At 35.4% G+C, this 72,089-nt stretch overlaps 5 protein-coding genes across 6 annotated transcripts in view; 3 read left to right on the top strand and 2 right to left on the bottom strand.

The window, feature by feature from the left end:
* The window catches only part of LOC113320723 (casein kinase 1-like protein HD16), a 7,900-nt gene extending 2,976 nt beyond the window's left edge, over positions 1-4,924 (top strand). For both annotated transcript variants that reach the window (XM_026568617.1, XM_026568616.1), the window contains exons 6-17: positions 13-68; positions 183-254; positions 366-460; positions 554-620; positions 729-858; positions 952-1,170; positions 1,288-1,418; positions 2,896-3,070; positions 3,184-3,274; positions 3,880-4,037; positions 4,147-4,335; positions 4,469-4,924. In XM_026568617.1, the coding sequence (XP_026424402.1) occupies positions 13-68; positions 183-254; positions 366-460; positions 554-620; positions 729-858; positions 952-1,170; positions 1,288-1,418; positions 2,896-3,070; positions 3,184-3,274; positions 3,880-4,037; positions 4,147-4,335; positions 4,469-4,528 (1,443 nt within the window). In that variant the 3' untranslated portion in view covers positions 4,529-4,924. The remainder of the gene's footprint in view (positions 1-12; positions 69-182; positions 255-365; positions 461-553; positions 621-728; positions 859-951; positions 1,171-1,287; positions 1,419-2,895; positions 3,071-3,183; positions 3,275-3,879; positions 4,038-4,146; positions 4,336-4,468) is intronic.
* A 14,575-nt stretch (positions 4,925-19,499) lies between these two features.
* LOC113323026 (40S ribosomal protein S23) lies at positions 19,500-21,065 on the top strand. The gene is made up of 4 exons (XM_026571258.1): positions 19,500-19,617; positions 20,263-20,418; positions 20,507-20,633; positions 20,730-21,065. The coding sequence occupies exons 1-4, from the start codon at positions 19,613-19,615 to the stop codon at positions 20,868-20,870; spliced, it is 429 nt and encodes a 142-aa protein (XP_026427043.1). The 5' UTR covers positions 19,500-19,612; the 3' UTR covers positions 20,871-21,065.
* Positions 21,066-22,840: 1,775 nt separating this feature from the next.
* Positions 22,841-29,742, bottom strand: LOC113324295 (F-box protein At1g52495-like). Its single transcript, XM_026572615.1, has 3 exons — positions 29,525-29,742; positions 28,963-29,420; positions 22,841-23,226 (listed from the first exon to the last, which is right to left on the bottom strand). The coding sequence occupies exons 1-3, from the start codon at positions 29,740-29,742 to the stop codon at positions 22,841-22,843; spliced, it is 1,062 nt and encodes a 353-aa protein (XP_026428400.1).
* A 9,189-nt stretch (positions 29,743-38,931) lies between these two features.
* Positions 38,932-40,934, top strand: LOC113324294. Its single transcript, XM_026572614.1, has 7 exons — positions 38,932-39,015; positions 39,067-39,129; positions 39,234-39,619; positions 39,677-39,734; positions 39,889-40,382; positions 40,514-40,598; positions 40,749-40,934. Exons 1-7 carry the CDS (start codon positions 38,932-38,934, stop codon positions 40,932-40,934), a joined length of 1,356 nt encoding a protein of 451 aa, XP_026428399.1.
* Positions 40,935-55,829: 14,895 nt separating this feature from the next.
* LOC113322154 (myosin-12-like) lies at positions 55,830-66,392 on the bottom strand. Its single transcript, XM_026570192.1, has 40 exons — positions 66,003-66,392; positions 65,712-65,840; positions 65,215-65,358; positions 64,937-65,082; positions 64,681-64,837; positions 64,532-64,590; positions 64,291-64,450; positions 64,056-64,205; positions 63,838-63,974; positions 63,603-63,749; positions 63,285-63,386; positions 63,139-63,196; positions 62,911-63,012; positions 62,776-62,813; positions 62,459-62,585; positions 62,202-62,372; positions 61,979-62,110; positions 61,786-61,892; positions 61,548-61,608; positions 61,247-61,424; positions 60,921-61,126; positions 60,699-60,818; positions 60,474-60,572; positions 60,102-60,317; positions 59,882-60,021; positions 59,697-59,798; positions 58,696-58,903; positions 58,576-58,623; positions 58,368-58,427; positions 58,104-58,274; positions 57,825-57,980; positions 57,538-57,729; positions 57,310-57,459; positions 57,149-57,219; positions 56,953-57,052; positions 56,804-56,860; positions 56,657-56,713; positions 56,486-56,566; positions 56,320-56,408; positions 55,830-56,226 (listed from the first exon to the last, which is right to left on the bottom strand). Exons 1-40 carry the CDS (start codon positions 66,003-66,005, stop codon positions 56,097-56,099), a joined length of 4,761 nt encoding a protein of 1,586 aa, XP_026425977.1. The 5' UTR covers positions 66,006-66,392; the 3' UTR covers positions 55,830-56,096.
* Positions 66,393-72,089: the final 5,697 nt, after the last annotated feature.

Below are 72,089 nucleotides of genomic sequence, written 5' to 3'. Positions count from 1 at the left end.
TGATTTCTACAGGTGATGGACATTCTGGGGCCCAGTCTGTGGGATCTGTGGAATTCACTTGGACAGACGTAAGAATCCAATTACCCCTAGTACTTTCTTCCAGTCCTTCTCCCCATCCCTACTCCTTCGTTTTCCACTACTGCTAATCTTGTTGAGTTTAAAACTGTTAACATATTCAACAGGATGTCGCCAAATATGGTGGCCTGCATCGCTGTTGAGGCAATATCAATCCTTGAAAAGCTCCACTTGAAGGGGTACTTGTGTTTAATAACTCTACCCACTCTTTATCTCTTTCTTTTACTTTACACATTCTCAGGCATCCACCTATTTTACTCTTCGAAATTTTGTTTCCATTTTCTTGTTAGATTTGTCCATGGAGATGTGAAGCCAGAGAATTTTCTTCTTGGTCAGCCTGGAACTGCTGATGAAAAAAAGCTATTTTTAATCGACCTTGGTTTAGGTATGCCTTTAAGGATTCTATGAATTTGTAGATTTGTAAATTCTAGTTCTTGTCAGTGTCGTTGCTAATTCTGGTAAACAATGTGTTCCTTAGCGTCTAAGTGGAAGGATACATCATCTGGCGAACATGTTGACTATGACCAGAGGCCAGACATCTTCAGGTCAGTACCCGGTAGATCTTTATACAAAATGCTCTCTCTCTCTCTCTCTCTCTCTCTCTCTCTCTCTCTCTCACTTGCTCACTCACTCACATAATGTGTCTATTTCAGGGGCACAATCAGATATGCCAGTGTTCATGCGCATTTGGGAAGAACAGGAAGCAGGAGAGATGATCTTGAATCTCTTGCATACACATTGGTGTTTCTCATCAAAGGAAGGTTACCATGGCAGGGTTATCAGGTAGTTTATTAGCGTTATGTTACTGTTCAGTTAGTTGCTTGCACATTTTTATTGTATTGATTTAGTGTTTTGTTCTTGATGTTTAATATGCAGGGAGACAATAAGAGTTTTCTCGTTTCTAAAAAAAAGATGGCTACTTCCTCGGAGTTGTTGTGTTGTTTTTGCCCTCCTCCATTCAAACTGTTCCTTGAGATTGTAACGAACATGAAATTTGATGAGGAGCCAAACTACATGAAGCTTATTGCTCTATTTGACAGCCTTATAGAACCTTGCACACCTTTGAGGCCGATTTGTATTGATGGAGCCCTGAAGGTCATCAATACTTGAGAAACATAATATAAATGGCTGATCTTCACTTGCACCATCACTTGGTGCAGACTCTTACGTTTTGGTTGTAATAACACTTCTTTTAAATCTTTTGTTAAACAGGTTGGGCAGAAGCGAGGCAGGCTTCTTGTGAATCTGGAAGAGGATGAGCAACCTAGAAAGAAAGTTCGCTTAGGAAGTCCAGCTACACAATGGATATCAGTTTATAATGCACGGCGGCCCATGAAGCAAAGGTGAACTCTTCATCTTCTCTACAGTTACTACCATTACCTTGTTTTATCTTCCCTTGTTTACACGAGCGTTGCTTTATATACGTGTATGTTTTGTTTGTGCTTTTTGACCCTTGAAATGTTTCATTCCACATGTTTCCATTATATGCTAAGGCTTAAAAAACATCAGCTTTGTATTGGTTAGAGAGTAAAAGAGAGAAAGACTGCTAGAGATAAGATATGAGGAGTATGATATTAATGCCAACCGTGCTTGAAAGATATAAGTGACTTTCTTTTTGGGTAAGTGATAAGAAATGAGTGAAAGAGTTGAGAAGAAATTTTGTGGAGGTTTCCCTGACCCCCTTTATTTAGTGGAAAGATAGTTGTCATATCCAGTCTCTTATTGGTTGAGATCTATCCTAGAGACAATTATGAAATAGGAAGTTGTTTTTCCTATTTTACGTGTAATCAAAAGTATATACAAACTTTAAAGAGGCTAACCAACATTGCGATTTGTGGAATTTATTATAAGTAGAAGAAAAGTCACATTGGTTTCTTCAACTGTTCTGCTTGCTTATCCCAGATTTCTTTAGCTTCAAATGATGGACGAAATTAAGGTGGACAAGTATTAGTGGGTATAACATGGGCACGGCTGAGTTTGAAGGAGTTATGTCCTGCGCTATCCTAGTACCCGTATCATTTAAGGGAATCTCAAGTAATTAATTAGGATAGTGTGAGAGCACGAGGGTGAGCCTGACGAAGGTCTCTTCAAGTGAAGGAATGTCAGTTGAGGGAATTTAAGTATTTGATGAGACATAATGTGAGAGCACAACGGAGAGCCTGACAAAGGTCTCTTCAAGTGAAGGAAGTTGGTATGAGTCCATTTGTTTAGTTTCAAACCATATGGAAAAAATAGGTGTAAACGTATTAATGAGTAAAATATTATGTAGGAGTTATGTCCTGCGACTCAAGATTTATAACTATTAATTGCTTCTCAACGTGGCAGAGTATTGTGTTTAGAGTGGATAGGTACACAAAGTGTAGTAATGTGGCTCAGTACTGTGCTTAGAATGGATAGGCACAGATAAAGCTTAGGAATGTACTAATCATTGCTGACTTATTTTGAACCTGTTGGTGGAAGTATCAAAGAGTCTTATTGTCGTTCGCCTTATCAGTTAACATGGTTAATTTATGGAAGCAGTTTCAAGCTATATAACTATCTAGGGGTAGTACATATGATCCATATCTTGGATTTGGGTATATATTGAATCTAATTAAAAAATTAGATCCTCGAGCAACTAAATAACAGAGGCCTGGTAAATTGAACTTAAACGAGACATGTGATATTCACCCTAAAGAAGCTCTTCTTCCGTTGAAGGCAAAGGTCTTTGCATCTTGCCTTTTCTTTGAGAATTGTTGTTGCTGACAGTGGCATTCATTCGAACTTGTTCACTTTTTTTGTTCCAACATTGTTTAATGTAGTTTCCTTGGCTGCCTGTAGGTATCACTATAACGTTGCGGATACAAGGCTCCGGCAACACGTAGATAAGGGTAATGAGGATGGTTTGTATATCAGTTGCGTGGCGTCTCAGGCAAATCTTTGGGCCCTTATAATGGATGCAGGAACAGGATTCAGTTCCCAAGTTTATGAGTTGTCCGCTATGTTCCTTCATAAGGTTATTGAATACAACCTTTATGTTTCCTTTTATTAATTGTTTTGGCAGTTTGTTTGGGTGTGACCGTGGTACTAATAATTGTATGTTGTGCTCATTGTTTGATTACCTCTCAGGATTGGATAATGGAACAGTGGGAAAAAAATTACTACATTAGCTCAATAGCTGGTGCACTCAACGGGAGCTCCTTGGTTATCATGTCCAAAGGTTGATTATGACTCTCATAGCTGCTTCTAGTTCTTTTGTGGTTCATTATGAATTCATATCTTCTTAGACATGAACTACTTCATGCTCTGGTATTTGAGTTTGTAATGAAAATTTTCGTTAGTCAGTAAAATAAAGCATAGGTGTAATTTCTGGAGTTCCTTTCTGCCCTTCAAGTATTAACTTGGGTTTCAGAGAAGTACGTCAGAAAATAGTGTGCCATTTTTCCTTGTATTCAGGAAATTAGCATAGTCATAGTTCCATATTAGAACGTGACCTTCGGTTTCTCATGGAAATTTTGAGCAAGAGCCTGGGAATAGTATACACACAAACACACACTGTATATGTTCTAAAGCTTATCATGAGCTGCTCTGATGGCAAGACTGCCACGGCACAGGACATGATCAAATAGTGAAGAAGGAATCTCATATCTTACTTGAATTACATTCACTTCTGGAGTTCAAATATATTTGTTTTCATTCAGAATTGATTTTGACTTTAAACTCATGCTGTTGCCATGCTCCCTTTACCTACATAATGAGTATTTTTTTCTCCACCTATATGCCAAGGTTGTATTCTTAATGTATCTGTACATGTTGAATTTGTAGGAACCCCTTGTACCCAACAGTCGTACAAAGTGAGTGAATCATTTCCTTTCAAATGGATAAATAAGAAATGGAAAGAAGGCTTCCATGTCACATCAATGACTACTGCTGGAAATCGTTGGGGTGTGGTAATGTCCAGAAATTCTGGTTATTCTGACCAGGTATGTTGGTTTTTAGCTCTTCAAGAAAACCAGAGCTTGGTTATTATTTCTATAATTTCTTACTGATGACCAGCCAACTCATTTTTTCCTGTTTGATTACTTGTACAAGGTTGTGGAGCTTGATTTTCTTTATCCAAGTGAAGGAATCCATCGGCGCTGGGAGAGTGGTTACAGGATAACCTCAGTAGCTGCGACCCCCGACCAAGCTGCCTTTATATTGAGTACACCAAAACGTAAAATAATGGACGAAACTCAAGAAACATTGCGGACGTCTGCTTTTCCAAGTACACATGTAAAGGTAAACTTAATTTTCTCTTTACTGACAAATTTGCGTGCTATGGTTCCGTGGTAACTTGTTTCTCTTCAGAATTTACTCTAATTTTAACATTATATATTATCTGATTGCACCAATTTATTATCTGATATTGCAGGAGAAGTGGTCGAAAAATCTCTACATTGCCTCAATTTGTTACGGTCGAACCGTTTGTTGACGAGCAATGGTTGTATATTTGTTGATTTCTGATAAAAGAAAAGGTATTCAATTCCCGATCTTGAGAGGCTATGTTTTTGGACTTGGGTTTGCAATGAATGGCCTTTCTTTATTTTACTGAAAGGCCATGCTTCTCATACCATATGCTTCTGAGCCTCTGTAAGAAATGCCGTCCATAACAATTGAAACAGAGAGCGCTATTGACCGTGTACCTAGAACCAACAAATTAGCCAGTGGAGAGACTGATAGAGTTATCAATTGTTTGATGAAAACTGATATGTTATAATATAGTCAATTGACAATGAACAGGTGAAGTTGTGCCTCAAAATTGTCGAATAGTTACAATATTTTTTGGAATGAATACAAGGCTGGGAATCAAATTGGCTAATGTTGGTAATCAGTGGTACGATATAAGGACTACCTGTAACCGTGAAAAGAAAGCCCTACTATGCTTAGTTGATATAAGACTTTCTTTAGGTGGTGATTGCATATTGAAATTCGCATCACTGGGCACGGTGAAACTGAAGCTTGGCTGACAAGGGGGTTGTTTGGTGCTGGTGGCTAAGGGTGTTGGATTTGGGAGGAAGTCTCTTAAAACGATAGTTGAAGCTTTAGAGATACATTCTATCCTGGTCCTGGTAAGTTTGTCCCAGTATGCCTGTATAAAGTCATGCTAGTTTTACTTGGCCAGATCCGGAGCCGTCTTATAAACCAGGCATGGTAGGCTATTGCCTAGAGCTTCACATTGTTAGGGCCCAAAATTTTAGTTTCTCTTAGGGCTTGATTTTTTTTTATTTTGAAGCATTAGAATGCCGTTTGTTATGTAGATACAACCTTCAATTGGGTTAAATGCCACTCTAACTAAATACAACTCCCTTTTTTGTGTAATTAGCTAAATGTAGTCTAATTATTTTCTACAATTTGTTTTATATACAACCAAAGATCGTGTTAACTGTTTCTTTCTTCACCGGTTGAATTGAAATATTTTTATTTCTTTCTTCCTGGTATAAACTCATACTAACCGACCGGTTGAATTGAAATATTATTAATAGACCTTCTAATAAGTTTGATCAGATCACGGTAGATAGCTACGATCGTAGTATAATCATTTGGTTTGGTTGAATTGAAATATTATTAATAGACCTTCTAATAAGTTTGATCAGATCACGGTAGATAGCTACGATCGTAGTATAATCATTTGGTTTTTATGAGTCCATGATGTTGTCACCTGCCAAACTTGCCGCCGAGATGGTACACCCATATATCCATGTATTGCACTAATTTGCCTTCGCCTAAAAGAAACGATGCCTATACTCCATACTTCGGTGATGCCTATACCCCATACTTCGGTGCTCCACTTGAACCTCTTAGTTTTTAACCAAAAGGTATCATTGTGGTGCGTTAACCTTGTCCAACAATTTCAGTACTTGCCTATACCTGAGCTAGACTTTTGTTTTGATTCATCTAAAGGTTCGTTTCGTTCTTCCTGGATCATTCACGAAATAATTATTATGATTTTGGTTTGAATAATAGGTGATTTAGTAAAAAAGAAAAAGAAATCCTAATTAAAATCTTATGGTTATGGTAACCATAAAAAATGATTTATGGCAGGTTTGGTTGCAGAATACACAATTCCGAGTGGGATTAAAAATCTCAGGATTCATGCGAATCACTCTTGCGTTTGGTAACTCAGTTAAAATACCTAGGATTCATATAATTTCTTTGTTTTAAATTTGTGTATTGTTTGGCATTACCCTCAATAATATTAAAATTATATATATATATATATATATATTGCAGTGGAGATGAGAAAGTAAAGAGGCAGAAAGTAGTTTCCATTGAACATCATCAGGTTACATGGAACAATATCTTATATATACATTTAGGAAGAAAACCCTAGATACTATATTGGGTTGCACACCCATGGGCTACAAGCCCTACACCACTCCCCCTTGTGTGGTCCAGTAGAACTTCATATGTAGTGATTCACATTTAGTGCTTCGAATATAGTTCTTCAAATGTCGTCCTCTCCTTGATGACTTGTGCTGAAATAAATTGCCTCATTAAAAATTTGACAAGGAAAAACTCAGTGGGACAAAACCTTGGTACAACTCTTCACATGCAGTACTTCACACGTTGTCCCGTATTTTACATATAGTTCATCACATGTAATAAGATCTTTAAAGATCGCTCAGTCTAAGTTAATTGTCTCCTTAAAACTTCGTCAGGCTAACCCATAGGGGCAAAAACTGAACTAAATAAAAAGAGTACAATATTAGGTAAACTTAGAACATAGTTGGATGCGTATACGTTGCCTTATTAAAACCTTGACAAAGAAAACCTAGTTGGATAAAACCTTGACGAAGGGAAAAGAGTACAACGTGACATATGCAAGTAAAGGTGATCCGTTGGATATGATCACTTTGCTCCATTAAAGTTGACTAGTTGCTTCACAACTCCTAAGGCAGAAAATCCTCGTGGGAAAGACAATAGCCTTAGCTGGGAAATTACATTCTCGGTGTTTGTTTTTTTCTCATTAAAAACCTTGCCGAGTAACAAAACCCTGTGGGAAAAAGCAACCTCGGTGAAGGATAATAATTCAACACACTATTAGATGCTCCCCCTGATGTCAGAAAATTTTCATTAGTCTAATACAGTCATAAGAAGTTTATCACACTTTACTTTGGTGAATTGAATGTTTATATGACCTTGTTGTTGATTCTGGAAGTTACGTTTCTTAACAGACTATCACGTTTCATTTCTTTGATTCAAATATTTTCAGTAATATCAACGCGATCTTTATGTCTTCAACGTTCAACATACTTGATGCTTTTAGTATTGTCTCGCTAAAAACCATGTTGAGTAACAAAACCCTTTGGGAAAAATTATTCTCGATCGAAAGGAAAAAGAGTACAACACAACTTCAAGTTCGAAGCGAAATATGTCGACATCATATCCTTGAATCCTCCCCCTGATGTCGGCATCTCCCCCTGATTACTCTCAGAGTTCTTCCAGACAGTTCCTTTAGTCATGTACTTTTCGAAACTGAATATCGGTAATGACTTAGAAAATAGTCTACCATATCTCCCCCTGATTTCTTTCATTGGAGAAGAGATTATTGTTCCTTCATAATCAACAACATTTGGATTGCACTTTCATTAGCATTCCTTTTTATGTCTTTGCAGGGATAAAACAAATTTATGCTAATGGTTACTTTTAAGTACATGATTACATTCATTGTACCATTCCAATGGCGCTGAGCTATATCTAGCTAACAAGTTCCCTAAGGATGCAAAATTTTATCGAGTACATTATTATACTAAGTACAACAATGCGTCTATTGTACTTAGATATAGGAATTTCATCTCCCAACACATCTTCGTCATCTTCCTTTAGACGAAATGGTCACTTACTTACATTTGAACCTCGAGTAATCATGGGAGTGATATTAGGATGCATGTCTTTATTAAATTTCCTGACAACTTTAGACATATGCAAACTGGTGGAATAATATATCATAAGCTCAGTATTCGGTCGAGCTTTTCCCAGATTTTCATCTCAAATTAGGATTTCAAATGGCTTTTAAGGTCTCTTATTACATCAAGAGTACCCATCATGTATGTACCATTGACATAGATAACTACAATTCCAGATCAGGAACTTTCTTGTGAATATGCAATGAAATACCTTACTTATCTATCCCCTCCAAATCAAATAGTCACTTAGACGGATATACCACATCCGCCTGATTGCTTCAATCTATAAGTGAGTGTTATATCTAACTGTAAACGCACTCTTTGGTTTAGAGACACTTGATTTGGGAAACAAAAGTCTATCAAGTACTTTTGTAAATATCTTCTATCTCTTGATTCTTTCAGAGATACGTAACAACCACATACATATGTTGCATTTCAATTCCTTTTGAAACTACCAATCTAACTAAGTAGCAAAACGCTATAACATTCATTACAAGAGAACAATTCCAGAGCTTTGTGATAAACCTCACGCCACAAAGCGAGTTTTTATCCTTTAAGACTGCTTTCTTCTCATTATGCTTTGTGACAAATTAATCATGTATGTCTAATAGTCTTTACACTTGGTTGATTAGCACTACCACACCAAATACCTGTATATTTGTCAAAGAACCAAGTTCTACCCGGATTGTGTAGGCTAAATATGCTCTTCGTTGAAATTAAGCAACAGGGAGCTTGGTTCGATCTCATCTTGATTTATTTCCTTAAGCAAGTGTATAAGAAATTAATCATCAATATGCTCGCATGATCTTTCCATTGACTCGTGCGCATTCTCACAATCCACTTGGATGTCATTGTTCTTTGGAATCATTAAACTTCAGAGCGTCCTCCAGTATTGATTCATGGACATAGTCAGAGACAATCAAATGAGATGATTTCATTAATGATACAAATTAGGTTGTTCCTTACTCATCTACTTCCGTTCTAGGTGAGTATTGATCGAACCTGGTGGTCTCTCCATATTGCTTTGTGGAGCCACGACCTTAACTACACTTCCACCAAGTGTAGTTGGAACACCTTATTCTATGGTGTACCCCATACTGAGGATTTTTAACCTTGCAGGAACATTTGCAGCTGGTAAGTGTTATCTTGTCACGTTGTCGATATCAGTGCACTTTCTAAAATCGATTATTCTTTGTCTCATGATATATATGTCCCTTTTCACATGCTTTATATGAGTCGGTGCATCTAACTCTCATTACTTTAGGGTTCTTTCCATTTTCAATTTTGCTACATTTAGCTGAACTTGATAAATTTATTCATCTCAACAGGCCAACAATATCTCATTACACATGTCAAATAATTATTTTAGGTTGAATAGATTACTAAAGATAGTTCTCTTGTTGTCATACTTCAACATATACTGGTTCTTCAGTGTCATGGATGAAGTAGAGAAATGGAAATATTCCGACTCACATCACTTTTTGTGAGTTCTTCCACAAAAATTGGAATACATGTGATTTTATTTGCAACGTATCTTTTGAAACTACCGGCCAAGTACGCAATAATGGTCCAAGTACTTCTAAACCACAAATAAATACATTGAAATCGAGTTGGTATAACCAATTGAACAAAATAACCATTCAACTATATCCAATATCATATTCAAGATAACAAAGTAGCATCAAGACCAAGATTCTTAATGATCGAGATCAGCAACCATAAATTAAATTGACCATATATATAATGTGGACTTATCTTAAGACAAAATAAACAAAATTAGGCATGTTCTAAAAACAAATAAGTAGGCCTAGCAAGTACTCAACGTAAAAACCCACAATACATTTACATACCTCGAACTTTGATTCCCGCTGTATATAGACAGAACCAGAATGGCCTTGATCGTGCACATCCAGAAACCAAGTTGGAACAGGACAGCCATAAACCAAGTTGGAACAGGTTAGCCAGAAACAGGGTCCGGAACAGGTTGGACTGGGTCGGGTTGGACCGGAACATGTTGGACCGGGTCGGGTTGACTGGACCAGAGATTTTTCATTCTCCACGGAAAGATGGGAATGAAACAAGAGATTCTTCTTCCTCCTTTACAGAAAGGCTTCATTACCCCGAACGTGCTACAATTAAATAGTCATTCCTTGATCCTAATAAAATTTCACGCCCATAAAACATGATCAATATTATAAAACATGATCAAAATGAAATCGCAAAACAGAGAAGATTCCAAAAATGATATCAAAAATAGGGAAGAGAAGAAAAAATATGGCAAAAACAGATCCAACTTATCTGATTTGATTCTAGCGGTTTCAGCATTAGCTTGATGATAATTATATAACTGCGTTGATGCAAATCATCCATGTAGAAAAAATAATCTACCAAATCCAATCTAGCTCTACAGTATAGCATCGTGCATGATAATGTATTGCAGTGGAGATGGAAAGTTAAGAGGCATAAAGTAGTTTCCATTGAACAACATCATCAAGTTACATGGAACAATATCTTATATATACATGTAGGAAGAAAACCCTAGATACTATATTGAGCCGCACACTCATGGGCTACAAATTAGGATTAAAAAAGTGGATATACACATCCCTTGATAAGTTTCGGGGGGCAAAAAATTATTTCTTTGGTAAGAGTTAGACTTGCAATGAGGTTCATAGTTTGAAGTTGTACATTATTGTTATATCAAGTACATTCTGTTAAAACAATTACTACCAGAGATAACTTCAAAGTACCAAGAATATACAATGTGTACAAAGAGGCAGTTGTCCGGAAGAAGACCTAAAATCTTGAAACTGGGGCTAGATAAATTCTTAAACTTAAAACTTTCGATACAAAGTTTAAGAAAAAACAATTTTTAAATGTGTGAAAAGTTTTCCTTCAAAATTAAATAAGATTGAATGAGTCCAAAGCTTATTAGGTTGATCTTTTATCTTTTAAATCCATGAGTTCAGGTGATGACTCCGTGAACTCATAAGAGAGAAAATAGAATTCAGAATCTGTATAGCTTCGAGAACGTAAAACCAAATGAAGTTATAGGAAACATGCAAGCCTTTAGATTCGCGAACTCAAATTCTCAAAAAGTCGCAAGAGAATTTTTCTTGTATTAGGTTTGCGAACTCACCCTTTTAGGTTCACAAACACAAGTCGCGGGAGAAATTTTCTTCATTAGGTTCGCAAACTCAAATGTCAAAAAGGTTTCAGAAGAAATTTCCACAATAAGTTCGTGAACTTACCTATTTAGGTTTGTGAGTATAATTGACTTATTGACTTTAGTTTTTGAGTTATACAAGCAATATATCCAAAACTCAAACTTTTGAGTTCATGAACTCGAGTGAGTGAAAATTATTAGTAGTAAACTACAAAAGCAAAACTTTACAAACCAAATAATGAGTTTGAAAGTTTTGAGATTTACATTAAAACATTTATGTTTTTTCTCAAGCTTAGTTTCGAGTTCTCGACAAAAAAGAGCTTGGGAAGTTGAAACATCACAAGACTTAACAAAAGCTAATCCGTGATATGATCTTCTTTGAATATGATCATTTACTAAAGTCCTCGACTTTTACTACTATATATATATATATATATATTGATTCTGTTAGACATTGCATAAGTTATTTTTGTCATGATTGGATTCACACATACCCTTTTTTTGCTGAGCATCTCTTACACAACAGATTTTTTTAAATACAATTGATAAAAAAGAAAAGTTTGCTTCTCCTATAATTGGACTGATGAAGATGCTCTTTGGTGTATAAACATACTGGTTTTTAGGTACTTATTCCATTTTTATGAAACTGTATAATGTAAGACGAGGTGCTAACCGAAGTTATAACTTTAAATAGGAATGCTATGATGGAATTTGAGATAAATATGTCAGAAGTGCCTCTTGGAAAACCGAGCAAAAGTAGCGTTAAAAAAGGTATATTCTTTAAAACTATTCCAAACTGAAACTGTATTTAGAAGGCTAAATTAAAAAAAAAAAAAGTTTGGTATCCAAACTTGACAATATACTCGACATACCAAGGTATGTGGGTTCAAACGAGCATTCACTCTAATGCACCTTCTTGAACGAGATTGTAAATATATGTTGATATTACGCTTGAGTAGACGAATTCAGATATTGTTATATTATTTATTATCAGGTATATTTTTTTTATTCACTACAAAAAGAATTCGAGGTAATAGGTGTTCACCCATATTACCAATTGTAATTTCTTCTTTAACCATTTTTTTTAATTAACATTTCCATAAAATCTAAAGCGATTTTCAATCTAGGATTTGCAAAATGCAATATATATATACGAATTGCCAGATTTTTAAATCGTTAAAGAAAAATGTTAAATTTAAAAAACAAAAATAGTTTACACATGTAAAATTTATTGTATGATTTACTCCCTAGCATTTGATTATTTAATGAATAGTTTTTTGTTTTTTTGCATACAAAAAGATACTTTTTATTCCGATTCACTCCAAGACGTAATGATTCTGGGAACTCGACAGCATTGTGCTTGCCTCTAATTAACAATGTCTTGAAGTATTGCAACAATGGTGGAGTTTGGCCAGCTTGCACAACTTTACTATGCAGTGCATAAAAACACGATAAGAGGATCGTTAGACAGTCTACTTTCTCACTTCCTGAACAGCTGGAAAAAAAGGAAACTAATACAAAAAAAGAAAAGAAAAAATAACCAACTCTAACTAAAGCAATTCAATAACACCTTGCATACCGGAAAACATGACACAACTAACTGAAACACTAATCTGATTACCGATACAAATTTGTCATAAAAATCAGGGAAAAGAATTCAGCTGGACAATAGCCCTTACCAATTCAGATAACCAAAGTATGCAACACAGCACATGTATATGAATACATTTATTATTGCAGTACTACTAATATGATTGCCAAAATTTGTCCACGTGTGAAAAGTATAACGTGTCATTATACGAACTTTTGTTTTTGTTTTTTATTGATGAATATCTTTTTACACTAGTGCAATATGATTTATTCTTTTCGTATAAATACTTTTTTCGCATATAATGTCATTATGAATTTGGACATTTTGTAACCATTTTTAAGAAATAAATTCCTTAATTTCAAACAGTTCATATAAAAACAAATATCAGTTTGCAATGCTAATTATTTTCTTTAAAACCAAGAAACGAAGATCTTAAAAAATATATATTCTTGTATTAGATATAGGTAAATATTCATAGAAGCGTAAAAGTAGAATGTTGTTTAGTGGAAAGTCATACTCTAAAGGTTTTGTGTGCAAACACTATAGCATTCATGATCTTTTGTAAATGTTGCTTTTGTGGGTTGCATATTTTGTGAAGTTTAACCCCTTTATCATCTAGCTGTTGGTGATGGTTTGTTGTGTTCAATATATCAAATTGGGAGTGGTTTCCCGAGCAAGATCATTGTGTTGTGTGTCATTGTAACTTTTTTACCAATAGAATAAGCTCATTAAAGAAAGTATCCATTTTCAAAGTGATGTCCATCAGTCCGTTATTGTCTATCGCCTATATTCATTTGCAGGATGCTGCATTGGAACCAAGATGTTAACTACCATCCATATTCATTTCCATACAAATATTAGATATAAGTGTGCTTCTGGTCGAACACATCTAAGAATATAAAGCGAAATGTTGGGTCTTCCCTCGCCAGATTCTTTTTTTCCTTTCCTCTTGTGCCATCCTACCAGCCAAATTTCTTATCACAGTCAACTATTTTCCCTCCAGAATCTGTTTTTCCATCTCCTCCTTTTCCCTTTTCCTCTCCTTTATCGCCAATTTCAGCAACACCACCACCTTCTCCAACAATATCTCATCCAATTCCATAATTGTGGGTGGTACTAATAAACCAATTGATATTGGTGATTCTGGTACTGTTTTAAACGACCATGGAAAAACCAAGGCTAGGGGTAGTTTCCATGTTGACACTGGGCCAATTATTTTGGGTTTTTGGCTGACTCTTGGTATATTTTGAGGAGGTGGGGGTACGATTGTGGTTGGAGGTATTTGTTGCTTCAGTAAGAGGTGGTATAGAAACACTCCTCCTTCTCTCTGCAGTGTCATCACCATCATCAACAGGTTCAATAGGGTTGAGGTTGAAGAAGATCGTGGAAATAACTTATCTTTCTCATCTTCGTTTATCAAAGCTCTGTTTTTCTTTGGTCCCTTTTTATGTAGGCAATTATATTAGCATTGTTAAAAAGAACTATGATGAAGAGTGAGACCCTCAAGCTTGTTGCGCTTCGAATTAAATAATTTGAAGATTGGGACCTCCGTACGACCAAAAGTTATGGGTCATGTTGGACTTAACCAATTATTTTCTACGGTAAATACAAAATTGTCCAAGTTTGTTTTAGATAATTCTTTTTGTAGAATAATTGGATTAACCAAAATCTAACTGAAATGAATTATAAAAATTGATGGTAAAACCCAAAATTTGCGGATGAATTATAAAAATTGAAGCCAAAATTCCAAAATTGCATATTTGCTCATCTTATTTTTTTTTTCTTGTTTATTTTATACCTGTTTTTTCCATTAAATGCTTCACAATCACCTCAACCTTTGTGTGATGTTTAATTAGTTTATCTATGCGTTTTAAGAAAAAAATTGCAATCAGATTCCCACAAAAGACAAATCGACAATTATCCAGCGGACATGCCCTCATAGGAACTACTAAAGCGGCAAGTTAACAAACAGGAACAATGCAGATTTATCAATCCAATGACGAATATTATTTTAAACAAAACAGACCTGATAGCTTTAAGTCAATAATTATAATTATGAATTAAAGTTTCACTCTTGACAGCTCCCGTCTGGCTGATGTACTTTTTTTTCTTATTTCTGTAACGATGTATTTTATGTGCGAAGAATGTTGCCTATTTATAAATTTCAAGCAGTAAGTACTTAATATTCCGAGTGGATGTTATCTTTTCCATGATATTGTGTAGTTATGAAAAAAATTAATTATTTGAATTTTACTCTTGATGGCTCGTTTTTTGGTTGTTTTTTCTCTACGTTGCGACAATCGCGTCTTCTCTAGTCAATTCAATTAACAGCGTTATTGAATGTTTGTAAGTAATCGTGTTATTAAACATTTGATTTGTATTAACTCAACATGAAATGCATTTAATAAAGATAGTACTTTGGTTTTCCGAAGCACAAATTGATTACATTTCTCGTTACTACATAATTCTTCGCTAAACTAACAAATACAAATATATTTTTAATCAGTTATAGATGACACAAAACATCATAGTTGTGCTTTATTGTAATTATTTAATTGTTCCTCATCATTGCATAATTGTTCAAAAGAATATCATGTTCCACGAGAATATTACTGTCTTCTTCTAATATTTGAATTTGTATATCTTTCAATTCTAGTTTTTCTCTTGCACGACGTGCTTTTCGCGCCAAGGATTGTGCCTGTTGTAAACTTCAAACAAAAGTTACTTGATAGTCCAAGTCAATATTTTTTTTTTTTTGAAAAATATTATTGTAGTTGGGGGTTAGAATTTTATTTTTGATGGCTCTTTTTTTTTGTTAATGCACTTTTTCTTGTTTCTCTCTCACGATGTGCTTTTTGTGCGAAGGATGCCTCCTATTGTAAATTTTACACAGAAAGGTTACTTGATATTCTAAGTGAATATTATTTTTTCCATAATGTTATTGTACTTTTGAAAAAAATGATTATTAGAAACTTACTCTTGATGGCTCCTTTTTTGATGTTTCTTCGATCCTCTGTTGGAGTTTGAATAATTGCATAACTCAACTTGAATTGCACTTAGTAATATAATACTTTAGTTCTTTGAAGTACAAATTGATTATGCTCCTCATTGTCGCATAATTTTTCAGTAAGCTACCAAATACAAATATATTTTTAATCAGTTATAAATATAAATTAAAAATATTCAACTAATATGTAAACATTATACAAAGCTTTTGGTTGGTAACTTAGCAACAAAAAAAATATCATAATAGTGTTGTAGTTATAGTCTTACTTGTTCCTCATCACTTCATAACTGTTCAGGTTGATAAAGAGTAGTTGGAAGGACACCCAGCTCAATGAAAATATTATTGTCCTCTTTCATTACTGAAATCTGTCTATCTTCTGATTCTAGTTTGTCTCTTACACGACATGCTTTTTATGCTAAGGATCTTGCTTGTTGTAAGAAAATTTAAAAAAAATCACTTAATAGTCTAAGTAAATGTCTTTTTTTTTAACATAATATTAATCGGAAATGTTATTCCCCTATTGTTTAGCGCACTATTCTGCACTGGCTCTGACATGGCGAGGTGACTTGGACTTTGTTGTGGGACTCTCTTCTGACGTGTGATGGTTTTTTATTTATTTTTGGTCTTCATTTTTTTTATACGCAAAAGTCGGACCCAGGTCCCTACCCGAACCCAGCCAGTTGGAATGGTCCCACTGCCAGACCAACACCGCCAAACCCACTATACAACTAATCTATTACAAATATTAACGGTGGGGTTGAACCCCTGACTTCCTCCTTACTGGAGTTGATGGGATACCACTGAGCTATGCTCTTGGACCCTCATTTTTCTTTTTTTCTCTTTCTAATTCTATGCAGTATATGTTATTTCGCCCTTTCTTCTTCTTCTTCCTTCTCTTTTTCTGTTACCGGCTCCATTACACACCTCCATCACAATATCTTCAAAGTTTAAACCATATCACAAAATTCCTAATTAAATCAAACCCTTGATATATTTTACATATTGGTATTACTTGCAAGTCTCTAATTGTGGAAACAACAATTTAGTTTCAATAAACAAGAAGCTCTAGAATTAAAATAGTGTCCTTTTCCTATTTGATTAACAGAAGAGCAATTATAATTAGTTGAGAAATAAGACTCAAATCCGATCATTCAATAAAAATAACCATCATAAGAACACAACAAATGCACACTTTTTTAAATTTAAAAATCAATTATTAGATATAACACTACTAGTCTCAAATCTTGGAATCTAAGAAGATGGGTTTTATAGAATCATCTCGAGAATAAAAATGGTGATGAGTTCTGATTTGATCTTGCTACGATAATAGTGGTAGTGTGAATGGTTTTTAATATCGATGATTACTACCAGTACTGAGAAGGTTGGTAAGAGAATCAATTGATGATGATTAATGATTATTGTGGTGATGGTGAAGGTGAAGGTGAGAAAGAGAATCAAAATGGGTTTGTTAGAAAAAAATTTCCAGAAGAAAAATGAAATATGCCTAATCACCTCCGGTACCTGATAGCTGCATATTTCAAGAACAAAGAATTTTGATCGGAAATTATTTCTCTCATTAATTTCAACAGATTTTGATCCCCTTTTAAAAAAAAAAATCATTTGTGATAAAGAAGATGAGGAGAATAAGTTAAAGAGGAAGGTGACGCTTTTCTCCGATTAAGAAAAATTTAGAGAGAGAAAATCATGACGTGGTGTGTTAGTTTTGCCTTCATGTACAAATCACCTCGCCACATCAGAGCGAGCGCATAATAGACTGCTAAACGGTGTGGAAAATAGCATTTCCGATTAATGTGTGATTATGAATTAAAATTTTACTCTTGATGGTTTCCTTTTTGGTGGATATATTTTTTCTTGTTTCTCTCTCTTACGACGTGTTTTTTGTGCCAACTGCCAAGGATGCAGCCTGAAAAAAGTTATTCAATATTCTGAATGTTATTTGCTCCATAATATTATTGTACTTGAGAAAAATCGATTATTATAATTTTATTCTTGGTGTCTCCCTTTTGGATGTTGTTTCCATCCTCTGATATGACATTGTAGTTTGGACAGTCACATTCTTTCCTATCAATTCAAGTAATTGCGTTATCAATTGCATCATAATAGCACTTTATTGTGATCTTTTACTTGTTCCTCAACAGTGCATATCTCTACTTACTTATTCCTCATCGCATAGTTCTTCTTGTTGGAGGAGAGTTATAGTAAAGCTAAAATAAGTAAACATATGAGGTCAAAAACTAAAATAAGTAAACAAACCATGCATGACAAATAAAATATTTCAGACAATATTATTGAATACAGATTGGTACACACCCAAACAATTTGGTGCCTCTATTAGCAGCAATACACCCGTTTCGGTGCTATTCGGTTCATGAGTCATGACATCGCCTCTCTTATTTATCTATCTTTGCCCGCACCAGGGGTGCTATTTAGGGATGAACATGGTTTCGGTTTTCCGCTGGAACCGGACCAAACCAGACCAACTAGGAAGAAACCAAATCGAACCATTTACTAATGGATTGGTTATGGTGTAGAAAGTGGAAAACCGATAGTGTTGGTTTTGGTTTGGTTTAACTGCTAAAACCGAACCAAAAACCATTGGAAAACCGATTAATTTTTAAACTTAGTTTCTACCGTTGATGTACAAGTATTAGATTCTACCCATTGATGTAAAGGATAAATAGAAACCCTAAATCCAATATTTCATTATAATACTCTCCCTCTTTATCTTTCTCCTTCTCTCAGCCATTACTGCTACTAGACTTTCTTCATCCCGTCTTCCTTCTTTTTTGTTTGTCAATAACTAAATTAAGATATATTATACTCCCTCCGTTTCCAAAAGACAGTCCGGTTTGACTTTGTCAGGAGATTAAGGAGACTATGGTAGTTTACATTCCCACCGTTAATTACTTGCCTAATTTATTTCAATAAATATGTTAGTAATAAAAACTACCAAAAATTATATTGGGATTGTAAATAGAAAAAAAAAAAAGGAAACTAAAACATATCGATTTATAGAAACAATATCAATAAAGATTGTATACTTATGCAGTATAACCTTAATAAACAATTTAATTTGGAACCATACATATATTGTCTTCAAAAGGATATATTTTTTTCCTTAATTATACAGATTTCATTAATATTCTAGATTGGGTCTCATTAAAATAGAAATTATGAATATAAAAAACTTAAGGGTATGTTAGAGATTTCATTTGAAAAATATGACTATAAACAGAAGCTGGACACATTTTTGAAACATACCAAAATGGAAGTTGGACGGTCTTTCAGAAACAGAGGGAGTATATATCTTCTTTTGATCTCTAGATATAGAGTAAGCTTTAACTATTCTTGATAAAAAAAATTTATCTGTTTGTGTAAACCAATACTATCGGCACGATTTTTTTGTCTGTTAATTTGTGCAATTTTTCTTTTGGTTTGATATATAAAATAATTGGTTAACCAAAAACCACTGGGACAAACCAAAACCAGTTGGAACCATTTGGAAATCGAACCAATAATTAATGGATTGGTTTGATTTAGATTTTTATAAACCGATAGTATTGGTTTCGGTTTTGATTTGGCTAGAAACCGAACCAAAACCGACCATGAACAGCCCTAGTGCTATTCGGCCTTTGGTGGGATCTCAACCAGGGGTGATGTTTCAAATATAGCAACAAAACAAGGGCAATCCGTAAAAGATTTAGTATAAGGGTTTGGGTTTCTTTAGCGGCTCAAGGAACTTTTCTTCATCTCCTTGGTTTTCTTATCTCGCCTTATACACCTTCTTTCTTTTCGCAGTCGAGCAACTTGTTTTCTCAGCAATCATGGGGTAAGATTTTTTCTGTTTCTCTCATTCTTTTTGATGTTTTTATCAGAAGCTCCAATTCATTTTTCTTATGGATTTCTACAGTTATGAAACTGTTTTTAGGGTTTTGCATTTTGCTTTTCTGTCGCCTTTTAGATTCATCACTAGGTTTGTTTGATGATAAAATAAGCCTAAGTCTCTTATTGTGGATACTAGGGTTACCCAAGATTTCCATCTATGAGTTTGCCGGTATTGTTAGGGTTTTGAAATGACACATGTATGGTTGAATCTAGTTATCACTTTACGAATGTTTGGAATTATATCGTTGTTATGAATTGGACTTAACATAATGGTACTTGACTTATTCGCTTGCAAAGATATTTGAAAGGAATCATATAAGCTTAATGAATCGAATCATGTGATGTTAATCGATCAATAATAAGTTTTCTGGCATGGGTAGACATCACAAGTTATGGTGCTACCTAGCACTCATTTTGAAATATCTTGAACTTGACACCTACCTCGAAATATCTGAATTCCACTTGTACAAAATCTTATTAGGGATCTGAACTTCTATAACAATGGATATTTGATAAGCTTGTTGGATCTGGGTCTATTATACTGTATAGTTTTAGACAGTTATTGATTGAAAGTTTGAATGTGATGCAGGAAAACTCGTGGTATGGGAGCTGGTCGCAAGCTCAAGTCTCACCGTAGAAGGCAAAGGTGGGCTGACAAGTCATACAAGAAGTCTCATCTTGGAAATGAATGGAAAAAGCCATTTGCCGGTTCTTCTCACGCTAAGGGGATCGTTCTTGAGAAGATGTACGAGTAGTATTGGTTCATTTGTTCTCTTTTTTAGTCTGTCTTTTTTAGTCTAATAAGCTGAAACATGTTTGTTTGACATGCACAGAGGTATTGAGGCTAAGCAGCCTAACTCTGCTATCAGAAAGTGTGCACGAGTTCAGTTGATTAAGAATGGAAAGAAGATTGCTGCTTTTGTGCCCAACGATGGTTGCTTGAATTACATTGAAGAAAATGTAAGCTATTGGTGAATATTGTATTTGTATCAAATCTACAATTTTGGCAAGCAATGGTTATTCACATCTCTAGCTTTCTTTCTTTTTGCTATGCAGGATGAGGTGTTGATTGCTGGGTTTGGACGTAAAGGACATGCAGTAGGAGATATTCCCGGAGTTAGGTTTAAGGTTGTGAAGGTATCAGGAGTCTCACTTTTGGCCTTGTTCAAGGAGAAGAAAGAGAAGCCAAGGTCTTAGTTTACTTGAGAATGGTTGCATAATTCAATTCTAGGTTAGTTTTTGTTACTTTTAATGCAAGAATGATGGCTTCAGCTGCAGAAGTGAATTTTATGACCAGTTATATACTTGTGCTGTTCAATTTTTGAACTTATTATTATATTTGTCTTGTTTTCATCAGAAAGTTCAATCAACTACTTATGCTGCTTCGCTTTCTATTGGTTCTGAAACACTGGCTTAGAGTATTCATCAACTCTTTAGATTCCTGATAGATGAATAGGTATAATGGTGTCACTCCAGTTGAATGTTTTTTGCAATTTATTTTTGGTTTAGTCTCTTAGAGCAACTGCAGTGGTGCGAGTATAACCAAAGACCAAAGAGGGAAAAAAAGATCAAATTTTGGGTTTAGTATGGTGTGTGACGCTACGGTTGAAAGACTAAATTTGGTCAGACGTACATTATACGTTCGCCTGGTGTGGGGCGTAGACTATACCAACGCCTGATTGGGACGTGCACTAAAAAAAAAAAAAATGAAAGAAGTGGGGCGGAGGTATAAAGCCCGCCCCACTAAATTGATTTTCAAAACAAAGAATGGGGCGGGGGTATAATACCCGCCCCACTTAATTGATTTTCAAAACAAAGAATGGGGCGGGGGTATAATGCCCGCCCCATACAAAATAATTTAAAAAAAAAATGGGGCGTAGACTTTACGTACGCCCCATGTGGAGCGTAAACTATACCAACGCCTGGTGGGGGACGTAGACTATACCAACGCCTGATGTGGGACGTGCACTATATGTCCGCCTGGTGGTGGGGCGTGAAGTATATCAACGCTCGATTATATCTGGGTTTAGTCTTGGTCCCAGACCAAATATACTCTGGGTTTTAGTCGTTGATCAAAATTTGATCGATAGTACGTTCCACTACGTCTGTTCAAAAGACCAAATATTTGGGTTTACTCTCCCACTGTGGACGCTCTTTAGTAAGGTTAAATCTTTCAATTAAGTTGCTGAGTTGCATGCTGTTTTCGATCGCCTTCACATTCAGTTAGTCAATCTTTAAAAGGATGCAAGTAATTCCGAATTTTATCAGTGTTCTCCCCATTTTCTTCTGTAGAATTTGGTATGTGTGAATAATCTCTGAATTTTGCCTGCCTTGTAAAATTGATGATTCAGTTACTGAGGAATCGAGAATGTCAGATGAAAGTGAACAGATTTGTAGAGGTGGATATGTTGGATTTCGTCCAAAAACCCATAGATAGGAAAGATTACTTCACGAATATTCACATCCCTGGACCCATAAAGTATGTTCCTGAAGGTTTTAGTAGCAAGAACTCTAAGTTCAGTGAAAGTATATCTAGTCATGCTATGGTTGTCCGTTGTCGTGTACTCTGGTTCCCTTGCAGCGTTTGCAGACTCATTGACCTTCTGAATTTTGAAGTAGATCACAGAACTTTTAACACTAGCAATAAATGAATTCGAGTCTTACATTACCATGTTAGTTTGGTTTTTACTCTACTTGCAGACCTCCTCTCGAACCCATTCTCCAAATCTACGCACATATTATCTCCCGTTTTGCATGCCAGGCAGATGAAACGTAATAGATCACATCCACCACCAATCCGTCTTAAACCCAAACCTCCACAATCATTTGCATAAGAATTTTTCTTCTTTCATATGCTCATGTGTCGTTTTCTTTATACTTATGGCAAACAAAAAAGCTGAAAATTATCTTGTTCTTTGCAAACGAATAAGCTGAAAATAGATGAAACTTTATTTTTGTGTCCAAATTTTTAATAAACATAATCTAAAAAATACTTGGGCGCTGTCTATGATATTAAACAACTTGTTGAGATTGCCTGCACAAACAACTAATGGCTAAACCAATCATTATCAAGTCTTAAAATTCAACTAACGAGAAAAAACATTGCAACAGAATCATGAATAAGAAAGTAAAATAGAATCTCTTGTACCATCCTTGGCAATGCTGCTCTATGGTTTTGTGTCACTTGGTGTGCTTATCATCTTTCTGGTCTTGGTACCTTTTTCTCCCGTACCTTTTAGTGAAACAAAGCTGTTCCTGTGAAGAAATGCTTGAACTCTGCAACATTTAGCACCAACATTGTCACGGAGGGCAAGACATTTCGCTGCTTCAGTTTTAGGATTATAAGTTGAGAAAACCTTTCCAAAGTGGGAGAATAGAACTAAACCGCTCCTTGTCATGGCAAAAGGATGATATCCAGTGTCTCGTGATGCAAATTTAAATTCCTGTCTCCATGTAGAAGAGCTGTGTTCGATATCTTGTGCCTCATTCTCTTTCTGCCTTAACGACCATACTACGATGTCTTCCATACTTTTAGGAACACACACTACTTGAACTAAACAAAGACACTCACCCAACACCGTGAGTCTCATGTTGGGTGCAATAATCAAAAACAAGGAAAAATCAAATAATCAAAAGTTATTGATACTTAGCTCCTTTATAATGGAAGTGATCGATTTGATGAAACGGACGAGCTCCCCATATCTCCGCAACAACAACAAGGCAAAACTTTGGAAAAACAGAGTGAGTCACGTGTTCAAATGGCACGAGCTTGGCAGCAACCTTGGAGATATCACCCGTGGTTGTTATCGCGAATTACATCAAATGCTAGAAGTTCAAGACATAGTTCACTGTCTCTAGCAAGTAATTCTGGTAATATCTCACTAAGCAAAGGTTCAAGACCTCATGGACACCTCTGCCTAAAATGGTATTTCCTGCGCTTTTTATGTGATTTTCGTTTTGATTGTTTTGGTATTACTGGAACTTAGAACCTAAAGGTCACTAAGGGTTCACTAGTTCATGATTTTTCACTTTGGTGAAAGATACCTATAGTTTCACCATGAGAACTAAAGATGAAAGCTCTCAATACTATTATGATTTGTGCAATCCATAGTATGACCCTAGGGTCAACACACTTTTGTGTGAGGGAGAGGACGTATAAATGACTAGTATGATTTCAACACCTGCACGATCAGTCTGTTTGGATCGTGAGATTGGGATGTTGATTTACCAAGATCTATCTGTGTTTTCATGTTTTATTGAGTTTTCATTCATGTGGGGGATTGTTGGAAAACGATTAATAAAAAATAATTTTTTAAAGTTTTAATAAAACTTATAATTTATTGTTTTCTTTTGTGAATGAAACTTATTAGTCCCACATTGTGGAGTTTCCAATTTTTAGTAGTTTTAAGAAACAATATAAACCTTTTAGTCCCACATCGGGGAATTTTTCTTCTTAACTTGTATTTGTCAATTATATAAACAAATTCACTACTTTTGTAAAATCATGGGAAAGGGGTTGCTCTATATTTAGAGGGACCCCTAAGGGAAAAACATTTTATATTGTTTTCTCAAGTGTTCGATATTTTCCTTTATGGTTTTTTCGGAGTTGCCAAGCTCAAGTTGAGCATCTACTACATATGCTAGTAGTAGGTGTAGTAGGGTGTTTTATCCTGAAGATATCCGTCCTGTGAGGGCTATAGCATCACTCTTGAGTGTAGCCGGGCGCTAATGTCTTAAGGGCCCTAGACATATCCTGTTTCTCAGAATGCTCTAGAGAATCAAAGCTCATATTCTCATAGGAAGCGGCCCACTTCGTCATTCAGATAGGTGAATTTCCATAAAGATTGTTACTGCTACACCCCACTTCAATCTTAAATTGAAACTATAGAACTCATTAAGACTTCTTAAAATTCATCCTTCACATGCAGTCACACTATCACGTCTACACCATAGGGAAGGGACAGAGAATAAAATTCTCTGATAGTGTTTACCTTTACCCACCACAAGTTAGTTGTCTCATTCGAAACCTTGATCTTGGCATCTCCAGTCATCAAGGTTGAGTATCCTTCGTTGCAAGTTTAATTCATGAGCTTAAGCCCCTTCCCCCTCGATGCATTTCTAACTATCTCTTGGGATAAACCTTTATTCAAAGGTTGCGCGATATTCTCCTTGGACTTTATCCAATCAATGGAAATAACGCCGATTGAGATTAGTTATTTTCAGCTTTAGCTATTATAGCTTGGCTAACACAATGTATAGATATAGCTGGCACAGGCCTATGCCAGAGAGGAATGTCTTCTAAAAAGCATCTTAGGCATTTGGCCCCTTCTCGTGCTTTATCTAACTCAATACTCTCAGATTCCATAATGAATTGAGCAATATATATTTGTAAATCTTCCAAAAACAAACCCTCATGCTAGAGTGAAACATATCCACTCGTAGACTTAGACTCCTCTGAGTCAATATCCAGTTTACATCACAAAGTCCCTCAAGGACAGCAAGATACCTTTCATAAATCAAATAAAAGGTAATAGAGTATTTTAGGTACCATAATACTCTACTCAGTGCATCTGAATGCTATTGCTCTGGACTACAATTATATCTACTTAACTTACTCACAATATAGGCAATGTCTGGACTCTTACAGTTCATTAAATTCATCAGACATCCTATAACTCTTGAGTATTCAAGTTAAGATACTCCATTACCTTTTTTTCTTGAGTCTACAAAAATAATCGTACGGAGTACAAGCAGGCTTAAAATCATACTGATTGTATCTCTTAAGTACAAATTCAACATAATGAGAATGACTAAGACTACATATGTTGCATTATTTTCTAATCCTCATCCTTAAGATTACATCAAAATGGCCCAAGTCTTTCAAGTCAACGTTCTCATTCAGCGCATGTTTTTAGTGGAATTAATCACATCTATGTTTGTATCAAGTATAAGCATATCATCAACATACAAGCATACAATCACACAGGCATCCTTAACAAGTTACTTGTAAATATACTTGTCAGATTCATTAACTTAAATCCACTACACATTATCACATGATCAAATTTTCCATGTCACTGTTTACGTGCTTATTTTATAAACCATACAAAATTTTGTTCAACTTACAAACTTTGTCATCATAACCTTTCACTACAAAGTCCTCAGGTTGGTCAATGTAAATTTCTCTATCTAATTCACGATTTTAGAAAAGTTGTCTTAACATCCATCTGATGTATCTCTAATTTGTTTATGACAGCAATAACAATTAGCATCTCAACGGAAGTAAATCTCGTCACATGTGAATAAGAATCAAGGAAATATACACCTTCTTTTAGTTTATATCCTTTAGCTACCAAATTAGCCTAATATTTTTCCACAGTTCCATATACCTAATGTTTCCTCTTAAAGACTCATTTACATCTCATGGTCTTACTCTCCGGAGGTAAACTAGAAACCTCCCAAGTCAGGTTCCGACGGACTGAGTCCATTTCACTAAATGAAGCTTCTTACCAGAACGGGGTTTCATTAGATATCAAGGCTCTTTACAAGTCCAAGGCTTAGACTAAGCTAGGCATGTAATGAAGTCAGCTTCATAAGAAGTCTCAAGTCTAATTGTTTTACTTCTCTTAGGCTCAACCTTAACTTCATCTTCCTTTAAGATAAGTTCTGACTATTTGAAAATAAATCTAGGGATCAACAACACATCTCTAATGAGGTACAGGTTTAAGAATAAACATTTTCAAAGAACTCAGCATCCCTAGATTATCTAATAGTATTCACAACAAAGTCAGAAAAATCACACCAAAGTATGAAAAATCAGAACACACAACCAAAAATATATATGTAGAAGTATACTCAGCATACCCTATATGAAGACACAATCAACATTTTTGGTTTCTGTCTAGTTCTTTTAGGAAGAGGAATGACAATCTTAGTCAAACACCCCACACTTTGATGCATTCATAAGAAGGTCATCTACCTTTCTATAAATCATATGGAGTTTCATCTTATCCTTAAGAGTACTATATTCAGGATATACTAGTTAAGAGGACTGCCTCTCCCCATAAGCCCGCAGGTAATCCTGAACTAATCAACATGGCAATTGTTATCTTCTTAAGGATACAGTTGTTATGTTCAAGGCTTCTAATTGGTTTTGAACTTCAAGTTTATACATCTTAAGGCTTCTAAGACATCATCCTTATCCCTAAGAAAGTATACAAAATAGTACCTCGTACAATCATCCACGAAAGTTATAAACCATCTTTTACCATAGTGGTTTTGGGTTGAACTCATGTCAACTAGGCCTAACTGAATTAATTCTAAGGGCTTAGAATTAGTCTGATCATTTGTGCTAAAAGATTTTATAGCATATTCATTTCACTTTTGTGTTCAAGATCCAAACTAAATTTGGGTACGTAACCTATGCTAGGCAGTTTATGCATTGAATTATAATTTTACGGTTCCAAGTCTACCATGCAAAACATTCAAAGACACACAAAAGAAAGCACAAGAATCAATTATGTTCACTTCATCAGATTTTTCTTTAAACTTATATAGACCCTAAGTCCTATAACTTTTTCCTAAAAAATCAATGCCCTTAGTTATAACAAGTTTTCCACATTTAGTTAAGATCTTCAATCTTTTACCATCTTCAAGAGAACAAGATACAAGATTCTTTCATATGCTCGGAACATGAAAACTCCATTCAGTGTGAGAATATTACAGATATGAGCTTATGCTCGACCTTTCTTTTTTATGCAACCTCTGTCGCAGATGAGTTACTCATATAGAGTTTCTCGACATCCCTTATCCTCTGATAAGAGGTGAACATGTCTCTGTTTCAACAAACATACTTAGTGGCTCCAGAGTCCATCCACCAGTCTCTCACATTGGTTATTAAATAACTTCCGACATCATGTCAATGAACTCGTTCTAATTTGTTTCAACTAAATTAGCATTAACTTTTTACTTATTAAGGTTTTATGTTGTCTACACTTTACTGCCGTATAGCCAGGAATTTTACAAACATAACAATCACCCTTAATTAAAGTAATGCCGGATTCAGTTTTACGAAACATAACTTCTTATGAAGACTACGCTTAGAGTTGTGTTTGATGTTCTCGCCTTTGTCAGCTTTGGAAGACTTGTGTTCATCCACATGCGCTTGGTAGCCATGTTCCTTTTCAATTTCATGTCACAAACTTCGTTTATACTCTGACCACGGACACAGTAATTTCCCAATCACCTAATACACCACATCTCACAAACCTTAGTTCAGATAAAATATGAGTTTTGAAGATAATATCTAGATTTATAAACTTCATTTGAACCACCATATCAAAAAACTCATGGTTACCCCAAACTACTTTAGTTAACAACAAAATTTTGCCCGTCAGAAGTTTTCAGGAACGTTTCTCTGTTTTGTAAAATATCAAAAGAATACTTTTACAACTCCAAAAATTCTGAAATTTTACGTGGGTAACTATCAGGATGTCTACTACGTTGTGTCAAAAGGGTTCATCGAAATTCCTTCTAGGTTAAGAGATAAACTCGAAACTCTACAGCTGACCAAAAATTCGTTTTTGTTTTTCACTCCACAATTAACATCCATGATTCACAAACCAACCAACCATTTTCGATTATTACAAATTATAATGTCTTAAGATTGTTGGGTGCAATAATCAAAAACAAGGAAAAATCAAATAAGAAAAAGTTATTGATACTTAGCTCCTTTATAATGGAAGTGATCGATTTGATGAAACGGACGAGCTCCTCATATCTCCGCAACAGCAACAAGACAAAACTTTGGAAAAACAGAGTGAGTCACGTGTTCAACACGTTGCCCTTAAGACATTACCGCCCGGCTACACTCTAGAGTGATGCTATATTCCTCACATGACGGATATCTTCAGGATATAGATGCTCAACTTGAGCTTGGCAACTCCGAAAAAACCATAAAGGAAAATATCGAACACCTGAGAAAACAATATAAAATGTTTTTTCCCTTAGGGGTCCCTCTAAATATAGAGCAACCCCTTTCCTATAGATTTTACAAAAGTATTGAATTTGTTTATATAATTGACAAATACAAGTTAAGAAGAAAAACTCCCCGATGTGGGACTAAAAGGTTTATATTGTTTCTTAAAACTACTAAAAATTGGAAACTCCACAATACGGGATTAATAAGTTTCATTCACAATAAAAAAACAATAAATTATAATTTTTATTAAAACTTTAAAAAGTTATTTTTTATTAATCGTTTTCCAACATCTAATAGGGTCCTCCACACCTTGACTATGAGTAATTTTTGGCAATGGAAGATTTTGGAATGCCTCGCCTTTCAAATCGAACGAAACCAAATTCCTGTTCTTGAGGTCCACCCAGTGTATGGCTCCATTTGCAAAAACACCAGACGATGGAGTTAACAAATGGAGGATATTTTCTCCTTTGTCTCTCCACCCATTGCCATCACCAAAAGTATACACTTGAACGTGACCTATGGCGGTCTTTTTGTCAGCATAGAAGATTCGAACAACCTTGTACTCATCCTTAGAATGAAGGTAACCGAATCCAGCTCTCATCAAGTTGTGAGGACCATACCGTTCTTTAAATCTGGGAAGATCAACGTATTCGCTGGTAAATGGATTGAAAATGTAGACAGGTTCTTTAACGTGTTGATGGTTGTCACCGTTGCATGCAGCAATTACAGCATCATACTCGGTAGCGAAAGGAGGATGGTTGATCTTTCTGAATTTGGAGAAGCATAACTTATCATTATCAAAATTTCCATAGTAGAGTCCAACTTTATCTTTCTTTTGGGTAATCGCCAAAAGGATGCCAAATCCTAAAACTTATTCGTCGAAGCAGAGACGATATTATCACTATCTTTAGAATCACCAAGTTGTAGTAATTGATGACGAATGTGCATATTGGCAAAATAAGTACCACGGGAACTGAGCACATTTAACCATTCTTTGCATACTAATTTGCAATTTAATACATCCTCAGCAGCTGGAATTCGTGGTACTATCTCTAGAATAATCTCTGGAGAAAAGTTCTTCATCGACATTGATATTGATGGTTGGATCCTGTCTACACTAAATTTGATTAACCAATGAATCAATAAACTACTACGGAGTAGTATTAAACGAAAGAAAAAGAAAATATAGAATTTGTTAGTCAAAAAGGAAAGAAGCCTCCGCTTTTGAGTCTTTGATGTTGGCAAAACAAACTAAAGTTACAAAATCGTATCTAAAACTTGCTCAAAAGAAAATAGTGTCGAAACTAATGCTATAATGTTTTGGAAAATACATCATGGTTAATCTAAAATATAATATATTTTTTGCAAAATTATAGCTGTTCATGGTTTGAAAAGCAAGATAAACAAATTAACACCGCTGCATTAGTAAGAATAATATACTCACCATGAAAAATTGACCCTAATCTTCTTCACCACCTTCAAGTCTCTTCTTAATCTTTCTTGAGATAAACACCTTCGCAGTGTCGGCTCTAGAAAATTATTCCAGTCCCTTAAGTCCCGGTATCTTCTGTAGGATACTATGTTTTTAAAAGAAATACCTACACGGCCCTCTAATTTAGGGGTGAGCATTTGGGCCGTAATACACAGATTTTATCCGGACCAACCATACTTTTGCGGATGGACGTCTGAACCGTTCGCTAATGGTTTGGATGCGCATGAGATTTTTGAAATCCAATGAATTAAGATTGGGCCCAGATGCAACCTTCAAAATCCGTTGGACATTCATATCCGTTAAATTGAGGACATTTACATAGCTTTTAGAAATATATAGATAGTTTAGGAATTCTTAAGGTGTTTGCTTCGGGTGTTGTCCATGACACTTTTATATTTATATACATATAAATATAAATTTTGACTTAAATTATTTATACATAGTGAAAATCTTAAATATGTAGCTCAATCTGGACCATTCTTTATATGCCAGAAATGTAATTGAATAAGTTAAATATGTATCTCAATCTGGGCCATCCTTTATGTATCCAAACTGTAGATCTCCGTCCAAAGGGAAAAATACCATTGTCCCTTATAATATAGATATATACAAATGTGTAGGTTTTATAGGAAATCATTTATGTTGAATTTATTTCTTTATAAATTTTAACTAAAACAAATTCATTGAATTATCTGTATCTAATACATCCGTCTGTGCATCTATTGGATGCAGATCCGTCGGATGTTGGATTGGAAACTAATGATAAATTTCAAATTCGTAAAAAATTGGATTTGGTGCGGATGAGGTGAAAACCGGCGCATACCCGCCCATGATCACCCCTATTCTCATTAGGTATGCTATACAAATTATTAAGAAAGCCCATAATACAACCTATGTCATGGATGCCATTATTTAACATTAGTGCCCTAAGAGTATCGAGAGACTTTGAGGTGCCTAGATCATACATGGTAGAGTATGCTGCGGAACATAAATAAACAATGATGTTATGTTGACAACCATTTCTCCTGGGATTTTACTCCGATAAAATATTAAAATATTAGATGGTAGCTAGACAATCTCCAATGTCATTGGGATATGTGTGGGGAAATGAGGCCTCTGCTTTGTAACTATATGTGTAAATCTCCAGATTTAATCCCTAAAGCATTTATGTTAATAAAAAGCTTTACACAAATAGAAATTCAGAATAGGCACAAGAAGTTAAGAACCACAAGAGCTTGTTCATCTCCAAAATGTGTATACTCATTTCTGAAATGACGAGAGGACCAAGTACACCACGATCTGTTTGATACTAACCTATATGAAACGCTGCTCGCGTGATCTAATATACACATAGAGACTGTCAAGAAAGCAATCATAAGATATCCACTTAGTATATCGTATAAGTTCGGACCGAACCCACTATGGGATCAAATCAAGTATTTGATTAACGTACAAGTGTATTTATTTTAATTATAAAGACAAGCTAAATAATGCGGAAGTAAAGTAAATAACACGATATAAGATTTTGTTAACGAGGAAACCACAAAAGCAGAAAAACCACGGGACCTAGTTCAGTTTTGATACTCTCAAAATTAATCCGCTATACGAAGACTACTACCAATTTCATACAGTTGAGACCAAGTAAACTAACTCCAAGTTACCTAGTTCCTTCAGTATCCCTACGCCTACTACCAATATGGTCAAGCGCCTACTACCAATCTGGTCAACAAATGCGAATCCTAAGATGAACTATCTTAAGTTGGTTCAGCCGTTGCGAAGACTTATACCACTCAACTCCTTTGGATTGTATTTCGAGATAGTAACAGACTAATTTGTATTCGGTAACCGCTCTAAATCTCAAGAACTAAATAAAAGATGTTTGTTGAATTATACAAAGGTTCTTTCGTTTATACTAATAAACTCCTTTGTACAAGTTCAGATTGACTAAGATCTAGATTACAAGATAATCACATTTTAGCTCAATTTATCATATTCGGATCCTGAAGGAAACCACAAAATGATACATCATCGATCTCTATGACAAGCTATAAGATGTCTATCAAGATAGACAATCTATGTTGGATCCCAGCCAATAAAATGTGTACGAATAGAGCTGCACATGGGTCGGTCGCTTCGGGTTTCACCCAAAACCACCTACTAACCCGCTAGTACTTCGGTTTTATAATTTAAAACCAAAACCGCCCGACCAATTTTCTGTTTGGGTTTAAACCCTGCCACTACGGGTTGGTCAGTTTTGGGTTTAAACCCGCGTTAACCTAGTTCACCTATAATGTTTATATTTCAGCATTTCCTGCCAGTTTTTTACCTGTAATATTGTTTATATTTGAACCTGTTAAATATATTCAATGATCTTTCATACACCTATACACATGTTTTTCAAGTTTAAACATACCTCTTTAATTTCTTAATTATTTAAACAAGCCAAACCACAACCATAAGTCTTCAAAGTTCAATACTAACAACAATACTTCAAATAAAAACAAGTTAAACAATCAACACTATCGGTTTTTTACGGGCGGGTTCGGTCGGTTTTAGCTTCAAACCATAAACCGATCCATCTATATGGGTTTTTTGATTTATAACCATATACCAACCCATTATTGGCGGGTTTGATTTAAAAAACCGTGGTTTCATCGGGTGCGGGAGGGTTCGGTTTGATGTGTCGGTTCTTGTGTAGGTTTATGCACAAAGTACATCACAAAGAACATAAATCTTCTTGTCTTCAAATCTTCAGTCTTCAATGTACTTGCACAAATAACTAGATTCCCTTATGATCAATCACGCACATAATGCAGTATATTAACAATGGATGATCATGAGCCTATCTTCAGATCTAACAATAGATCTGTACTTTTTCGATCCTTGATCTAGTTCGAGTGACCTTATATCAGTAGAGAAGGATCACGGAATAAACAAACTAGTGATTATCAAGGTTCAACTACCGTTAGTTAATCAAATCAATAATCGAAAACTAAAATAACAATACGGTTCTAGTTACCCACCAATGGTATTTCTAGACGTTTCTTGATTCCACAAAAGTCTTTAAAGAGCGGACGTAAGAGATTTTTCCTAATTAGGTTTGTTAGAGCAATGCTCGGTTGAACCCACAAGTTTTGTTATCTCAATCTTGTTGTCAATGTTAGATGATCAAAACTATATCTTGATTTCTAGTCTCCTAAGTCAGATCTTGGACTAGGATAGAATTTGGTAGTTGAGTATGAAACAACACCCTCGAAGAGTGAAGATCGACGAAGACATTTGGAGAACTTCTTTAATCAGGTATGTGAAGGCTGAACCATTCAATTTTACTCACTATATTACCATTCTATCGTATGAGACTATGTCGTATGACTTCTAGTAGATTTATTGCAAAGAAGAAATTTCGAGTCAAGCTTGTCTTGTTAAATATCTCGAAATGTAATTCAACATAGATTTTCAAAGGTCCTTAACAATATTTGTTCGAAATAATTTATTATTCAAGAGTTAATTTATGGATCAATTGAAAATTGCCCATGCATATGATTTTACCATTTGGGAATGTCTCAATCATCAAAAAAAAAGAGAAGTTCAGAACTTTTGATATTTCTGCTCAGGGTAGGTCGGCGAACCACTTCGCAAACCATAGATATCTGATTTTCAGAAATACATGGAAGGTTGGCGAACCATTTCGCAAACTACAAGTTCAGTTGGGGACATTTCACGAACTGTGGTGATCTGAATTCTTAATGTTGGTAGAAAAAGCTAACGTTTGGCGAACCCAGTTCACGAACTGTAGCACTATGACTCGTGAACTAGCCTTATGGTTCACGAACCGTTTCATCTATATTTCCTGTATAATTTAGCAGGTGCTCAAAGGCTTATTTTTTAAATATGGTTACCATTGCTATGAAATCATTGATCACTAAAACACTTATGTTTGTGCATCGTGATTTAATTTTTAAGTGTTTAAACGAACATCAAATTTCTTATAGTTCGGAAGGCATATTTGCCAAACAGAAAGGTCATTATACGTAGACGGTTTCGTGACCGACCACTGTGTATATTTTTATACTGTATTTTCAAGACTAATTCTCACATGCTTACTTGAAACCCTAACTAGAGTTTCATCTAAACAAAGAAAGTGTTTGCATGATTCTCAAGTTATCTTAGCTTGAATTCAAAGCAACCCTCGGTCTCATAAAACTATAAATAGAGATGCTCTTTCAATTGGGAAAATAAATCCCTGATACTTTATATCCTAGTTGATAGCTAAAGTCGTCCTCTATTGACTTAGGTTTCCTCTGAGAAACATAATTATGTCTACGACTAAAAGACTTCGCTTTGGGGATTCATGAATCCAGGTCCGACTATCTTTACCTAGATATATAGTATGTGCATCCTGATCTTGATTTTCTATTATCGGGGTTCTCGTAATTTCTTTCAGGCAAGATAGATAGAATCGAAAAGTTCTCTTCATCTCAAAGATTGTAATTCTTCAAGATAGATATCTGAAAACTATTATTAGTTGATAAGTTGACGATTGTTTTTGAGTGGTCATAAAGAATCCAGGATTCTCATTTAAATGAGTGTAAGTTTTCCGGATTTGTGAGGTTTGCAAGCTTTGTTTATTGAAAACAGACTTCCAAGCCTTGATCTTTGGTCAAATGTAAATCAAATAGGCTTTTCTGTTAGAGGAAGATTGGTATCAAAATTCTTCACCTAGGTCGAAGCAACTCTTAGGATGTAAAAGACGTCAGCTAAGGGAACAATTGCGTAGAGCCTTGCGTGGTTCAGGAGATGTAAGGAGCGCGACTTTAACTGAATGACTTGGAGAGTAGATTCGGTCTCAACTATATTCCAGTATGAAGTTTGATAGTAGGCCAGTGTTTGTAGCGTCTTAATACAATTTGGTGATCAAATTTGGACGAGGTTCCGGGGTTTTTCTTCAGTTGTGGTTTCCTCGTTAACAAAACTTCTAGTATCTTGTGTTTTCCCTTTCCGTGTTATATTTTTTATATTTTTAATAAGATATACACGAGTAGTACATATTCAATCTTAGTAGATACGTCCATATAATTGTGATCGATTATGAAATTTGTTTCTTATAGAATTCGTATCTTGAAAGATAGATAACAATTACTTGGCAGAATTCCGATTTGATTATTTGGATACGACTAGATTGATCTTGGATATTGATTTTTGATATCGTCCAAGTACTTTTCTTATCAATCAGGTTCACAGACTCCATACTCTATAAGTACAGATTGTTCACAAATACAAAATTATTTAGTGAATAAAGTTGTCTTAGAAGTATCTATGAGAGTTATAGCAAAAGCGAACATAGTCATGTAGAACAGTTTGTACACTTCTGCTAATACTGGAACTGGGTAGGTTTGCCAAACGGGTTTCCGAACCTCTGACAATTCATGAAGTCAAGGTACAAGGTTTTGTAAACCTTCGCAGTTCGCGAAAGTCAGATGGTAGAGGTTTGCAAACCGGGTTTGCGAACCTACCTCATTCCCATAATCAAATGTAAAAGGTTCGAAAATCGGGTTTGAAAACCTGTACAATTCACGGAATTCAGACCGAAATTGGTAAAACATGCAAGTATTTATACCTATCTCCAAGCATTTATTTTTCTCACATAACTAATTCGAAACATTCCCAATAGCCATATACAATATGCACTGTTGCTTGTGCAATTTCTAAATGATGAACTTGAAATAAAAATAGTTTGTGAACAATAAATTATTATATCTAAGATTACTAAAGATCTACGAACATCCATTGCTTGAATCATATTTCGAGATTTTAACCAAGAAAATCTTGAACTCGAAATTTTTTCTTTGCAATATTAAATCAGTAAAATCATACGACATAGTCTCATAAGATAGAATGGTAAATGTTGTGAGTAAATATGATAGGTCAGTGTTCAGATACCTCTTTGTTGATAAACTTCTCACAAATGTTTTCTTTTGTTCTTGAGTCTTCAATCTTAAAAGGTTATTCGGTGATGCCTGACACTAAACTACCACACTCTAATCCTAGTCTCAGACTTGACTTTAGTAAATTAGAATTAAAGATATAGATTTGTACATCTAACATTGACAAAAAGTTTGGGATAGCAAAAATTGTGAGGATTTGATACTAAATCCTGCCGCCAATGTTGTTATAATTAAAAGGATTATATGCAGAAATAGGCCTATTTTGGACCCTCACTTTCGTTTCTAGGCCTGTTTTTTTATTATTGCAAAACTAGGCAAGTTAAACGGGTTCCATCCATTTTTGTTATCTCGGTCAATTTATCGCGTTGACTCGTCAATTTATCCTCAATTACTCATGTAGCGATATCTCATGGATGTGGTAAGATTACTGAAATGTCCTTCACACGTGTGTGTCAGTCACATTAGATAAGATGTCCACGTGCCTCTATCTGAAAGCCTAATCTAACTAATACGACATCTCGAGGATTATTAAACGGCCATGATAGTACTTCATTGTTATTGTCGATAGCGCGGGAAGGAATCTGGAATAAGAGAAGACAGAGAGAGAGAGATCGATTCATTTAGTTTCTTCTTCTCTCTTGTGCTTCAGAGAGGGTTTTTAGTAGAGAGACAAATCAGTGAAACAGTTTTTTTTTAGTTGAGATTCGAAGAACAAATTGAAGATTTCCTGCTGGTGAAGATGCCGAGACGGAAGAACCGTTCTACAGAGAGATAAGAAAAAACCCTAATCTGTTGATTAATGGTCGAATTTGTTATACTGATAATTTTCGAGGGTTTCTTAATTTCAAAAATGGGTTTTGCTGATAATGATTAGTTGAAATTGATTTTTAGGGTTTTTTATGGTTTGTGTGATAATTGATTTCTAGGGTTTTTATGGTTCTAGAATTTGTCTGAGATGGGTTTTCCATAATTTGTCTGATATATATTTTGTTGTTCTTAATTGTAGAAAGCAAGTGCTTCAAGAGGTTACAAATGAGGTTAAATAAGACATATTTCCAACCAGAGATATTAAGGTGAAGGATCTAATCAACACTGCTATGTGTTTTGAGTTTAAGGGTTTGTCCAGAGAAGATATCGGTATAAATCAGTTAAAGTCTAGGATTAGTCCTATGTTGATACTAACCAGTAGGGAGACATTGGACCTTCTATGGTATGTTGATCCATTCCTACCATCAAACATCATTAATGATGTAGAGTTTTGGTTTTTCTAGGAAAATGCAATTGAAGATGAACATGGTTGGATTATATTGTATTTGCAAGTGATGCCACTAGATGAGAATGGTGAGATAGATGTATCTCAGGTTACTGCAGATTCACAGCCTCCTCCACCACAGATGATACCCAAAAGAATGTGACTCCAAAGAATCCAGTCTCTAAGACTCCACCTAAACCAGTTGGTTCTAGTGGTTCATCACCCAAGACAGTAACAAAGAGATTTAGGGATGGCAAGACAGTAAGAAGAAGTCAAAGAATACCTAAGATCAAGAAGAAGAATCCTACTAAAGTATATATTGATTTAGCTGATGATGAAGATGTTTCTGATGAAGATGTTTATATTCCACAGTTTACTCAACAAACACAAGCTAGTGTAGCTGAAAATAATTCTGTTTTGGAAGCTAGTGTAGCTGAACCTGAAGAATTGACTCAACGCAGTAATGCTGGTGGAGCTGAACAAGTTAATGAGATACCTGGATTTGGGGAATATTTCAATCAATACTTTTGGGTTCAAGCTACAACACAGGCAGAAGTGGTGGAAGATTTGTTTGCAATTGCCCAAGAGTACAAGAAAAGTGATGAGTATGTCCTGCACTTGAAGAATGTAGAAGAAGATGAATGTAATCCTGATGATGAGTATGTCTTGAACAATATATCAGACAAAGAAAATTAAGAGAAAGATATCAAGAGTTACAATAAGTTTCTACAAAAAGTTGAGAATGGGTATCTTTCAGATGGTACTGCAAGTGAGAGAAGTGATGATAAGGATGCTACAAGTGATGGTGATGATGCTGAAAGTGATGGTGGTGATCCAAAATTTGGGGAGGTGGACGTTGAGAATAACAAGGAAGGTAATTCATTCCTTTTTTTTTTTTTAACTTTATTGGGTTTGATTTTAGATTTGTTTAGTACTAATGCCCTTGTCTCTGTGGTTTTGCAGAGGACCATTATGGGGACTTGGTCTCTGACAGAGAAGAAGAAGGTAAATTGTCATTTGTTTTGTAGTCTTTTGTTTTTCTTATTTTTTGTTTGTTTGTTAATGTTTGTTTGAACTCTAACTGAATCATTTGTTTTTGGGAATTTGTATCAGAAATTAACAAGACTGATGGGCTTGAACTTATAGTATCAGAAAACAACAATACTGATGGGCCTAAATGTTCAAAGCCTCATGATAACACACACTTTGACGAAGACCATGCACAACATTTTAAGGAGGGGGAAGCTGAAGAGATGTTCCCTGAGGGAGTTACTTTTGAACAAGTGGATCCTTATAGCCTAGAGAAGGGAAACAAGTTTGTCAGCAAGAAAGCATTCAAGAAGCATTTGAGATCCTACTGTATAAATCATAAACATCAGGTTAAGTTTAGTGATTCAAACAACTATAAGATTAGGGTGAAGTGCATTCATAATCATAAGACCAAGTGTCCTATGTTCATTTATGAAAGAGTTATGAAGGGTGAAGGAACTACATTTACTCTGAGAATTTGGAATCTGAAGCACACATGCAATGGAAATGTTAAAGGGGAGAACAGATGTGCAAATCCAACATTTGTAGTTGATTAGTACATGGAAAGGTTGGAGACTCTTGGAAACAAAAACAACATCCTTGATCCTGAGTCATTGGCAAATGAGTTCAACAAAACAATGAAGGTGAACATTAAGTACCATACATCCTGGAGAGCAATAAATATTGTGTTGTAGAACCTTTATGGAAGCTATGAGGAGCAGTACAAGAAAATTCCTGCATTCTGCGAAATGGTGAAGGTAACATTACTTTGTTGTAATGGTTAATGTTTGTCTTTAGTTAGAGCAACATGACTTAATATTACAAATTATATGGCATTAACATTACTTTGTTGTAATTGCAGGAAAAAATGCCTGGCAGTGTAGCTAGTTTCTCATATGGAAGCACAGACAACACATTCTTGTCAATGACACTCTGCTTCAAGCCTGCTATAGAAGGATTCTTGGATGGATGTAGGAAAATCATTGGATTGGATGATTGCCATTTGTATGGGAAGTATGGTGGCGTGTTAATGGTTGCAACAGGTCTAGATGGTCATAATGGTTTACTTCCTCTTGGTATAATGGTGTGTAGGAATGAAATCATTGAGAATTGGAAGATATTTCTCAAAGACTTGAAAGTTATACTGGGTGAAGACTTGCATTTCACCATTATATCAGACAAGCAGAAGGGGATTAGTGAAGCTTGTGACAAATACTTCTGCTTGGATGGGCACAGATTATGTTTCAGGTAATGTTATATTATTGTTAATCTATTTCCTTTTTTAATATTTCCTAACAATATCAGTTCAATGACTAACTATTACTTGGCTACTTGGCAGACATTTGATGAAGAATTTCAAGAAGTATTTCAAGTCATACAACTTACATACTCATTTCTAGAATGTTGCCAAATGTTACAAGAAGAGACACTGTCATGTATTCTCATTTCTCATAACAATATAATGTAATTGCAAGTATTACAAACATGAGTTTGATACTATTTATGTTTGTTTTTAGCAACACATGGATAAATTGTTTGTTGAGGATGATAAAGTTGCACTGTATCTCCTAGATAAAAAACTTGAATGCTGGTCTAGGTCTCATTTCTCAAATGATAGCAAGTGTGAGCACATTAACAATAATTTCTCAGAATCTTTCAACAACATGGCCAAGCCCTTCAGGGATAAGCCTATCATTACACTTGGACAAATGTATGCTAGAATGGTGATGGGTCTTTTCTTCAAGAGGAGGAATGAATGTGAAAAGTGGCAGGATGGTCAGATAATGCCAAAGGCAATGAAGCTGATTACAAAGATGCAGGACTTAACTCATCTGTTTGAGTTAACTGGAGCTGTAAGGGGAAAGGTGTATGATGTCAAGAGTGTTCATGATGTTGTGTTTGTTGTGGATCTTCCCAAAAAGACATGTAGTTGTTTGCAGTGGCAGCTGAGGGGGTTTCCTTGTCAACATGATGTATGTGCTTTAACACCTTTGAAACCAAACTGGGCTGAGTAAGTCACACTCTCTTTTCATTCCAGAGTTTCATTCCTATGTTTTGATTTGTTATGTTCCCTTTATTTTTCCTTACTCAATCTTATAAACTGATAATTTGTATATGTGCTTGTATGATTTCATGTTGTAGCTACTATGACCCTGTGTACAGTGTGGAATATTACAAAAAGACATATGCTCCAGAGTTTGAACCATTATCAGCTGAAATTAACTGGGTAAGAGCATTAGTTTTATTAAAAATAAAGATATTGATTTAATAATAACAAAGATTCTTTTAGGGTTTCATACATGCTTTATATAGTACACAACCTTTAAGGGTTTCATATCTTAACCAATATATTCTCTTTCTTTCTTTCTTTGTATAGAATATACTGGTAGAGTTCATTAATCCTCCTGTTATCATAAGGAAAACTGGAAGGCCAAGGAAGAAGAGGATTCCTTCTTATGATGAAGCTGGAAGTGTGAAGAAAATGAGAAAGTGTAAGAAGTGTGGAGTTTATGGCCACTATGCAGTAACTTGTAGTGATGGAGAGGTTGGAAAGAATCCATAGGAAAACAAGCCTAGAACCTTTGTTGATGGATCAACATCATCTACTTATGTCCCTGAACCATCAAAAAGAAAGTACAACAGAAAGAAACCAGTTGTTAGTGCTTCTGCAGGTGCAGCTACTACCGCTAAGATGGAATGAAGAACAACAACAGTTCCAAAACATGTGTTAGTGAATCTTCTAAACAAGGTGCTGCAAAATCAGGCCAAGGGAGTAAGAGAAAGGCTTCTTCTCAACCTACTTTCAATCAGAATAACAAACATGTTGGATCTGTCAACAACAAAGTCACCTTCACAGTTGCAGATCCAAAGGGAAAGAAGAAGAAACCAAAGAAGTACATGAAAATCTGATTCTATGTTTGTGTTGGTTGATTTTGTGTTTCAATTTGGTTATCTTTTGTGAATGGATGAATGGATGCTTTTGTAAGACAATGCAAGTTCTGAAATTAAAATAAATTTATTATAAAATTGTTGCAGGCTACATTTTCAGATTTTTCTTAAATTCCTTGCATATTTCATACACTTTACCCTTCATTGTTTCTTTGCTTTCAATGACAAGAGCATCTGAAGACCATCTGAATGCATCACAAGATTTCTTCTTGCACACAAGGTATGCTATGTTGAAATTATGTTGATTTTTGCATATCTTCGGTTCTAATTGAGAGTTGCAGTGGTCTTTAAAGCATTTTTGAAGCTTCAATGGACAGTTTGTAACACTGTGATTTTCTTCTCCACAGGAAATACAACCATGAGCTGATGGAAGCTTGATTGGAAGTGTTGAAGAATGGGAAGAAGCTTGAGAAAACCACTCAAAGTAGTTGCAGGTAGGATTCAAGCATTTAAAGAACAACTTTCCATTACTTACATCTGTTTTAGACATCAACAAAGCTCTTACTCCATTACAAGGTACATGTTTACACCTTGAATAAACCCATGAACATGCCTTTGTTTCATGATCTTCTTCCATTTCACACACTAAACACACTATCATACTACTTGAAGTACTTGCTTTGTCATTCATACCACCACCCATTTTTTCAGATCTGAAAATGAAGAGAAACAGATTTATGTGGTTGTGGAGATGTTCATTTATAGACAAGATTTATGGAGAAGAAGATAAGACTGCCACGTACGCAGTGCCACGGAAGCAGTGCCAGGTAAGCGGTGCCACGTACGCAGTGCCACGCACACACTATGTGGTGACGTATACAGAGTCAACACACATCTGGTTGGGTCACAATAACCGGTTCAAAGGACTTTTAGGTATTTTTAGTTACATCTAACGTGCTAACTTTCCATCCATCACTTTTGGTCAAAACTTGCCTAGTTTTGCAATAAATAATAAAACAGGCCTAGTTTTGCAAACCATAAAAAAAACAGGCTATTTTTGTAAAAAGCCCTAATTAAAATAACTTTGATCAAGCCGAGATGAGCGTTTGAGCCATTCACTGAGGATGATTTGGTTGTTGAGCCACCATATTCCACATACAATCATTTGAAAACCTCTTATGGACTCACCTAAAAAGACACTTTGGCTTCTAGAGTCTAGATTTGTGTTGTGAATATTTTATTGTTACAAGTTTTTTGTGGACTATTGTGGACGTGAATTTTTGTCATAGGAGTTGATATACTATAATATTCTCGAGAGTCTTGTGGCATACATTTACAAGGTTCACGATATATTCCATGTCAGCTCTGTAGAGGTATTAGCTCTTAGGGCATCTCCAACAAGATCCTGTAGAAATCCAACAATTTAGGCTCTTAAATTTCTTTAGATTTTAACAAAAAAAATATTCTCCAACAGGTAAATGCGAGGATGACAGTGACACCTGAGGTAGTTATTTAGACATCATCTAAGCTATCTGAAAACGCGGGGGTACCAAGTACACCACCAACTTTTTCGTTCGACAACCTGTATGGATAAAACCTTATATGAATGCAAGTAGACCAGCTTAATGATCCTTGACAATATGTATAAAGAGTTTATATCTTTATCTCTTCCCAATCAGTATTGTATATAGATAAAGGAGTATGTGAACCTGATTGTTAAGAAGAGTACTTGGACGAACCCAAAAATCAATATCCAAGATCAATCTAATCGTATCCAAATAATCTAATCGGGATTCTTGAATTCCGATATGCAACAATGATGTAATTTTGCAGTGGTAAGTAAAGTGTTCGTTTCTCGGACTTGTTGAGACTGATTTCAGATTTAAAAATAGAAAACAATAAAAATAAATAAAATATATACACAAGGTTTGTCACAATGTCGAGAGATTACTGAGACTCAGGATTCCACCAAACCTCATATCATGTGGTTCAACAATCAATTCTTAGACAATTATAGCTCTAGTTTATTGACTCTAATTCTTTGCTAGGGTAGATTTTAAAAAGATTAACTGTAAATCACTAGCATGATGCATCAAAAGCACTTAGACCAAGCATACATCATCATACGACTTCACAACTAATTAAAAAAAATCATAAAACAATTAAATCAATGCAAAAAGTCATGAAGAATCATTATAGTTACCAAGAAATTGTGAAACATGGCTTCCTCCGTCATCCCAGTGTTGGAGTTTAGCTCCTCATATTATTCACGTTCTCAAAATAGGTGTTTATAGCTCAAAACTGTGAAAAACAAGAGAAAACTAATAAAGCAAACAGTTTGCAACGTTAGAAAGGCGTTACAAACAGATGTTGAACGGGTTGAACTGTTACAGAGAAAAGATGACAAGCTTATGATATATGTTGTCTATTATTGTTGAACAACGATACTTCTGTTATGCTGTTTGAAAAAGACTGCCTCTGCGACTGTCCTTGTCTGTCCAATGTTCTTCAGCTTCTCTTCTTACCAACAGCAGGTGAATATTCCTGCAACTTCACCTGTGCTTCTCTGCTCCCATTCTATCGACCCCAAACTACTCGATGGATCCTTCACTGAGTCCCAGCACCTCTTATATACATCACAGCTGCCGAATATTCCCAAATATAATTTTTCTTTTTTTTCGACCAAAAGACTTGGGATTTCCTTCCTTTTTATCTCTCGTAACTTCCAGATTTAGCAGCACCTACCGGATAAAATATCACTTCCCTGTTTTACAGAAGATTTCATGCCTTCATTTTTGATTCCAATACGTCACTCATCCCTGCCTTGTCGCAACAGACTCAAACCGATCGATATGCACCTTTATTCTCTTTCCTCATAAACCCGATATTTATTGTCCCCTGTTTTGTCGAGATTCTGTAGAAATCTTCTCTTTTTTCGAACCCAATCCAATTACCAATCCTGTTTGGATTAAACAGGCCCAAACCAATCCTTTCCAGCGAGAAAAATCCGACAACAACTCATCAACTCGATCCAGAAAATTCATGCAGTATGCAGACGCGATACAGACGAGTATAAAATCTTCCCGCCAAATTCGATTTGAGTTGGTGAATAAAGGGTGTCCCCTTATACAGTGGTGGACTCCATTTAGCCACTGGGTGTAAATAGCACATCTGGGGTGCAAATAACAGTGGTACCCCTTAACAGTTGTGTGCTCCTTGTCCAAATTGGGGTGCCTTTAGTGATTTTCTCCCACGAGCGCAAATACCACTTTTCGAGCCAATTTCACCGCAAATGCTTATTCCTTCAAAAACACCTAGAAAGACATAAAAAACCATCATAAATACAAAATTGAGCATTAAAAATAGATAGAATCGAGATCATATCAGACACGAAAATGTTTCTATCAAATACCCCCAAACTAATTATTTGCTCGTCCTCGAGTAAATCAAAAATAAAATCCTAACTCACTGTCGCAGGCATCGTCGATTGCATTTAGCGTATGCAATAAGCCTTTAAACCCCTAGGTGGCCCTAGTGGCCGAGTTATAGTCTTGGAAGGGCTTACAAGAGATATACCCACAAAACCTTTACTCCATACCCTAACTATCTACGCAAAATCTTGGAAGGCACTAAAGAATCTCCTTGGTTGTCATCCTTATTGACTACAGGAGGAAGTACCCTGATGCGAAATTCCAATTATTGTACACGATTTTGCACTCAAGGATACTAAAATTCATATATAAGTGACAGAGCTCTACTCAGATAGTCGCACTATGGACATCAATATCCGGAGTCAAAACTAATCACATGGATAGATCAAGAAGATGGATATAGAGAAGAACATAGATGGTTTTTATGTTTACTAGGTGAACGGTGTTTCTCATATCTGTCTGAAGGCCTCCGCCAAAATGAACCTATCCTAATGGACTGAGATACTAGTCTGACTAATATCAACACACTGGCATATACAAGGATACCAGTGGTGGATAATCCTAACTCTAGGTCAACACAACTGGCATATACAAGGGTTCCAGTGGTCGACTTCATTGAATTTATTCCAGTTGGTCTGATGGTCTGGTCTCAATTTCTTTTCTTCTTTTTTTTTGTGTCTCAATCACTCTAATTCACCCTAGCATTGGTAACAACTTGAATCGTGATCCCCACCTAATCACTTAGAGAAACATAGTTTAAAAACAAAACAAAATAAAAACAGAAGTGAAAAGGACTCAACGAGATATGGTGAAACTATCATGTTATTTCTAACACCTGAGCTCTGTGTTTTTATGAATAGACTCTTTAGATGTTGCCATCTAGTCAGATTGGTTCCTCAACTCCTACAACCAAAATGCTTCCGTCCAATTAGATTGGTTAGTGCCATCCTTAATAGGCATAAATTTCTAGGCTCTGGAGTTTAATTGTGCAACTAAAAAGTTTCTCCTATACCCCCAAACTTAAATCTGACATTGTCCTCAATGTTCCAAAGGTGAAATTAAAAGCATGAACAAGGATAAACTGTTACCATTTGAAGCAAAAGAGATAAGGAAAGATATTACCGTGTCGCATGAATATTGGGTTACCTCCCAAGAAGTGCTAAGTTTAATGTCTTCAGCCAGACTAAGAAAGGATTAGTCACCTTATAAAATCATAAAGTAATAGCCGAAATATCTGTGGGTCATCAAAACCAAATAGAGCTATCACAAGTAAAAGGAATCTGCAACCTGTCAAGAAAATAAACAAATAAAACACACCCTTGTCTAGTTTCCTGTTTAAGACAACTACATCTAGCTGTGGTTCAAGTTCAGGTTCTATAACTGGGTCCAAATAAAATATTTTCATGGGTTGCGTTTCCTCGTAGCTAAGATCCGATTCAGGTATTAGAGTATGGAAAAACTCAAGTAAAAGCTTAGAAGCACATAATAATAACCTGAACAATTGCGGATCTTTAAAGTCAATCAGTTTTGACTCACACATTTGACCACGATGAAAGTGATGGTCAATCTTAGGTAAATGTGTCGTTTCTAATATCCTAAAGTACTTAGGTTTAGTCTCAAAACTCAGTAACTGACACATTTCAAATTCATACATCCCCACATTTGGAAGAAAAATATTTCGTGGGAAAACAAAGTCAATCTTGGTGTCATAGCCTGGGCAAACCACATCAACCAGAGGATTGGTTTCTAATAACTGAAATTTCTTGTGGACATCACTAGGTTCAGGAAAACGTATATGAAGATAATCTTTTAAAATGGTTGAGGCACATATGTCAAGTCCCAAGTGAGGGACCTTTCTAAGAGTTAAATCACATGGAGAATGATAATCACCCCCAAACTTAGAGTTTTCAGTCTCTCTAGAAAGACTAGTCACAACTTCCCTAATTTCAAGGTCATCTAATTCATGAAAATGGTCAATTGATTCTTCTAAGTCAGGTACATCCTCACTCATCTCGACGAGTTCATTTTCTTTTTCTAAGTCTATTGTTTCTAAATCGCTAGACTCAAAATATACTCATTCCTCTAAACCATTATTAGCTTCGTAATTAAAAGGAAATACTACATCATCTAAAACGGGGGTATCTCTAGTCAAATCCTCGTCCTTTTGAATAGGTGAATAATTATTAAAATTATTTGGATTTGAACTATAAATAATATTATTATTAAGCTCAGTTGGAGTAGCAAATTCCTGATCACTATGCCTATTTATTTAAAATTCTTCATCAACACTATCCTCATCATAATCATTGTAATAACATGAAAATGGTTGAACCTCATCTAAACAACTAGTGTAACCAATTTTATCCTCGTCATCCTGTTTATGCAAATAACTATCCTCATTTTCAAGGGTATTATTGGAGACACTGTATTGAAAATTAAGATTATTTCGAGCAATTCTTTCGCTCGTCTCAACTATCAGCTTGAGGGATTCCTCTATAGAAAGTTTTCTTTCGTCATAAACTAAGTTGTTCATCTCAGCTATCCTACGTGTCGACTCTTCTAATTTCCTGAGAGACTCTTCTAAAGGAGAAACCGGTGTGTATGTGGATAGTAATTGGGCTCACCATGGTATGGACCATAATCTTCAAAAGGCTGATGTTCCCAACCGGTATTCACACTATGATCAAAGTAGTAACGTCCATTTTGAAACTCAGTCGGATATTCGTTGTATTGGCTATTGTAATACCAGTTCGACATTCTACTGCAGGGGTGTGAATTGTCACACAAAATAAAACCCACTGACAGGGGATTCATGGGTGGATAGAGTCTTACCTCCCGTACCAGACGGGCGATGAACGGTTGAAGTCGACTAAGGCCACCGACTCCAATATCAGTGTAAGAACCCGAGGGGCCGAGACAGTATCGTAACTGTCGTCCTTCCCTGCAAACAGTTTATATTTAATTTTTAACCCTTACTTAGGGTTTCAAAATAATAATAATGTCCAGTCCAAAAATAAAGACCAAAAATAAAAATGTCCAAAAAGGAAAAGAAAAATTACAAAAATAAAATCCTATTTACAGTTTCTAAAAATAAACAAACTAACTATATACAAAATCTTCTTCTTCACTCCTTTCGGATTCCTCTTTTCTTTCCTTCTTTGGCGATGCTTTCCTTTTATAGCAATTTTTCTTTCCTTGTAGCTTCGCTCCAAATCTGAAAAGAATCGAAAAATACCAAAACGCGTAAAAAAGAACAAAAAATAATAAAAATAAAAATAAACCTAAAACAAATCTAAATACAAATCCGCGTAGGCGGCGCCAAAAATTGATGTAATTTTGTAGTGGTAAGTAAAGTGTTCGTTTCTCGGACTTGTTGAGACTGATTTCAGATTTAAAAATAGAAAACAATAAAAATAAATAAAATATATACACAAGGTTTGTCACAATGTCGAGAGATTACTGAGACTCAGGATTCCACCAAACCTCATATCATGTGGTTCAACAATCAATTTTTAGACAATTATAGCTCTAGTTTATTGACTCTAATTCTTTGCCAGGGTAGATTTTAAAAAGATTAACTGTAAATCACTAGCATGATGCATCAAAAGCACTTAGACCAAGCATACATCATCATACGACTTCACAACTAATTAAGAAAAATCATAAAACAATTAAATCAATGTAAAAAGTCACGAAGAGTCATTACAGTTACCAAACAATTGTGAAACATGGCTTCCTCCGTCATTCCAGTGTTGGAGTTTAGCTCCTCATATTATTCACATTCTCAAAATAGGTGTTTATAGCTCAAAAGTGTGAAAAACAAGAGAAAACTAATAAAGCAAACATTTTGCAGCGTTAGAAAGGCGTTACAAACAGCTGTTACAATGGGTTGAACTGTTACAGAGAAAAGATGACAAGCTTATGATATATGTTATCTATCATTATTGAACAACGATACTTCTGTTATGTTGTTTGAAAAAGACTGCCTCTGCGAATGTCCTCGTATGTCCAATGTTCTTCAGCTTCTCTTCTTCACCAGCAGCAGGTGAATATTCCTGCAACTTCACCTGTGCTTCTCTGCTCCGATTCTATCGACCCCAAACTACTTGATGGATCCTTCACTGAGTCCCATCACCTCTTATATACATCACAGCTGTCGAATATTCCCAAATATAATTTTTCTTTTTTCGACCAAAAGACTTGGGATTTCCTTCCTTTTTATCTCTCGTAACTTCCAGATTTAGCAGCACCTACCAGATAAAATATCACTTCCATGTTTTGCAGAAGATTTTATACCTTCTTTTTTTATTCCAATACGTCACTCATCCCTGCCTTGTCGCAACAGACTCAGACCGATCGGTATGCACCTTTATTCTCTTTCCTCATAAACCCGATATCTATTGTCCCCTGTTTTGTCGAGATTCTGTAGAAATCTTCTCTTTTTTCGAACCCAATCCAATTACCAATCCTATTTGGATTAAACAGTCCCAAACCAATCCTTTCCAGCGAGAAAAATCCGACAACAACTCATCAACTCGATCCAGAAAATTCATGCAGTATGCAGACGCGACACAGACGAGTATAAAATCTTCCCGCAAAATTCGATTTGAGTTGGTGAAGAAAGGGTGTCCCCTTATCCAGCGCTGGACTCTATTTAGCTACTGGGTGTAAATAGCACATCTGGGGTGCAAATAACGGTGGAGTGCCCCTTATCCAAATTGGGGTGCCTTTAGTGATTTTCTCCCACGAGCCCAAATACCACTTTTCGAGCCAATTTCACCGCAAATGCTTATTCCTTCAAAAATACCTACAAAGACATAAAAAACCATAATAAATACAAAATTGAGCATTAAAAATAAATAGAATTGAGATCATATCAGACACGAAAATGTGTTTATCGAACAACTCTTGTCTGCGTTGTGGTTTGAATCCAATATGCAACTATTCTTGTCTGCGTTGTGGTTTGAGTCATGTAGATAATCATGCAGGTAAAAAAACATTCTTGAATGAATAATATGACAGGTCCTACATTTAGAAACCTATTCAGCAATTCTTAGGTCCTTTCATGCTCCATTAGGGTACTACACTATAAGACTGGTTTGTCAAAGCATCATATGTGATGGTCCACCGTGGAGTACTCTTTTTACTAATATGACGAGCAGCGACCAAAAGTACAAATAGGGATGTTTGCAAAAATGTTTGCTTACAGGTCATACTAAATTTTGTATTTATTAAAAGAACATGTTGGCTTACAGGTCATACTAAATTCAAAGAGTCTTTCAACTGTATTAACAGTGACTAATACATATAAAAAGTTTCTCCTTCTATTACGCATTGCATACATATTTTAGTGTAAGTATCCTATTTTTTAATATTTTGTATATCTGGTTTATATCTACAGTTATCTGCATTTGGTACTGGATATACTCACTGATACCAATTACTACTTTTGATGTGTAGGATTATGTTACAGGGGCCTCAGTAACAGCTTTCCTAGGTTGTAGAACGCTGAACAAGGATCCAGACCCTATGGCTTCGTTTAGTTTCGCTTACTTTTTCATATTTTAATATTCTGTATATCTGGTTTATATCTATAGTTATCTGCATTTGGTACTGGATAGATTCACTGATACCAATTACTACTTTTGATGTGTAGGCTTCTGTTACACGGGCCTCAGTAAAAGCTTTCCTAGGTTGTAGGACGCTGAACAAGGATCCAGACTCCATGGCTTCGCTTAGTTTCGCTTACTTGTTCATATTATTTTCTTCTCAGGGTATTTGCTCTCTATGTTACACAGTTTCAACTTTCAACGGTTAATGAAATTTCAACCTTGCTTAAACACAAGAAGGGATGCTTTAAAAAGACTGATCATGTTCCACTAGTTGGAAGGTAAATTTCATATCACTGTTTACTTCCACTATGTGTTGCCTTATTATAAGTTGTATCAAATTCAGTCAGCCTCTAACTTCTCATTGTGTTTCTTATATAGATGGATGGTATCGATGAATCTGCACTAAATCGTCTCTCCATGGATTTGCGGTAATGTTCTCAAGCATTGGGAACTTGTCAATAGTTGTGAGTATTGGTATCCTTTTGTAGTTTCTTTATCATATGGATGCATATAAAATAGCATAGTAAACTCTAATAGACTCTAAGTGGGTGTGTAAAGCTAGTAGTTTCTGCACATCGTGGTGTTTGAGAAATCTGCTAAGGTTTAAGTTTTATGTTCTACTTGTTGTGCAGTTTGTGTATCCACGATGATTCACTTAAGCATTTCAATACTTTGGCTATTGTTGGTAAAATTCCGAGGATAGCTCGGATTCTTAGAACGATTAGGAGATAGAGCTGTTTGTGGTCATGAATTTACTTTATGTGCTATTATTCAAATTTCATCATAGTATATTCACTTTTCAGTGATTTTTTCAAAGTTTTTTTATACTTCAGTGATTTTGGCACCTTTTGTTTGTTGTAGGTTTGTTGTTCTTGAATTGTTGGCTCAGTTCATCATCCGGCAGGATCTCATTTTGCTGGTTCACAGTTATCTTTATGAACCTTAGAACTTAAATATATGACTTGTATGAATTCAAGCCTTATTATTTGTTTTCTTTTGTGATTCTGAATCTAAGTGTAATCTGAATTCAGTTATGAATTGTGTAACAAAATACAATGGTTTTTATTTAACAATTTGAGTTTATAAATCCAAGTTTTATTTCAGGTAATTTGAGCTTTATTTTACCCCAGGGCTACTGTCAGCCAATTCTGATATGGGATTTAGCTGAATCAGATGAATATTAGATTTTTTTTTATATTATAAAACTAGATGTACGACGCTAACTAGGTGTCGTACCTAGCGACAACTTGAAAGTATCGCAAAACTTAGTCAATTTGATAGTGTCGTTCCAGAAAAAGATACTGAATCTACGACACTTTCAGCATCACCTGTATAGTGTCGTATACAACGCTAATATGACACTTTCCAACTATCTTAAAACGGCCTTTTTCCACTAGTGTCTTCCAAGTAATAAACTTGTTATCTATCTTTCAAGATACGAATTCTACAATAAACAAGTCTCGTAATCGATCATAATTAGATGGATGTATCTACTAAGATTGAATACGTACTACTTGCGTAAATCCAAATATAAATATAAACAATATAGAGGAAAAGGAAAACACAGGACACCAGAAGTTTTGTTAACGAGGAAACTACAATTGTATAAAAACTCCGGGGCTCGTCCATATTTGAATACCAAACTGTATTAAGACGCTACAAACGCTAGCCTACTATCAGACTTCGGATTGGAATGTAGTTTAGACCAAATCCACCCTCTAAGATGTTAAGTTACAGTCAAGATCCTTATGTCTCTTGAACCTCGCAAGGCTCTATGAACGTTATTCCCTTAGCTGACATCCTTTACAGCGTAAAAGTTGCTTCAACCTCAGTGAAGAATTTTGATACCAATGTGCCTCTAACAGATAACCTATTTGATTTCTCATTAGATCAAAGATCAAGTCTTGGAAATCTATTTTCAATAGAAAAAGCTAGCAAACCCATAATCTGGAACACTTACAGTCACTTAGATAGAGAAGCATGTATCTATTACCACCCCTCAATAAAAATCTTCAACTTATCACTTAAGAACATTTTTCAGATATCTATCTTGAGGAATCACAAAGTCCGAGACGAAGATAACTTTGTGATTTCTATCTATCTTGCCTGAAAGAGATTACGAGAACCTCGATAACAGAAAAGCAAGATCAAGATATACGAACTATCACGGTAAAAATAGTCGTGCGTGGCCTCACGAATCCCCCACGCGAAGTCTTTTATCCGTAAACCTAATTATATTTCTCAGAGGAAACCTGAGTTCATAGAGGACGATTCTAGCTATCAACTAGGACACAAAGTATCAGGGATTAATTTTCCCAGTTGAAAGAGCATCTCTGTTTATAGTTTGCATAGACTGAGGGTTGCTTTGAATTCCAGCTAAGATAAGTTAACGATCAAGCAAACACTTTCTCTATTGAGATGAAACTCTAATTAGGGTTTCAATTAAAACATGTGAGAATTAACCTTAAAAATACAATGGAATAATACGCACAGTGGTCCTGTTATGGAACCATGTATAATGACCGCTATGTTTTGGAAAATATGCCTTTCGAACTACAAGCAAATGGATGTTCTTTTAAACACTCAAGAGTTTAATCATGATGTACACACATAAGTGGTTTAGTGATCAATGAATTATTGAAGTGTTTAACAGAGCCATAATAATGTTAAACATATTTAAAAAATATTTTTTGAGCATTTATTAAATTCTACTGCGATCGTTAGTGAAACTGTTTGTAAACCGTAAGGTTAAAGTTCATGAGCCAGGGAGCTACTGATCGGGTTCTCCAACCCTACTCCGCTCGAGAACTCAGATGGACATAGTTCGTGAACTGGGTTCGCCAACCTTAAGCCTTTTATACCAACACCAAAAATTTAATTTACAATTGTTCGTGAACCGGGTTCGTGAACTGTTCCCAATTGAACTTGCGGTTTGCAAACTGGTTCGCGAACCTTCCCCGTGTTTCTGAATTCAGACATTTGTGGTTTCCAAACTGGTTTGTCAATCTACCCTGAGCAGAAATATCAGAAGTTCATGAGTTTCTCTCTTATGATGTATGAAACATTCCCAAATGATAAAATCACTTATACGAGCGATTTTCAATTGATTCACAAATTAATTCTCGAATAATAAATTATTTCGAACTAATATTGTTAAGGACCTTTGAACATCTATGCTTGAATCATATTTTTATATTTTTAACAAGACAAGCTTCACTCGAAACTTCCTCTTTTTAAATCTACTAGAAGTCATACGACATAGTCTCAACAGATATAATGGTAAGATAGTGAGTAAAATATAGTGGTTCAGTCTTCACATACCTGTAAAAAAAAGTCCTCCAAATATTGTCTTCGATCTTCAGTCTTCGAGGGTGATGTATGATACTCAATTACCAAATTCTAACCTAGTCTGTGACTTGACTTAGTAGACTAGAAATCAAGATATAGTTTTGATCATCTAACATTGACAACAAGCTTGAGATAACAAAACTCGTCGGTTCAACCGAGCATTATTCCAACACTATCATCTAACTTTAGAGATATGTAAACATTTAATCACTAACATCAATGATTATTAACAGAGAAATTAAATATATAATTTTAAGATTAGTGGTTTAAGTTCTCGAAAAGAGGAACGACAATGAGTGTACGTGTCCAATCCTACTAGGTGAACAACAGAATATAATATGTCTGATTTGATCCCACGTGGCATCAAATATGGAGGATTGAGAATATTTTCTTTCATCCACGTAATCATCCCTAGCGTCGTACCTCCCTAGGTATCCACTGCAGAGAGGGGTTACTTTAATACTAGTCGAATCAAGCCTCGATTATCAAAGAAATCTTTATTTAACCGCATAAACAAATTCTTTATATGGGATTATTTAGGTTTATCATCCATGGTTTTTCCCTTAGATTTTCCTCTTATCTCTTATTGTTGTTGGTAGGTGTTCTTCCGCTAAAAAATCCCATCAAAATTCAAAAATTCCTTAATATTACCACTGTAATTTGTTTCTCCTTATTATAAATGTAAATGAGTTGTTTTAAGATTTGATGAATATGATAGTGTTTATTTTTGGGGTTTGATTGTATATGAAGCCTAGTTAGCAATTCGTTGTGCGATAAAAATTCGGGTCGGCGAAAATGCAAGCATTAATCGGCTAGATAAAAAACGAATTCGGTTAAATATGCAGTCAAACATGCGGAATGGGGAAAAAATCCGGCATTTTGTTAATTTGTATTTAAAATGTTTCGCATGTACAAATGTGGCACTAAAGTTCAGCGTGTATTAAATTACAAAAATACGTTTTTCGCTTTTTAAGCATCATGATTTGTCGTTTGTATAGTATATGTAAAAATTCTATATACGCATCGTTATCACCAATATATAGCTGGTTCAGTGGCTGATGGTCAAGTGTGGGTGTTGCAGTTCACGGTTTCGAATCTTGTAAATTTTTTGAAAGAATAAATATACTTAGAATTAAGCAACCGAGTAATTCGGTTCGTAAAAATCGCGAATTAACCGGGAGGAACTTAAAAGTCGCGTTTTCAAACCGTGGTTACATACGGCGAATATTTGCGAATAATTCGATAAAAATTCGCCGGACTCCTAACTAGGATATGAACTTTGGGGTGTTTCTTAGTTTCTCTTTTTGATTTCTTGCTTGGGCATTTATAACTGTTAATCTACTGTGCATTCCATAATCATACAAGTAGCTCGTCATGAAAACACCAAAGCAAAATCAAAGGTTCTGCGGTGCCGGGTAAAAATTTCCAAAACTCCAAGAGAGTACATAAATGGTGGACATTTTGATTTCCATGATACCATTGCTTTACATTTAGTTTTTCTTTTTTAACCATATAAAAGGTGATAGAAGTGGTTATCAAAGGTTCGTAAAGCAAGGAGAAGATGCAAAAATGAAGAGCCCGGAGAACATATTATTTTCTTATGACGTGGATAAAGGATAAAATGTCTCTTTCCTCCGCATTGGTTTCCAAGTGAAATCAACCGTTACTCAGCTGGGAATCTACCAAAAGAAAAAAATGGGAGCTGGAACCTACGAGTCCGAATATGTGCACACTTCTTAACGAATGTGCACGCAACATTTCAATCTTTATCATTGATTTAATTTAGTGAGTTATCTAATGAGAGTCAGAATTTTAAACATGGAAGGTAATGAGGTCATCAGTTAAATAATCAACCAATCAGAAGAATATATTAAGTTTACGCTCGTGAACAAATTTGGACTATCTACCCAAAAGAGTCGGTCTAACGATTTTGACGGGGGACAACAGTTTGGTAAATGCAGCATTGCAGCTTCCCCAGTCACTGGCAAAAACGAAAGTTAAGACTAGATAACAGACGTCAAATTACTAGAAGACAAGTCAGAGAGACAAAACCGTTTTTGGCGGTTCCGAGTTTTAAACATCTCTCCTCATTGTTTTCCTCCTGAGTTCTGTCTCCTCAACCGGACCGTGAAACTCGTCGAGACTAGGGCTAACTTATTTTCAGTATCAAAATTGCAATTCATCAACAACAATCCTCTCTCTGTGTCTGTCTCTCGTCTTACAAATCTTAAATTCACAAGAAAAATTCACTCGGAAAAACCCAATTCTCAAATATACAAATTCATCTGTAAGGTAAACAAGAGGAAACCCAGAAACCCCAAAAATAATAAATAATAATTTACATTTTGAAAGCTCAAGCTTATAAATAGGTAAAAAAAAAAGAATGATAAATTACAGTATTGATTGTTCTACTCTCTTTTTCTATAAGAATCAAAATCAAAACCTTTAGTCGGTTCTTTGCAACAGGAAATGGAACTCAGAGTTTTGGCGGAGGAGAGGTGGTGGTTCTACGATGATGTCAGATGGGTTCATTTCCAGGAAGGATCCGGAAAGCTCTTCTAGAGAGAAAGGTATGCTGCAATTTCATTTTCCACAAAATAATTAGTTAAAAAAATTTAATTTGTTTTTTTGTTAGGGTTTTAATGTTCTTCGTTAGGGTTTTAGTTACCTGGAATCAACATCGAGTAAGAATGAATTGTTATTGTTTGGTATGTTGATTGAATCTTCAGTCATCAATACCCTCATCTTTGCTATTATCTGAAAGCAAGGTGGTTAAAATTTGAATTAGTTGTGTTTTCTAATTCTATCGAGTAATTAGGTGAAAGCAAACTTACATCTTGTGATAACCCTTGGGTTCCATATTTGTCATCCCAAAACATTGTCCCAATACGGTAAATTTGTGGAATGCTCAACGCCTGCAAAGGTAGATTTAACTTTAGTGAGAATTCTTGTGAATCTGTTGCATAAATGACAACTCTAAACATAGAGTGTTTAGCTTAAGTTACCGGACAGAGTTCAGTTGTGATCTCTTCCAAGGTTTTGGTAGGCTTTTGATGTGAAACCTGAAAACAAAAATGAGATAAATTAAGAGTGACCAAGTAGTGTTTAAACTAAAGTACTAGCTTATTGGTCTGTGGTTGAGGAAAATATACCAGAAATCCAACTGCTTGTCTTATGTGTTGAAGCTCATTCCAAGCTGATCCAGTAAACTGTAACATGAAGATGAAAATACTGTAATTCTTCCTTCTTTGATTGAAGTAGGTTTCTAAAACACTTTTAGTTAAGAAGATTATTAGCTTGCCTGGTCTGTTGCTTTGGAACACCATTCTTCCAATTCCTGCAAACCGGCTTTAACATATTCTCCGTTGCTAAATGAGCAGCACTCGCGGCGAAGCAATAAACTGCATTGAAAAGCACAAGACTTTTTTCAAACTCACCTGATCATGCTTGCAAAAAATTTTGTATAAATTTTGTGGGATTATTAAAACGTTACTTACCTGTTGAGAAGCTGCACATTTATGAACGCAAAAACCTGGGTGAAGGTTTTCCTTATGATAACAGATGGGACCTACAGATATGGAAAAGAATGTTACTTAAGTTTGCGTCAACCTCCTGTTTGAACAACCAATTAGGTAGTTAAAGGATGGATCTTGCTTACATTGTTTTCACGCAATATATCCCATGTGTGATCCATGCACTTTACTATGCTCTGCCAGTGTATGCTTGACACTTGTTGTTTTGCAACTATATTTGAGTGCATATTTTTGGATGCCCCTCTTATGGATCTTGCCCTGGTAGATCTTGGTGCCTGTGTAGAGTTTGTGGATTTGGTCATGTGTGGTTGCGTAGATAAATTGTCTCTTGTCTTGCTTAATTAAATGCTTACCTGTATGCAAAGGTTTAGGAATGGACTTATTTCTTTCTTCAAACTGTCACGGATCATTCCATATATTTTCTCAACATATGCTGTCAAGTGCTGCTTAAATAATAGGGCTGGGTATTTTGCTTCCACTTTTGATTTCTCTGGCTTCCCTACCATTCCGCTGTACCCACTTGATATTGGAGATGTCCGTAAACCCTACCAGAAGCTGTGGTCAGTTCAAAATTATGTGTAGTAATTTGTCGGGCTTTTTATATGATGTGAGCTAGATAAGTTTTAGTATAAGAGCTTACTTGTGCCATCCTTCCAAACAAAGTGGTGGGAGAGGCTCGGCTACGGTGTGCAGCATTGATTGGTGAATTGCTTGCCTTAATTGTATTCTGTATTAGAAACAAAAGGGCGGATGTCGTTGATAGCCAATATGCAAGCTCGTTGACATTCTCCTGATCCTGAAAGATACAATAAAGGAAATAAACTCTAGGTATAATCTCAGTTTTGATGAATTCTTCAAACATGCTGCAACTGATTTTATTACGAGTATCTATAAGGTTCAAAATCATGTAGCTGATTACCTCAACAGAATCCCTAATTATGTGGATAATTCGATCAAATATGTGTGTTTTATCTGCTTCAAAGGATCTCCATTGAAGAAGAGCTCTGTACACAATGCATGCAGCAACAGGTCTGTTTTTTTCAAATCTCTTATCTTCCACCAGGCACTTGATAAGTGCATCATGGTTTTCCTGATGATCATAGGAGAAGCGAAATGAAGGACAACGTTAGTAAGACATGAAAGTAAAGAAGATAAGTACCCTATTTCTAGGTCATTTATGTACCTGCTGCCTGTCTGTCAGAGATTTCTGCTTGGTTAATGGAGTTCGTACATGCTCCTTTTCCTGCAAAGATAGTTTTATCAATGTTCTTCCTACTCTTTTGATATTCAGAAAAATATCAAGATAATGCACAGTATTGCTAGATAATTTAATACACATTTAACTCCCTGTTCTTCGTAGAATTTAAATTGTACGAGAATGTGGCACTTACTTTCGGTGTCTTGAATTCTTCCTCAGTTTGATGTCCATTTTCAAGACTCTGTAGAATCAGTAGCGTCAGTACGAAATATCAATGTCAGCATTCACTAAAAGGGAGTTGGATTATAGTAACCTTTGTAACTGGTGTATATGTAGCCACTTTGGGAGAAACTATTTGTTGCTCTACAACTGGTACTATTTGTTGCTCTACAACTGGTGCCTGGTTTGTAACTGGTGGATATGTAGCCACTTCAGTGGAAACAATTTGTTGCACAACTACTGGTGCCTGGTCCCGCAACATTTCATTTTCTGACTCCAACTTAGCGATCTTATCCTCGAGGCTGCAAATAAAGTTGAAATGTTCATTTTCTGACTCCTAACCAATTCTAGTTATTTTTCTAAATGTTTTAAAAAGTGAAAGCATAAACTCTCCTAGCAAAGAGTAAGGCGCTGCTGAAAAGCGTTGTTTGCTTCGCTAAGTATATGAATTAATAGATACTTAAAAATCTCTATGAAAAACTTTGTCAACATAAAAAGGGAGAAGAGCACAGAATAAATACTTACAAATCTTTTTGGTTAACTTTCTAGCTTGGCTAGAGGTAGATGATTAAAGAATTGAAGATCACAGAACAAAAAAGAGGAAGGAAAAAGAAACTCTGAAATAAGTGGCTGAAATAGATAGTAAAATAGTTTTAGGGTACTTCAAGTTATGAAAAAGCTAAACAAATAACTGGCAGAGAAAACCAATAAGGCGTTTTGCAGGCGAAGCGCAAAAAAGCGGGTATTGATGTGCTGAGGCGAAATATTTTTTTAAACCACGATTTTCCTGCTCAAACTGGTCTATATTTTTCATGTTTTTAACCTACTTCCCACTTTTGCAGCTCTTTTTTTCTTGGAGAATGTTCAGTAATAACTAATAACAAAAGGATACTGTGCTTATCTTGGCTGATCGTTATCCAAGTTTCAGCTCAGATGTTCTAAAATCTAACAACTTTTTTTTTTGTAGTTTACTTTTTGATAGCAATTCCAAAATCTGCTCGCTGTTCCTATTCTAAAAAAAACTCAAGATACACATACATCTTAAATTTCCTAGTGATATACTTATAATTTCATTTAGAAAAGTACAATACTCACATTTTTAGTTCTTCTGATAGGTCATTACTCTTTGATGCTTCTAGTGCTTGCTGACGTAGAACCTGGTTCTCAGATTCCAAGTTGGACAAAATCACTTCCAATCTTAAGAGTGACAAAAAAAAAATTAAAAAATAATCAAGTTCCATTTTCTGGCATCCAATATCCTTATAAAATATATACATTACCTTTCAATTGTCTCTTGAAGCTGAGATAGTGTTAACTGCAATTCTGTTGCCTCTATTTCCTTCACTTCAGTGTCTTTTTGAATTTCATAGTATCTTCTCTCGATATCTTCAGTCTTTATCTTCAACTCACTAAGCTCACCCTGTATACAAGAATTACTCTTTTGGTCAGGTAAGACATTTATTAATAAAGATAATACAATGTTGATAGTGATATTTTTACCTCCAGTATTTCATTGCGATTCGTCAGTAACTCAAGGACGGTGTTATCCACCACAGGCACCTCTTTAATGACTGGTGGTGCTTGTTCAATGGCAATTCGTGCAGCCTCTTTCTCACTGATGATTGCAGCATTAGCTTCATCTACTTTTCCTTGCATTTCGTGTAATGCCGTTTGCAGCTTTGCAATTTCATGCCCTTTTGCTTCTTCAAGGTCAACCTGAAATCAATTTTCTGCTAATGAGCTGAAGTACACATCCATTATGGACTTAAAGCTATGGTAGAAAATGTCGTAGTTCGAGTTTACGATTAGGCATTCAAGATCAAGAACAACTTCAATATGAGTAACAGAATTCTGACCAAAAAGGAAGAATACCCTCAGTTTCTTTTCAAGGTCTAGTCTCCATGATAATTCTTCAACACGCTTCTCCAACTTGTCCTTAGCTTCTCTAAGTGCCCCAGCATCCCTAGCAGCCTGTTGCAGTTCCAATTGTTATCTACTTCAGTCGTATTCTTTGACCAGGAATCATAAAGACATTCACTTGAAATGAGAAATTATACATTCGACGTGCACATTGGCTACAAAAATGTAAAAACTCACCATCCTGAGCTTTCTTAGCTCTTTCCTTCCTGTCCTACCTCTCCATAGACATTGAAGGGTAAGAGTAGCCACCTGCTGTTGCTTATAAGAAGTAAGAGCTTTGTGACTGCGCCATCGAGTCTGTAAGAAACGATAACATATAATTTAGATTCAGCCTGAATTTGTATATGCTTTTCATTACATTCAATCAAATTAAATGTTCCCATGGAGAGATTTTTCTACCTGAACAATGATTGAAGCCTTGGTTCTTCTTCTGTGCCTATATTCATTACGGGCAGCCATTGCACGCATTCCAGTTTGAATAGCTACAGCTGATGCTCGTAATTGTTTATATGCTTTTCTGGCTCTATGAGCACGTGCATACTTCTGAAGACATATTGAAGCAGCTTCCCTCCTCATTTCTTCATATAACTTGCGTGCAACCATTCCTGTACAAGGAGATGCGTACAAAAATGTTATCTCTCAGGTATTCATTCATCTATACACAATAAATTCCTTCTAACTTTGCCTTTTAAATATTAATATATTTATTTCAGTATTATGAATACCTCTCCATAATTTCTGGAAACGCATTGTGGCCCTTCGGATTTTAATAAATTCTTCGCGTGCAAGATATGTTCGGATTTGTCTTTGGATCAGTCTTGCAGCATTGGCCACGACTTCAGCCCTCCGCGCATCTAGTTCAGCCATTTGTCCTGCTCGTAGAAACACCTTTGTTTTACCTATCTAAAATTACGTATGGAGCAGACACTTAGTGCAATGCTCGACAGAAATTTGTCTCACAGTCAATAGGTATACCCTTCATAATTATGTCGTGCTACATTATTTAAGCTCATGTTCCAAATGTACCTGATAACCCTTCAGACCCATTCTGTCACATAAAGCTGCACAGGCTTCTTTCTCATCAGATCTGTCGTAGGGATAAAACAATGAGTGAAACTGAGCGAATAAGCATTAGCAGTGAAGGCACGAGAATTAAGAAAAATGTTGTTACAGAGGGGTCATTCATTCTGCACAGAATAGTTTCAATTATTTGAGTCTCTCTGCATATTGAGAGAGCTAATTTCAAAGTTTTATGAACTTTTACCTTTCCAAAAGATCCGGTGCTAGTGTGCCAAAACGATCAAGGAACTCATCGAATGTTCTCTTGGTGGGATACCCAGCACAGCTGATCCTAATAGCCTCTAGCACTCCCTGCGGCAATGGGCATCACGTGAACTCCAGTAAAACAAAACTGATTATTGATTTTCTAGTTGTAGTGATAGAAGAATGAGACTTACTCCACATCTCAACTGGTTCAAGACGTTGAAATTTTCAAAGATTCCAGGCTTCAGAACACCATTGGGCTTCACACATCTAATGTAATGTGGTTCTGTTGTGCTCAATGTCTCCATTAAAGATTGAAGTTGTTGCTTTTGAATGAATTTAGAGAAAAATAAAGTCAGAGGTAGAGAATTAGGTCATTAAAATTTGAAATTCTAACCAATATGAGACTTGGATTACCTTGAAACGTGTACCAATGGAAGAGAATTTGGATTGTTTTGAGCTGTCCTCGGCCAGTTTAGGAAAGAGATTTGCAACGAAAGGGCAGCTTGAAGCATCCAGTAAAGCTTGATGTTCTGCTACGACATAGTCCTTGTTTTTGTCTAGGAAATAATCAGCTTGGTAGGTAACCTTTTCAGAAAAATATTTACAATGAGAAGGAAACTCTGGATTAAACAAACTTGCAGGTCAAAGATAATTTTCAAGGTTCTGCTTACATCACCAGCGTAGTGGTTGATGGTGAAATTTGTTCGTGAAGTCTTTGGTTTGCTGAAGCGCTTGTTATTTTTGTATGTCTGGTACAATTTTTGAGCAAAAGTCTCATGAGTTGACTTGGGAAACATACTGCAAGGAAGGAAAGTGAGTTAACATATAAGCATGTGATGAAATCAGGTTTATGTCTTAAACCCTTTGTCCTAAGAGTCTTATGCATGGGATTTTACAAATTAAGAATGTTGATTAGCCCTTTAGGGTAGTTTGATTTTCTTAATAGATGTGCCATAGAAGAAGAGTAAGAAGTTGAGGAAATTCTTACCATGCTTCATCAAGTAGGGCAATGATGCCTCCTGGTTTCTGCATGTAGATATCATCAATCAACATGTTAAGATCTCTATGTTGTTCAAAGACTATGGTAATTATATAGCTTAAGTATTGCATTTCAGTCAAATACCTTTTCAATTAGATCCAACACATCCTGGTTATCCACAAACTCTACATAACTCCAGTTGATTTCTTCCTTCTCGTACTCCTCTTGCTCCATCTTAAATACATGCTGCAGAATATTTACATCCAAACTGGTTAATAATAGATATATTTAGTGAAGTTGTACTGTTAGATATCTTCGTAGCAAAAATTACAATCATTATTGATGTGAATTATGTATGTTTCACACTCTTACTTGATTGAAATGCTGTTGCAGTTTCTCATTTGTCAAGTTGATACATAACTGCTCAAAACTGCCAGATAATGCACGTTGTTAGATCCTAGCTTTGGGAAAAAATTTTTCGTTTCTGTTGAAGATAACCAGAATCACCTTAGATTTACCTGTTGACCTTGAAGCTCTCAAACCCATAGATATCTAGTACTCCAATTAAACTTGCAGCGTTAGGATCTTGACCAATTGACCGGTTTATTTTGTCGACAATCCTGTTATATAAGTAAAAGTAGCATCAAAAGCTAACCTCGATATGTAAGATTGTTAGAACTAAACGAATACATTATGAGTTCATCTATATGGTTTACATCTGCCCTTAATACCCAAGGGGAGTTCAGAAATTCTGCTACTTGGTAGATGAAAAATATTTTATTTTTCTCGAGTTTTTAAGTATAATTCAATTTCATATGTACATGATATGTTCTTACCAATCAAATAGTCTAGAATAAACCGTCTTTGCTAATGCATCACGGTTTGATGCCGCTGAATCTGGATCAAGAAGTTTGATAATGTCACCATCTGGGGTAACTATGACACGCTTAGTAAGAGAGTCTTCAAGTTGCTTTGCATCACACCTGCATAAAAGAGTAATTGTATGTTGGGGTAACTGAACGGGATTGATGTAACAGGTTCAAATTCAGCTTGGTGAAGGATGAGAATTACTTGAGAAGCTCTGCAACTGTTTGAAGATGGTAGAGTGACTTGTCATTTTTCAATTTTGAAGAATCGATTTCTTTTCCTTTAACAAAGTCAATATTCCCGAGATGAAGTATGGCAGCAACTACACTGAATATCGCATCCTTTACAAGGTAAAATTTTTATGTTAACTATTGTTGGTTATGAATTGGATCTGATGGTAGGTTTAACTATAGATATAGTACCTGCTCTTCCTGACTTATCCCGACTACATCCATAGCATTTCTAGTTTCTAAGTACTCTCTCGCATCATCAACATTTGCAACTTCATAACAGCTTGTTTGGTTAAGATAATGGAAGTTTCTGGGATTCTCCAACTTGTACTTTTTGACATCCTGAAAGACGGATGATCAAAATCACTTCAGAAGCTATCAAGAAATGAATCATCAGTGTAATATGCTAATTTCTGGTATAGCATACCTCTGGTGGTGCAGCACAAAGCATGTAAAAACAATGATAGTTTCTCTCTGGATCTGACACCTGACAAACACGCGATCTCTCGAGAAGATATGTTCGAACAGCGGCTCCAGAGATCTTCCAATGCTTATCAAATTGGATTTCAACAAATTTACCGAAACGACTGATGAAGCAAAAGTAGCTGGGTCAACAAACAACAGCTTAACATTAAAGAGGTTGAGCCATAAGTGTCTGACTTGCTCACCTTGAGTTATTGTTCTTCACAGTTTTTGCGTTTCCAAATGCTTCTAAGACAGGGTTGGACTGAGGAAAAAAAAAGAGCGCCAAGTATGCTAATTAGAATTTTTCTTGGTCAATGAAAACACACACACACATATAAGCAACTCATTCCACCTCCAAAACTTGCTGTTCAACTGTTCTTCCTTCAGTACCAGATCTCCCTCCCATAAAAGCTAGGTACCTCATGAGCATTTTTGTCGTCTCTGTTTTACCAGCTCCACTCTCACCACTAACCAGTATGGATTGGTTTCCGTGTTCATTGATTATTGACCTAAGGAAAGAAATTTAAAAAGAAAATTGGTGTAAATATTTCCTGCTGAGCATGCATATTTTTGTTGATATTTGATACCCCAAGTATCTAGATACTTACCTGTAACAAGCATCAGCGACAGCAAAAAGATGGGGACTAAGTTCACCAAAGGTAGCTCCTTTGTACTGTTGCATCATGTGTGTGTCGTATAAATGTGGTAACCTTTGAAAAGGGTTCACTGCTATTAGAATGTTGCCCGTATAAGTCTGCCAAATATAGAAATGCTAATTAGACTTTTCTGCCTTTCCTTTTTTTTTTCTTTTTTTTTTCTTTGGCAAGTTAAAGAACAGTAGTACCGGTTTAAGATAAGTGGTAAATGGAGAACTGTTGAAACTCACATATATCTCATTTAGAGCAAACCTAGAAGCAAGGTTTTGAAGAACTCCTGGTTCATGAAGGTAAGCCAACTTAGTCATGTCATCAACCCCAGCTGGTGGTGCTTCTGTGTCTTTCGGATAAATGCTGGACAGATTTGCGACAATCTGAAATTGGATTGAACATATTTCGTATTTCAGTATTTTCAAAATGCTTACAAGTATATCAATGATTCTAAAATTTATTAAAACCATCATTATTTTCCAGCTGTATGATTTGCCCTCTGTGAATTTTAGGTACAAAGAGCTTCATTGACCAAATTAAGTCTGTGGTGCAAGTTGTTTGATGGGCATAGCATTCTTGAGCTTCAATTAATATCAGTAAATGAAAATCTAAACACTCCATGTTTCTATGCTTTGTACTTGATAATTTGCAACTCTGATTTCCGCAAAAAGAAAAGAATTCCATTGAAGATCTGATCGAAATTTAACATATATATGGGTGATGAACTGAAGCTTACCTTTTTCCCATTGGTAGTGATTATGCTGGCATCTTTTCCCTTGATTTCTGTTACTTCTCCATCGATCCAGGCCACCTGTGGATCTTCTACCCATATGTGCGAACCGACGATGATGTTTACAGGAGTTCCCTGAAATAAACCAAAGGAAATCATTAGGAAAAACAAAAAGAACCTTTGCAATTCATCACAATCAAAATGAAAAAAGATCAGCAGAAAACTTTTCAGCAACTTGTCAAGACTTAAGAGTACAGAATGGATTTTGATCAATAATAGAATCCTTTCTGAGCTTACCATGATTGTACAACACTAAATTCTGATCATGGAATTTGGAGTTCTGACAGAAAATAACAGAGGGGGGGTACTTGAAATGCTATGACAGGCAGAATAAGAAGAAGAGAGAGAAAGTAAGAAGAATAAGAAGGGGGGGTTATAATGAGATCAGAAGTTTTATATAATAGGGTGGAATTTGCAGGGGAATGTGAAAGAGAATTTCTTTTTTAATTAAAGAAAGAAAAGGAAAAAGTGTTCAGAGGAAGAATTGAAAAGCAATGGAGAAATGTAGATGGCGATGGTAATGGTAATGCTGCTGCTGGTGGTAAAAGCGAAAGACAGAGAGTAGCCACCCTTCTCCTTCCCCACAACCCCGCCAACTTTTTTGATCGTTCCACAGAGGATGCTGACATGGAATCTGAACTGGTCGGCCGGATCGGACGTGTTGGGACGTCACAGAATAGCCGTCCTACATCAAAACTAAAAATTTAAATTTTGTTCTCATTTGCTTTCCATTGCAGCCGTTGGATTTTTGAGCTATGGGGTAGAGGGAAAATGCATATATCAAATAATAACTTATTTTAATGGAGAAAATTATTTGTTTTATCGTTATTCTCTTGATTATTTATTTTATTAGATATTTGAATTGAATCTGAAATAGTAATAGTTTGAGAAACTAATTAGTGGGATAGATTAGACTAGTTGAGATAATTAAACTTATTGATACCAATACTCTCTTTACAGTTGGGTGTATACGAAAAGATGTTAGGAATCGATTAAACAAACTAACCCTCTCTCATTTATATTATCTGAATTCTTATTTTTCAGGTTATGTATATTATTCAACGAGTATACACGTAATATTTCAATCAATTTTGGATCACTTGGTAATAACATGACCAATCAAATGGGAGGTCAAAGTCACAGACGGATTAAAAATGGTTCAAACAAGTATTTGTTACTAGTTGATTAATTCGGTTAAATTAATATTCTAGGTAAATACTTGAAACACCCGATCCACATGTGGGGCCCAAGAGAGGTCTTGTGTACCATCATTGTATTTGATGGATCCCACATAGTACCACTTTCTTGCTGTGCGTCTGAGTTTGAAAATCTTTTTTGGGCGGTGGAGTGGGAGATAATGAAACATGGAATCCTTTGTTTGCCGTTTGATCATGAATCGGACGATCCACAGAGTAAGATTTTTGGGAATTTGGTGGGGGTGCAAAATAGCCTACTTCCTTCTAGTATGCTTTCCGACAACACTTTTTCTTCGATGTCTTCTTCTTTAACTGTCATATTAAATAATTGAATAAATGAATCTCATCAATGGGCTCATATTTGTATTCTTCTTCTTAATGAATTGAAAGTTTATGGCTGCTTAACCACCAGTGTATGATGCTTAAAAAAAAAAAAAAAACTAGTGTATGATTTTTGAAAGAATAAGATAAATAGAATTAACGAAGTTTGATTACGAAAATAGGCGGAGAATGATAGTGTAATTATCATGCTATCTCATATTTTCGGCGTCAATTTATTTATAGAAATTTAAATAACAAAAAAAATTGAGTTTTAGTGACATGTTTCTCTTACAAACTTTTGTATTTCTACAAAAAAAAATGTGCAAAATATCTTTTAAGTATGTATGTATAGTATGTTTTTGTACTAAAATTCCCTAACGAGCTAGGAGATTTTTTTGAGATCAACTAGTTAGAATGATCTCGGAGAACACGATTATTCAAACTTAAGATTACTAGTTTTTCCCATTGCCAAAGGAGAAAACACCATTGTTGAACTTTGACTTGTCACCGATATTAAGTAATTGCAATCAAAAGTTATAGTTGTACTAATTTGATCAACTTTAAGTTTAATTGATATTCCACTGAATTGGGTTTCAAAGCATGAAAAATCAAGAACAATGGCAGTATAACTTATAAATAAGATTCTCTTTGGTTGTACTGAAAATCATCAAGTGGTCCGGTGGTTTTCATGTTCGTAGTGGAGGTTGAGGTTCGAATCCTGTAATAGCTAAAAAAAATCTTAAATGAGTTTGGATTCGAATCCTGTAACTGCCAAAAAAAATCTTAAATGAAGAATTTAGGAAATAGTCTACGGGCCACAATTCTATGATACTAAAGGAAGTAGTCTGGATACCACTATATTATGCTGTTAAAAGTATTCGATTGTTTAGTTAATCGAATTACCAATATTGAATAATTTTAGTGGGTAGATTTCAATTACTTACTTCTTGTATTATTTTTAGGTAAACTAATCTTAACAAAATCTGAAATAATTACTAATTTATGGCGATCATTATTTTATGATGTCAACAAAAAAGTATTTGGTTGTTTTGACCAAATTACCAATATTGAGGAAGTTAAATGAATAGATTGTAATTACCTACTTTTTTTGTATTTTTAAGTAAATTAATGTTAACAAAATCTGAAGTAATTACTTATGTACAACTAAAAAATATTTGAGTATAATTTAACTAATAAATTTGAAATATCTGAATCATCTTCTTATATAGGTATATATAAACATCTGCATTTTATGCTCCAATGTTACAGGCACAATCTTATTCAGAACGATCTCTTAAAGTCAACTTGGTCTTACTTCATTAATGCATGTGGAGTCCTATGGCTGAAGCCAGAGAAGTCAAAAAACAACTAGAGTTTTGGAAAATCAATAACATTAGGGTCGTTGTAATTTTATATGGTCAACATGTTAGACAACTGCTCGATCGAACTCGCAAGTTTTTCTATCTCATGCTTGTTTTCAATGTTAGATGCACAAAATTATATCTTGATTTTTAGTCTACTTAAGTCAAGTCTCGGACTAGGATTAGAGTTTGGTAGTTGAGTATCAGATCACTGAATAATCCTCGAAGATTAAACTGAAGATCAAACGAAGACATTTGGAAAAATTCATCAACAAAGAGGTATGTGAAGGCTGAACCATACATTTACTCGAAATTATTACCATTTTATTCGCATAAAGACTATGTTGTATGACTTCTAGTAGATTTAATATTGCAAAGAAAAAGTTTTGAGTCAAGCATGTCTTGTTAAACATCTCGAAATATGATTCAAGTAATGGATGTTCATAGGTTCTTAGCAATCGTAGTTCGAAACAATTTATTGGCTTGAACTATGTCTGTGGATCATTTGGAAATTTCCCAAGCAATGTTATTTATATCTACGACGATTGTGAATGTTCCAAACATCAAAATAGATTTTTCAGAACTACTGAAATATGGACTCATGGAAGGTACGCGTACCCTTGATATCTGCAGTTCCAGAACATTGGTAGGTACGCATACCCAATACGTATACCATGGTGTTCAAAATTTGTGAATGGGGGGAGGTACGCATACCCAGTACCCGTACCTCAAGGGTCTGAGTTCGTGAATAGCCTAAGGGTACGCTTACCCAATACGTGTACCTTGGCACGTGAATTAACGAATTGGTTTGTAAGTAGGCATACCTACCCAGTATGAATTAAGCAGATGCTCATGAACTACTTTCACAGATATGTTCAGCGTTGCAACCAATATTTTATGACTCGGGTATCGGTCCCGGATCACCTGGAGGCCAATCCCTAATCCCAGGCGAGTAACTCGGCGATCCCTAGACTTGCACATATTGCAATCAGATATTTGATGTCTCACATATCATTGTAATGCATAACATTATTTAAATCCTAATGGCTAATGCAAGTCTATTAACATTAGAAAAAACAAGCGATAAAGTCATGTTAACGCAGACAATGGATAACATTCTCATACTTCAATGAGACTAAATGAACACCATATTTTGAAGTTCCAGTTTCAAAAAACAAAAAATAACTGACAACCAGTTTCCTATCATTTCTTCTTCTTCCTCACTAAAATTAAATTTTATCATTTTCTTCCTCACTGACATCTTTGTCTCTATTACCATAATTAATCTTATTAACTTCCACGCGCTTATCGTAATCCATTTCAAATTGAAAATTTGAATCATCGCCTTCGTTACTGTCAACATCAGATGGATGGAGAGCATTGTCATTAAGAGTCTCAAAGAGAAGACTAAATCATGGGTGCGTATTCTTTCCCTTGTTCTTGGTCCAACTTCCATAGCTCTACTGGTGTCATTAGATTGTCCCAAGTAATATCATCACCTTCCATAACTAATCCTCCACCTTTCGATATGGTAAAATCATCGTCTTCATCAAATGCTTCCAAGAAAATTGGATGATTTAAATTCCCATTGTCATATTTAGTTTCTTCCTCATATCGGCGCTCTAATTTTCTGTTGTACAGAATGAAAACAACTTGACTCAATTTTTGTTGCAAAAAATTGTTTCTTTTCTTAAAATATAACTGAAATTTGATTGAAAAAAAGAAGTTAGATAATCATTTCAAACGACCAAATACTGTACATTCTTTGATTGTATAAACAAGAAAATACAAGTAAATAGTTGTGTTTCAAAGTTATAAATTTGATTGTACAAACAAGAAAACAACATAAAACATAAGTACGGTATCAAACTTGCTAGATGATATTTATACTTACATTGTGAAATGTACTCCAATTCCTATCACACGGAAAAGAGTTACAAGTTAGACTTAAAACACGAATTGCATACGTCTGCAAACAAGGAACATTAACCACATGAAGCATCCACCAATCATCTACAATGAAAGAAAATTGTTGATTAAGATATTGAATTCTAAGTGTCTAACATTTTAAAAATTTAGAAACAAAGTAAAATTTGTATCTCTAGAAATAATAATACTTACAAGGTTGGATAGTATTTCTCTGACAGCTGATGGTCTTCCTAAGATCCCTCGAGCATCTGTGTTCGCATTTCAACTATGGCATGATCATGTTTTTTATGATCAGTGATAAGTCATTCCATAGAAGTGTAGAGTCTTTCTTTCATAGTTCGGTACATATAATCCTCCATTTCCTCAGCAGATATTTTGTAGAAAAACCTTGGGTTTAGGTAGTAAGCAGCACAATTCAAGGGACGACGAATCTTCTTTTCCGATCTTTTATCAAAGGTGTCAAAAATCTTCTTCGAAGTCGCATCACTGTATTTGATTTTTTTTTTAAGTTACATTTCATCATTTCTTTAGATCTCATCACAACTTCATAAACATAACCCATGAAAGGTTTTCTCTCCATATTCACCATCCTTACAGCCTCTACTAAAGGAGACAATACTTGATTTGAAAATGTGACAATCTTCTATAATTCATTACTCCAAACTATAGTCACCATTCTTTGTCCATCTAATTTCCTCGCGTAACTAGAATTAATCCACTTATCTTGAACAAATAACACTTCCAGTGGACCTCTATAAATTTTGCTCAATGTATAAAATATAGTCGCAAATATTGCATCAATGGACCTACGCAATTCTGAGTTACCTGTTAAATATTTAAACATTGGTAATACTGCTCAATGGTTATAAATATAAGAAACAGATGACTTGGTCCTGCTGATAGCTTTAATTATCTGTGGAATATGGTCGCAAAGATATTTCATCACTAAATTAACACAATGAGCAGCAAATGGAGTCCAAAATAGCGCAGGATGTTCCTTCATCAAAAGTTTACCAACAACCTTAAAGTTTGAGCCATTATCAGATACAGACCGAACAACATTCTCTATTCTTACGTAAGCAATCACCTCGTTGTATAGTTTGACTATGCGTTCAACGTTTTTGGTAATGCATGAGGTGTCAATAAACTTCAATAAAACAGTCATTTGGGGCAATTAATTAAGAAATTCACAATTTGTCATTCTTTTTTGTCTTTCCAACCGTCGGACATTATAGTGCAGCCAAACCTTTTCCAATATTCTCTGAATGACTCGACAAACTTATTTCTTTAAGCCAACTGATTGTTAAAGATATTGGTTCTTAGTTGACGATATGACAAAGTCGGAATTGCTCTTCCATATTCCTCAATCTTGTAAACCATTTCTTGAAAGAAGGGCAAAGAAATGCAAACCGGCTGTTATTTACCATACTCCAATTACATCCATTCCCAAGCTTCTAATTTCAGTTTTTCTGTGTTGGATGGAGTTTTATATTGATTTTTTCTTCTCCTTCGCGGGA

The sequence above is a fragment of the Papaver somniferum genome, chromosome 11 (assembly GCF_003573695.1).
Source record: "Papaver somniferum cultivar HN1 chromosome 11, ASM357369v1, whole genome shotgun sequence".
NCBI classification, from domain to species: domain Eukaryota; kingdom Viridiplantae; phylum Streptophyta; class Magnoliopsida; order Ranunculales; family Papaveraceae; genus Papaver; species Papaver somniferum.
The sequence above is the reverse complement of the archived record's forward strand: the minus strand, read 5'-3'. Positions and strand labels throughout refer to the sequence as shown.

Coding starts and splice junctions, on each gene's coding strand:
- LOC113324294 (XM_026572614.1), top strand. CDS start 38,932: ATGGAAAGGTTGGAGACTCTTGGAAACAAAAACAACATCCTTGATCCT. Junction 39,130..39,233: donor CATTCTGCGAAATGGTGAAG/GTAACATTACTT, acceptor TTGTAATTGCAG/GAAAAAATGCCTGGCAGTGT. Junction 39,620..39,676: donor GGGCACAGATTATGTTTCAG/GTAATGTTATAT, acceptor TAACAATATCAG/TTCAATGACTAACTATTACT.
- LOC113324295 (XM_026572615.1), bottom strand. CDS start 29,742: ATGTCGATGAAGAACTTTTCTCCAGAGATTATTCTAGAGATAGTACCA. Junction 29,421..29,524: donor GTCTCTGCTTCGACGAATAA/GTTTTAGGATTT, acceptor CTCCAAATTCAG/AAAGATCAACCATCCTCCTT. Junction 23,227..28,962: donor AAAAATTACTCATAGTCAAG/GTGTGGAGGACC, acceptor GTCTTTGTTTAG/TTCAAGTAGTGTGTGTTCCT.
- LOC113322154 (XM_026570192.1), bottom strand. Junction 56,714..56,803: donor GACAAGCAGTTGGATTTCTG/GTATATTTTCCT, acceptor TTTTGTTTTCAG/GTTTCACATCAAAAGCCTAC. Junction 56,409..56,485: donor CCCAAGGGTTATCACAAGAT/GTAAGTTTGCTT, acceptor CCTTGCTTTCAG/ATAATAGCAAAGATGAGGGT.
- LOC113323026 (XM_026571258.1), top strand. Junction 20,419..20,506: donor GGGATCGTTCTTGAGAAGAT/GTACGAGTAGTA, acceptor TGACATGCACAG/AGGTATTGAGGCTAAGCAGC. Junction 20,634..20,729: donor TGAATTACATTGAAGAAAAT/GTAAGCTATTGG, acceptor TTTGCTATGCAG/GATGAGGTGTTGATTGCTGG.